The sequence below is a fragment of the Scyliorhinus torazame genome, chromosome 16 (genome assembly GCF_047496885.1).
Source record: "Scyliorhinus torazame isolate Kashiwa2021f chromosome 16, sScyTor2.1, whole genome shotgun sequence".
Lineage (NCBI taxonomy): Eukaryota > Metazoa > Chordata > Chondrichthyes > Carcharhiniformes > Scyliorhinidae > Scyliorhinus > Scyliorhinus torazame.
Window position 1 is genome coordinate 26,233,894 of NC_092722.1, and position 72,089 is coordinate 26,305,982.

At 47.0% G+C, this 72,089-nt stretch overlaps 1 protein-coding gene and 1 long non-coding RNA gene across 2 annotated transcripts in view; one reads left to right on the forward strand and one right to left on the reverse strand.

Annotated features, from left to right (window-relative positions):
• Positions 1-23,284: 23,284 nt before the first annotated feature.
• Positions 23,285-56,674, reverse strand: park7 (parkinson protein 7). Its single transcript, XM_072478112.1, has 6 exons — positions 56,548-56,674; positions 44,047-44,148; positions 41,001-41,060; positions 37,214-37,283; positions 26,288-26,374; positions 23,285-24,647 (listed from the first exon to the last, which is right to left on the reverse strand). Exons 1-6 carry the CDS (start codon positions 56,635-56,637, stop codon positions 24,493-24,495), a joined length of 564 nt encoding a protein of 187 aa, XP_072334213.1. The 5' UTR covers positions 56,638-56,674; the 3' UTR covers positions 23,285-24,492.
• A 15,210-nt stretch (positions 56,675-71,884) lies between these two features.
• The window catches only part of LOC140392646 (uncharacterized), a 725-nt gene continuing 520 nt past the window's right edge, over positions 71,885-72,089 (forward strand). The window contains exon 1 of the long non-coding RNA XR_011935405.1: positions 71,885-72,029. This is a non-coding gene — a long non-coding RNA (uncharacterized lncRNA). The remainder of the gene's footprint in view (positions 72,030-72,089) is intronic.

The window sequence follows — 72,089 nt, forward strand, 5'->3', positions numbered from 1 at the left end:
GTCGCCGGCATTTTCTGAGAAGCACTGAAGGCAGTGGTCCGGGGAGAAATTATCTCATTTACGGTTCATGCGAATAAGGAAAGGAGGGCGGAACATGACCGTCTAGTGAGCAAAATAGTGGAGGTGGACAGGGAATATTCGACGGTGCCCACCGTGGAAGTATTGGCGAGGAGGAAAAAGTTACAGGGGCAATTTGACAGGCTGACAACGGGGTGGGCGGTAGGGCAACTGTGTAGGGCCAGAGGGGTGCAATGAGTATGGGGAGAAGGCGAGCCGCATGCTGGCGCACCAGCTGCGGAGGCAGGCTGCGTCCAGGGAAATACTGAAGATCCGGACTGGGGCTGGGGATGTGGTGTCAAAGCCAGGGAAGATAAATGAGGCATTTAGAGAGTATTTCCAGGGACTTTGAGGCAGACCCAGGAGGAGAGAAGGTGGACATAGGGCGGTTTCTGGACAAGCTGGAATTTCCCCAGGTGGAGGAAGCAAAGAGGCAGGCATTGGAGGAGCCCCTGGGGCTGAGGGAGATGCTGGATAGTATCAAGGGTATGAAGTCGGGGAAGGCCCCTGGGCCGGATGGGTACCCAGCAGAATTTTGTGAGGAATTTGCAGCGGACCTGGCACCACATCTGTTGGGGGCGTTTAATGAAGCATTGGAGAAGGGGGAGTTGCTGAAGGCGATGAAGCAGGCAGTAATCACACTAATCCCCAAAGAAGGGAAGGATCCGGTGGAACGTGGGTCATATAGACCCATATCACTATTGAACACGGATGTGAAAGTATTGGCTAAGTTGTTGGCGGGGAGGATGGAGGATTGTGTCGCGGGGGTGGTTGCAGAAGATCAAACAGGCTTTGTGAACGGCAGGCAACTCGCGAGTAATATAAGACGGCTGTTGAATGTGGTGATGAATCCATTGAGAGCTCTGGTACCGGAGGTGGTGGTGTCCATGGACGCGGAGAAAGCATTTGATCGGGTGGAGTGGCGGTACTTGTTCGAAGGTTTGGGTTTGGGCCGAGATTTGTGGCATGGGTGTGGTTGCTGTATGTGGCGCCAAGAGCGGGGGTGAGGACGAATGAAATGAGCTCACGAAGCTTTGACTTACACAGGGGTGCCCGCTGTCGCCGCTGCTGTTTGCGCTGGCCATAGAGCCGTTGGCGATGGCTTTCAGGGGGTCGGCAGAATGGCAGGGGATAATGAGGGGACAGAGGGAGTATTGGGTGTCGCTCTATGCTGATGACTTCTTGCTGTATGTTTCGGATCCGTTGGAGAGTATGGGAAGGATTATGGGCCTGTTGGGGAGGTTTGGAGGGTTCTCAGGATACAAGCTGAATGTAGGGAAAAGCGAGGTATTCCCGGTTAATGAGCTGGCACAGCGGGCTAATTTAGGGGGGATGCCATTTACGGTCGTGAAGGATAGATTTGGGTACTTGGGGATTCAGGTAGCGAGGGAATGGACGGGGCTCCATAAATGGAACTTAACGAAGCTGGTGGAGGAGGCCAGGGAGGATCTTAAGAGGTGGAATACACTGCACTTAACGTTGGCGGGGAGGGTCCAAGTGGTGAAAATTAATATTCTGCCGAGGTTCTTGTTTATCTTTCAGGCTCTCCCGATCTTTATACCAAAGGCCTTTTTTCAGAAAGTGGACACAATCATCTCTGACTTTGTATGGGCGGGGAAGGAGCCGAGGGTCGGGAGGACCCTGCTACAGAGGCAGCAAAGGGGGTTGGCGTTGCCAAACTTGCTTCATTATTATTGGGCGGCGAATGTGGACAAGGTGCGGCAGTGGTGGGAAGGAGAAGGGGTAGAGTGGGTTAGGATGGAGGAGGAATCTTGTAAGGGTCTAGTTTGAGGGCTATGGTGGCGGCAGCATTGCCAATGGCTCCGAGTAGATATTCAGGGAGCCCAGTGGTGCAGTTCAGTGAAGATATGGAATCAGCTGAGGAGGCATTTTAGGGTGGAATGGATGTCAGTGCTAACGCCACTGTGCGAGAATCATGGGTTTGAGCTGGGGGGGATGGATAGTGTATACAGGAGGTGGAGGGAAGTGGGGCTGGTCAAGGTGAGGGATTTGTATTTGGAGGAAGGGTTCGCCAGTCTGGAGGAGCTAAGGGAGAGGGTAGAGCTGCCGAGGGCGAGTGAGTTCAAGTATCTACAGGTTAGGGACTTTGCACGAAAGGTCTGGAAGGGGTTCCCTAGATTGCTGGGATACACCCTGCTGGAGCGACTGCTGCTTCCAGGTGTGGATGGGGAGGGAAGAATTGGGGATATATATAAGTGGCTGGGGGAGCAGGGAGGCGAGCGGGTGGTGAAGATCAAGGAGAAATGGGAAGAGGAGTTGGGAATGGAGATCAATTGGGTAGTACGGAGTGACGCACTGCGAAGGGTAAACGGGACCTCCTCTTGAGCAAGAATGAGCCTGATACAGTTCAAGGTGGTTCATAGGGTGCATATGACTTGGGCAAGAATGAGTGGGTTCTTTCAGGGGGTAGCAGATGAGTGCGAGAGGTGTGGGCGGGGGCCAGCGAATCATGCGCACATGTTTTGGGGTTGTGAAAAATTGGGAAGATTTAGGCGGGAATGTTCGCGGTCTTAGCCAGGATAGTGGAGGAGGGAGTGGACCTGGACCCTTTGGTGGCAATGTTTGGGGTTTCTGAGAAGCCGGAGCTCATGGAGAGGAGAAAGGCCGATGTCATGGCCTTCGCCTCTCTGATTGCACGGCGACGAATTTTGCTGGAGTGGCGGTTGGCATCGCCACCGGGGGTAGCGGCTTGGTTGGGTGACCTGTATGACTTCCTGCAGTTAGAGAAGATAAAGTATGAGTTAAGGGGCTCAGCAGGGGAGTTCGAGGAAAGGTGGGGGATGTTTGTGACCGTGTTTGAGGAGCTGTTTGTCACGAGGTTGGGGGGGGGGGGGGGGGATTAAAAAGGAGGAAAATCTGTACAAACTGTATAGTTGATTGTTGTGAAGAATGTTTCACGGGGTGTTTATTTGCTGTAACCTACTTTGATACAAGTTTGAATAAAATGTGTTTTAAAAAAATTAAAATGACGCCCCGATCTCTTCATGCATTGAAGTGCACCTCCATGTCGGTCCTGCCAGGCAATGTCATCACTTTGGCCTAAGTGAGTGCCAGAGAATTTAAATTGAGGGGTAGCATGCGTTTTCTTGCTCGTCACATTCCCTTGTTGCGTCCAACCGATAGGTCTGCAGTGACGGGCTAGAGGGAACAAACGTATGTTACATAGCTGTGGTCATTTTGCCTGTTCTACTCGTCAGTGCAGGAAATTAAGGTCAGTGTGGACTCGGGGTGTGTTCCTTGCCGAGGCCAAAGAAGAGAGTCCCATTCTTGGCACTGCACTAAACGCACCCAAACCAGGTTGATTTTTCCCGTTAAACCGCATCCCAAAAGTCTAACCATATGTAGCCCACTTGCTCCTGCCTTTTCTCCCCCAGGTGCAACATTTTACACCTTGCTCACAGCAAGTGAGTTTCCTCCAGGTGCTCCGCCTCCTCCCACAAGTCCGAAAAGACATACTAATAGGTAATTTGGACATTCTGCATTCTCCCTCCGTGTACCCGAACAGGTGCCAGAATGTGGCGACTAGGGGCGTTTCACAGTAACTTCATTGCAGTGTTGATGTAAGCCTACTTGTGACAATAAAGATTATAATATATTATTATTAAAAGTCTCAACCTAAGCCCCTCTGTCCCCATGGTAATCAAGCCACCCAGGCTTGTTGTTGGGCAGAATTATAAGTAGGTCACATGACCTTTATTCCTCTATTTTACCTTGATTTAATGATAGACCACAAACATAAGCATTTTATGAAACCTAGGATTCATAACACGTTATAAATCTGGTCATGCAACACTAAGGTTGCCAACCTCCAACCCGGTGATCTCCAGGAACTAAAGATTAATTTCTAGGACAGTGGTACCAGCACACCCAGCATTAAAATAATTGGTTTTGTTTTCTTTGAACTTTTGCTCATTAATTATAAAAATATTAGGGATGGATAAAAAGACTGTCTGACCAGGTGGGTCTGATGGAGGCAGGAGGTCATGTGATAAAATCTCCAGGTATATTCATAACCAAGCAGGGGCACTCTCTGTTGTGATGAATGGTGGGAGAGTGATGCGGGTGTGCCAATGTGCGAAAAATAACTGAGTCTCCAATTTCAACTCAGAATAAAGACGCTGGTCTTACTAATGAACGCACGGGAACTGACCAATTGCATAGTTCTGCGTAACCTGGAGTACCACATTATCAAATAGGTCTGCCTCAGTGTATTGAATTCACAAATAGATGAACAGTTTATCTGTAATGGAAAGAGCGAGGGTGCAAAATCCATCTGAGTAGAAAAAGGATGTGGAAAGATTAAAGAATTCAAGCTAGACAGATAGTATCAAAACAGGGACTAGGTAAAGTATACGATCTATTTGATAGCATACAAATTTTAAAAATAACTTTCCCCTCTCCCAAAGTAAATCAAGAAAATAAGACCAATGTGCACAGATTTAAAAATAAATTTAAAACAAATTATCAGGAAAAAGGTTTGTTACTTGAAAAGGGGACAACAATGAGACTTCTGAGAATCTGTCAGACAGGGTGGTAGAGGCTGAAAATCAGGAAATATTAAGATAGATAGAGATGCGTACCGTTCCTTATAAAATTAATTGATAGGCTATGCTCAGTGAAATGTTTTGAACTTCTGATTGGAGGCCATGTACGAGGTTAAAGAATAAAACAAAAAAGTAGAGCACTGGATTTATATTAGGATATTTGGCATGCCAATCACAAGTAACAGCACCTGTCCTAACACTGCTGTCAGTGTACCTACACCACATGGATTGCAGCAGTTCAAGAAGGCTGCTCGCAACCACCTCCTGAATAGCAATTAGGGATGGGCAACAAATGCTGGCCGAGCTTGTGATACAATTAAAGAAAAAAAGTAGGAAATGGTTAGGTTCAGTGACTAACTGTAGGTCTCCAGACGCAATTCTGCAACTCATCCGCTTCATTCTGGATCACAACGTCTTCACCTTCGACAACAAGGTCTTCATCCAGACACACGGAACAGCCATGGGGACCAAATTCGCACCCCAATACGCCAACATCTTCATGCACAAGTTTGAACAAGACCTACTCACCGCACAGGACCTTCAACCGACGTTATACACCAGATACATCAATTACATTTTTTTCCTTTGGACCCACGGCGAAGAATCACTGAAACGACTACACAATGACATCAATAAGTTCCATCCAACCATCAGACTCACCATGGACTACTCTCCAAAATCAGTTGCATTCTTGGACACACTCATCTCCATCAAGGACGGTCACCTCAGCACTTCGCTTTACCGCAAACCCACGGATAACCTCACAATGCTCCACTTCTCCAGCTTCCACCCTAAACACATTAAAGAAGCCATCCCCTATGGACAAGCTCTCCGTATACACAGGATCTGCTCAGACGAGGAGTAGCGTAACAGACATCTACAGACGTTGAAAGATGCCCTCGTACGAACGGGATATGGCGCTCGATTCATCGATCGACAGTTCCAACGCGCCACAGCAAAAAACCGCACCGACCTCCTCAGAAGACAAACATGGGACACAACCGACAGAATACCCTTCATCGTCCAGCACTTTCCCGGAGCGGAGAAACTACGACATCTTCTTCACAGCCTTCAACACGTCATCGATGAAGATGAACATCTTGCCAAGGTCATCCCCACACCCCCACTACTTGCCTTCAAACAACCGCACAACCTCAAACAAACCATTGTTTGCAGCAAACTACCCAGCCTTCAGAACAGTGACCACGACACCACACAACCCTGCCATGGCAATCTCTGCAAGACGTGCCAGATCATCGACATGGATACCACCATTACACGTGAGAACACCACCCACCAGGTACGCGGTACATACTCGTGCGACTCAGCCAACGTTGTTTACCTCATACGCTGCAGGAAAGGATGTCCCGCAGCGTGGTACATTGGCAAGACCATGCAGACGCTGCGACAACGAATGAACGGACATCGTGCGACAATCACCAGGCAGGAATGTTCCCTTCCAGTCGGGGAACACTTCAGCAGTCAAGGACATTCAGCCTCTGATCTCCGGGTAAGCGCTCTCCAAGGCGGCCTTCAGGACGCACGACAACACAGAATCGCCGAGCAGAAGCTTATAGCCAAGTTCCGCACACATGAGTGCAGCCTCAACTGGGATTCATGTCGCATTACATTCATCCCCCACCATCTGGCCTGCGAAATCCTACCAACTGTCCTGGCTTGACACAATTCACACCTCTTTAACCTGGGGTTACCCCATCTCTGGATCTGTAAAGATTTAATGACCTGCTAATGCTCGCATTCCAAGCATTGTCTGGCATCTTTGAATCGGTCTATATATATGTTTCTGGAACATACCTCTTCATTCACCTGAGGAAGGAGCAGCGCTCCGAAAGCTAGTGACATCAAAACAAACCTGTTGGACTTTAACCTGGTGTTGTAAAACTTCTTACTAACTGTAGGTCAACAACACCTTAATCTATCAGATCAGTTCTGTCACATCACCAGCTTCTCACATTCAGTTTGAGGAGGAGGTTAAAACAAGGGTCATTAGTCAAAAGACACTAGTAAGATTCGCCATGATTCTGTCAGCCCCTCTCCTCCAACAGAAGTGGTCAAAAATAATGATTGGCCGTGATTCAGCAACCCATTTAGGATTAATGACATCTCCATTTCAAATGTTGGATTTTAACATACAAGAAGCAAGAGATAGGAGTGGCCGTGTACACCATCTACAAAATGCATTGCAGGAACTTGTCAAGGCTCCTTCAACATAGCCTTCCAAATCTGCAACTTCAATCACCGAGTAGGACAAGGGCAGCAAACATATGGGAATACCACCACTTGTAAATTTCCCTCCTAGCCACATGCTGTTCTGACTTGGAACTATAAATCGATATTCCTTCACTGTCACTGGGTCAAAATCCTGGAATTCCTTACCAGGACAATGGGTGTATCTACACCACATGGACTGCAGCGGTTCAAGAAGGTGGCTTACCATCACTCTCTCGCGGACAATTTGTGGCGGGCAACAAATGCTGGCCTAGCCAGCAACACACATCCGCGAAACAAATTTTTAAAAAACAACCCTGTATGCCTCCTCAGGTGGTCATAAAAAATTCCAAAGAGGAATTGGGGAGTTCTACTATCCTGGACAATATTTATCCATCAAGTACTAAACTACTTTATCTTTTTTCAAAATTTTAGAATACCCAATTATTTTTTTTTCCCAATTAGGGGCAATTTAGTGTGCCCAATCTACCTACCCTGCACATCTTTGCGTTTTGGGGGTGAGACCCACACAAACACGGGGAGAATGTGCAAACTCCACACGAGCAGCGACCCAGGGCCGGGATTCAAACCCAGGTCCTCAGTTCCGTAGGCAGCAATGCTAACCACTGTGCCACGTGCTGCCCGTAAACTGCATTATCTGATTATTTATCTCATTGCTGTTTATGAAATATCATTGTGCATAAACCAACTGCTGCATTTCCCTACCATAAGACCATAAGACATAGGAGCGGAGGTAAGGCCTTTCGGTCCTTCGAGTCCACTCCACCATTCAATCATGGCTGATTTCAACTCCATTTACCCGCTCTCTCTCCATAGCCCTTAATTCCTCGAGAAATCAAGAATTTATCAACTTCGGTCTTGAAGACACTCAACGTCCCGGCCTCCACCGCCCTCTGTGGCAACGAATTCCACAGATCCGCCACTGTCTGGCTGAAGAAATTTCTCCTCATCTCTGTTCTAAAGTGTCTCCCTTTTATTCTAAGGCTGTGCCCCCAGGTCCTAGTCTCCCCTGCTAATGGAAACAACTTCCCTACGTCCACCATTCATTATCTAGTAAGTTTCTATTAGATCTCCCCTCAACCTCCTAAACTCCAATGAATATAATCCCAGGATCCTCAGACGTTCATCGTATGTTAGGCCTACCATTCCTGCGTTCATCCGTGTGAATCTCCGCTGGACCCGCTCCAGTGCCAGTATGTCCTTCCTGAGGTGTGGGGCCCAAAATTGCTCACAGTATTCTAAATGGGGCCTAACTAATGCTTTATAAAGCTTCAGAAGTACATCCCTGCTTTTATATTCCAAGCCTCTTGAGATAAATGACAATATTGCATTTGCTTTCTTAATTACGGACTCAACCTGCAAGTTTACCTTTAGAGAATCCTGGACTAGGACTCCCAAGTCCCTTTGCACTTCAGCATTATGAATTTTGACACCGTTTAGAAAATAGTCCATGTCTCTATTCTTTTTTCCAAAGTGCAAGACCTCGCACTTGCCCACGTTGAATTTCATCAGCCATTTCTTGGACCACTCTCCTAAACTGTCTAAATCTTTCTGCAGCCTCCCCACCTCCTCCATACTGCCTGCCCCTCCACCTATCTTTGTATCATCGGCAAACTTAGCCAGAATGCCCCCAGCCCCATCATCTAGATCGTTAATATATAAAGAGAACAGCTGTGGCCCCAACACTGAACCCTGCGGGACACCACTCGTCACCGGTTGCCATTCCGAAAAAGAACCTTTTATCCCAACTCTCTGCCTTCTGCCTGACAGCCAATCGTCAATCCATGTTAGTACCTTGCCTCGAATGCCATGGGCCCTTATTTTACTCAGCAGTCTCCCGTGAGGCACCTTATCAAAGGCCTTTTGGAAGTCAAGATAGATAACATCCATTGGCTCTCCTTGGTCTAACCTATTTGTTATATCTTCAAAAGAACTCTAACAGGTTTGTCAGGCACGACCTCCCCTTACTAAATCCATTGTGACTTTTCCTAATCCGACCCTGCACTTCCAAGAATTTAGAAATCTCATCCTTAACAATGGATTCTAGAATCTTGCCAACAACCGAGGTTAGGCTAATTGGCCTATAATTTTCCATCTTTTTCCTTGTTCCCTTCTTGAACAGGGGGGGTTACAACAGCGATTTTCCAATCCTCTGGGACTTTCCCTGACTCCAGTGACTTTTGAAAGATCATAACTAACGCCTCCACTATTTCTTCAGCTGTCTCCTTTAGAACTCTAGGATGTAGCCCATCTGGGCCTGGAGATTTATCAATTTTTAGACCTCTTAGTTTCTCTAGCACTTTCTCCTTTGTGATGGCTACCATATTCAACTCTGCCCCCTGACTCTCCTGAATTGTTGGGATATTACTCATGTCTTCTACTGTGAAGACTGACGCAAAGTACTTATTTAGTTCCTCAGCTATTTCCTCGTCTCCCATCACTAGATTACCAGCGTCATTTTGGAGCGGCCCAATGTCTACTTTTGCCTCCCGTTTGTTTTTAATGTATTTAAAGAAACTTTTACTATCATTCCTAATGTTACTGGCTAGCCTACCTTCATATTTGATCCTCTCTTTCCTTATTTCTCTCTTTGTTATCCTCTGTTTGTTTTTGTAGACTTCCCAATCTTCTGACTTCCCACTACTCTTTGCCACATTATAGGCTTTCTCTTTTGCTTTGATGCATTCCCTAACTTCCTTTGTCAGCCATGGCTGCCTAATCCCCCCTCTGATAACCTTTCTTTTCTTTGGGATGAACCTCTGTACTGTGTCCTCAATTACTCCCAGAAACTCCTGCCATTGCTGTTCTACTGTCTTTCCCACTAGGCTCTGCTCCCAGTCGATTTTCGTCAGTTCCTCCCTCATGCCCCTGTAGTTACCTTTATTTAACTGTGACACCTTTACATCTGATTCTACCTTCTTTCTTTCAAATTGGAGATTGAATTCTACCATATTATGATCACTGCCTCCCAAGTGTTCCCTTACTTTAAGATCTTTAATCAAGTCTGGCTCATTACATAACACTAAGTCCAGAATGGCCTGTTCCCTCGTGGGCTCCATCACAAGCTGTTCCAAAAAGCCATCCTGTAAACATTCAATGAATTCCCTTTCCTTGGGTCCACTGGCAGCATTATTTACCCAGTCCACCTGCATATTGAAGTCCCCCATGATCACTGTGACCTTGCCTTTCTGACATGCACTTTCTATTTCGTGGTGCATTTTGTGCCCCCGGTCCTGACCACTGTTAGGAGGCCTGTACATAACTCCCATTATGTTTTTTTTGCCTTTGTGGTTCCTCAACTCTACCCACACAGACTCCACATCATCTGACCCAATGTCGTTTAGTGCTATTGATTTAATTTCATTCCTAATTAACAAGGCAACCCCGCCCCCTCTGCCCACCTCTCTGTCTTTTCGATAGGTTGTGAATCCCTGGATGTTTAAATGCCAGTCCTGAACCCTCTGCAACCACGTCTCTGTGATGCCTACCACATCATACCTGCCAGTCACAATCTGGGCCACAAGCTCATCTACCTTGTTCCGTACACTGCGCGCATTTAAATTCTCTAAAATGAATCTTTTCATTTATTTTCATCCGGGGATTTTCATCTGCCCACCTCTCTGTGCTTGAAAAGCACCTTTAATTCTCTATTGACCGTCCCTTTTTGCTTTCTTAGTGTGGTGGACCTTGGTTTACTGAGCCTTTCCATACACTGTGTCATATTTTGTGGGATTGGGACTATCGTAACCTCTCCTGAGTTTTGTCTTTTCGTGCTTTTTTGTATTCCTAAACAGCTACGCTTCCCACTGATTACTTCACCTCTTGGTTCCCTGACTTTCCCTTCCCCCCCCAATCTCTAGTTTACATTACAATAGAATCTATACTTCAGAAAAAAATAATGATTGGCCGTGAAGCACTTTGTCCTGAGGACATGGTAAGGTCCAAATAAATTTAAGTTAATTATTTCTTTAGTGGAAGCAGACCAATTTGTATTTCATACCCAAGGACATAGAATTGATTTTTAAAATCTCTCCTTAATAACGTTTCAAATGCATCATAAGTGCCACTGTACATATAATGCAACAGCTTGGAATAATTTACAGAAGATCTGAAAGGGTTAATGATTCTGCTGTTTAATAAATTTCCATTACAATAATCTTAACAGCAAAATACTAATTTGTTGACAACACAAATGACCCATTTTTCCTCAGGCAATGTAATCAGATCTACAAGTACTTAACAAGTGGTTTATAATAAAGGATCTGGGAGATATTTATTTTTTAAAAAGCAAGCAATAGAAAATCATTCCCTTTTCATGGACTAATGTATGGGATTGCCTTGTGTGGTACATTTTTTTTAAATAAATTTAAAGTATCCAATTTTATTTTCCAATTAAGGGGCAATTTATTGTGACCAATCCACCTAACCTGCACATCTTCTGGGCTGTGGGGGTGAGACCCACGCAGACACAGGGAGAATGTACAAACTCCACATGGACAGTGACCCAGGGCCAGGATCGAACCTGGGACTTCGGCGCCGTGATGCAGTAGTGCTAACCACTGCGCCGCCGTGCCGCCCATGTGGTACATTTGCTTAGATTGATTTGCATCTTATTATCTGGCAAAGTGAAAAGGATGGAATGTTCAGTGTATTTAAATCTAGGTTGAAAGAATCAAGGAGATTGAAATCTAAACAGGAGAGGATCAGACACTGCTAAAAAGGCAAAGGAGATATCATCAGAGCAAAAGTAAGGTAAATAATTTGCATCTGAATTTGGTAAGAAATACTATTCAGCAGAAATTGTTGTATTGTCCATACAAAGAGAATGCAAGGGTGTTAACAGTGGATTACGGCCCAAACTATAATTTAACAGACAGTGGGCAGAGAGTGTGATAGACACTAGCTTCAGGGAGGTGGTCACACCACAGGTTCAGACAGGTAGATGGGTGACCGCCAGGAGAAGCAGGCAGGTATGGCAGGAGCCTCCGGTCCCCTCTCAAACAAGTATACCGTTTTGGATACTGTTGGGGAGGCATAGCGTCTCAGGGGAAGATACCAGCAGCAGCCAGGCCTGTGGCACCACAACTGGTTCTGCTGTAGAGTCAGGATTGGGCTAAGTCCAAGCGAGTTATAGTAATAGGAGACTCGATAGTCAGGGGCACAGACGGGTGTTTCTGTGGCAGCAAATGGGACTCTAGGATGGTGTGTTGCCTCCCTGATGCCAGGGTCCTGGATGTCTCTAAGCGGCTGTAGGGCATCCTGAAATGGGAGGGTAAACAGACGGATGTCAATGTCCACATTGGTACTAATGACATAGGCAGGAAGAGTTCCTGCAAAGACAATTCAGGGAGTTAGGTCGGGAGCTAAAAAACCAGGACCTTTGGGGTAACACTCACAATGTTGGGAGTGTACTATGGACCTCCCAACAGCCCGCAGGAGACAGAGGAGCAGTTGTGTAGTCAGATATTGAAAAGGTCTCCACCAGCCCCGTGGTGGTGGCGGCCCTGAGAGTCTGGGGGCAATGGAGGAGACATGTGGGAGCAGAGGGAGCATCGGTCTGGTCCCCAATCTGTAATAATCACCGGTTTGCCCCGGGAAGTATGGATGGGGGGGTTCCGGATATGGCGGAGAGCAGGGATTGAGAGGATGGGGGACATGTTTATAGAGGGGAGTTTTCAGAGTATGGAGGAGAAGTTTGGGTTAGCGAGGGGAAACAAATTCAGGTATCTGCAGGTGCGGGACTTCCTAAGTAAACAGGTGTCAATCTTCCCGCTCCTACCACTAAGGGGGATTCAGGAACGGTAATTTCCAGAGGGTGGGTGGGAGAAGGGGGCGTCTCGGACATTTACAAGGATCTTATGGGGTCAGAGTAGTCGCAGACCGAGGAGTTGAAGCGCAAGTGGGAGGATGGTCTATGGGCGATCGAGTTGAGTAGAGTCAACGCGTCTGCAACATGTGCCAGGCTCAGCCGGATACAATTCAAGGTCGTTCATCGGGCTCACATGACAGTGGACCGGATGAGCAGATTCTTTGAGGCAGAAGACAAGTGTGCAAAATGTGCGGGAGAACCAGCAAACTATGTCCACATGTTCTGGACATGTCCGAAGCTTAGGGGATTTTGGCAGGGTTTGCAGATGTCACGTCCACGGTGTTAAAAACAAGGGTGGCACTGAATTCAGAAGTGGTGATTTTTGGGGTGTCGGAAGACCCGGAAATCCAGGAGGAGAAAGAGGCAGACGTTCTAGCTTTTGCCTCCCTGGTAGCCTGGAGATGGATACTATTTGCTTGGAGGGACTCAAAGCCCCCGAAGTCGGAGACCTGGCTATTGGACATGGCTAGTTTTCTCTGATTGGAGAAAATCAAGTTCGCCTTGAGGGTCACTGTTAGGGTTCACCCAGAGGTGGCAACCGTTCGTCGACTTCTTTGCGGAAAATTAATTGTCAGCAGAAGGGGCGGGGGGGTTGGTTAGTTTAGCTTAGAGTAGGGGGTTAATAAAGGTGGGACCTGTAAGGAAGGGAGACGGCTTTTGCACTATGTTTATAGTTTCATGTACATTGTTTATTTTGTCATTGTTACAATACCAAAAATTGTGTTACAATACCAAAAATACCTCAATAAAATGTTTATTAAAAAAAAAGATACTGAAAAGGTGTGAAAACAACAGGGTAGTTGTGATGGGTGACTTTAATGTCCCCCATATTGACTGGGGACTCCTACAGCCAGGGGTTCGGATGGAGAGCAATTTGTTAGATGATTCCAGGAGGGCTTTCTGATACAGCATGTTGACAATCCAACCAGGGAGGGGGACATACTAGACTTGGTATTGGGCAATGAGCCAGGCCAGGTGATTGATGTTTCAGTGGAGGAGCATTTTAGGTTTAGCAACCATAATTCCATAAGTTTTCAAGTAGTCATGGATGGGCAGCACGGTGGCGCAGTGGGTTAGCCCTGCTGCCTCACGATGCCGAGGTCCTAGGTTCGATCCCAGCTCTGGGTCACTGTCCGTGTGGAGTTTGCACATTCTCCCTGTGTTTGCGTGGGTTTCGTCCCCACAACCCAAAGATGTGCAGGGTAGGTGGATTGGCCACGCTAAATTGCCCCTTAATTGGAAAAAAATGAATTGGGTATTCTAAATTTTAGAAAATAAAAGTAGTCATGGATAAGGACAAGAGTGGCTCGCGGGTGAGGGTGCTTAATTGGGCGAGGGCCAATTACATCTAAATTAGTCAGGAACTGGGAATGTGGATTGGGAGTGGTTATTTGAGGGCAAATCCACGTCTGACATGCGGGAGGCTTTTAAAGGCCAGTTGATTGAAGTGCAGGACATATATTCCTGCATATATTAGGAGCAAAAGGGTAACGAGAAAGAGTAGGCTCACTCAAGGACAATGGAGGGAAGTTATGCGTGGAATCACAGGAAGTGAGTGAAATCCTTAATGAGTACTTTGTATCGGTATTCACCAAGTAGAAGGACATGATGGATGTTGAGTTCAGGGATAGGCGTGTGAATACTCTTGAGAACGTCAATTTTTCAAAGGAGGAAGCGTTGAGCATCTTAAATTGCATTAAGGTAGACAAGCTCCTGGGGCCGGATGGGATCTATCCCAGTATATTGCGGGAAGCAAGGGGAGAGAGAAATAGCTGGGCGTTAACAGATATATTCACATCCTCTTTGATCACAGGTGACGTTCCAGAGGACTGGAGATTAGCCAATGTTATTCCCTTGTTTAAGAAAGGAAGCAGGGACAATCCATCAAATTATAGGCCAGTGAACCTGGCATCAGTGGTGGGAAGTTTTTTGGAAAAGATGCTGAGGGACAGGATATATGCACATTTGGAGGAAAATGGACTAGTTAGTGACAGGCAGCATGGTTTTGTATGGGGAAGGTCATGTCTCACCAACTTGATTTGAGTTTTTTGAAGAAAATTGATAAGGGAAGGGCTGTGGATGTAGTTTATATGGACTTTAGTATGGCATTTGACAAGGTTCCACATGGCAGACTGGTACAAAAACTAAAATCACATGGGATTTGGGGTGAGCTGGCTAGATGGATATGGAACTGACTTGGTTATAGAAGACAGAGAGTAGCGGTGGAAGGGTGTTTTTCAGAATGGGGATCTGTCGCTAGTGGTGTTCCGCAGGGATCAGTGCTGGGACCGCTGTTGTTTGTAGTATATATAAATGATCTGGAGGAAAATGTGGGTGGTCTGATTAGTAAGTTTGTTGATGACACAAAGATTGGTGGAATTGCTGATAGTGCCGAGGAGTGTCAGAAGATTCAACAGGTTATAGATAGATTGGAGACTTGGGCACAGAAACGGCAGATGGAGTTTAATACGGACAAATGCAAGGTGATGCATTTTGGAGGATCAAATCTAGGTATGAATTATACTGTAAGTGGCAGAACCCTTAGGAGCATTAATACGCAGAGGGATCTAGGCGTGCAGCTCCACAGTTCCCTAAAAGTGGCAGCACAGGTGGCCAAGGCGATTAAGAAGGCATATGGCATTCTTGCCTTCATCAGCCGGGGCATTGAGTACAGGAGTTGGGAAATCATGTTGCAGCTATAAAATCTTGGTTCGGCTGCATTTGGAGTATTACATGCAGTTCTGGTCACCACATTATCAGAAGGACGTGGAAGCTTTAGAGAGAGTGCAAAGAAGGTTCACTAGTTTCCGTTCACCCCTCCTGATATGTCCTCTGGCTGGGAAGATTATTTGTCTGATTATACTTCGGTGAAGCGCATTGGGATGTTTTTCTCTATTGTTATAAATAGAACTTGTTGTTCTTCATAGTCTTCTTTCCAATACCCAATGGGAAAATACCAACAGTCACTGGCTTGCATGGGGAATGACCACTTGTGGTCAGATGACTTCCAGAATCCATGAAGTCAAAGTCCAGAAAGGAGTCATTGAGTTTAGAAAACAAAATAGTGGGTGAAAAAAAAGAAAAACAATTTCCTTCTTCCAGAGTCTGCAACCCAAATTAGCTGTATGATAAACTGTTCACTCATAATAGTTCAATAATACTGGTGATATATTTATAGGCGTCTCTTGCCCCAAATGAAGGATGATTCATTTGCCAAGAGTATAACAAATAGATTAGATAATATTCCCAATGGGTTCAAGACTTGACAGATTTTCCCCTCACAAAATAGAATTGCCATTGGGACAATTATTCACAAGCACCATCAACAATAACAAGGTATTTTCCATCATAAGCATCTTGCTCGAAATATATATCTCAATGTTTAATCATATACTGAGTCCAAAGGTGCACAACACTGTCCATATGTTGGTTAGAATGTGTCCACCTGGATACTGATACTGAATGAAAATATTTCCAAATGTTCATTCTCATATTCAAAAACGGGTCCTTCAAACATTCATCGAGAACAGTGTTTTTCAAACTTTTTTTTCACGGGACCCACTTTTACCTACTGGCCGACCTTCGCGATCCACGCAATCTGACCTTAGCAACACATCATTTTTACTTACCTTTAATACGACAGATGAGCCTGCTTGGTCCTCACAATCTCACTCCAATCAGGTTCACAGGAGGAGAGGGCAAGGTGCATATCAGGTGCAAATTTCAGCCGGTTCCTTTGTGCTGTCTTCATCCTTGTGAGGGTGGAAAATCCAACCTCGCTCATGTAGGTCATTGTGACGGGCAATAGCAACAAAATGCTAGTTTTATTCAGCACTGGATACTCCTCGGAGACACTACTCCATAATACTGACAGCCTTGGACTTGTGATGCTTTTTAAAAAAAAAAAAAAAAATTTTTTATTCTCCTCCTTTTTCACATTTTCTCCCACATTTACATCCATCAACAATAAACAATAATCAGCAAGATATGTCAGTCCCCATAATAACAACGATCCCATCTACCCACCAACCCCCAAACCTCAACCCGCATGTTTACATAAACAAATGACAGAAAGGAATCCGGGATTACCCGTAGTCACCCTTAATCTTACACAGCTGCCCCCCCCCCCCCGCCCCCCCCCCCCCCCCCACCCCCAGGTCTCCAGCTCCTCCCATCCACTGCCTCTTGTAAAACTCCTCCTCCCAACCTCGGTTCCTTCCCCCCAACTTTCCACCCCGGCTAGACCACTCGGCCCTGTTCTGCCAGGCTCCGATGGCCGCAGCCCCTCCCCCACCTCACTCCCGTTCACTGGCCGGCTTAAACCGGCCAGTGTGGAGGCCCCCTCCCGGGTCCCTTTCCCACTTGCCCGGCCCTAGGAAAGCCCAAAGATCCCCTTTTAGCACACAAACCCCGCATATCCACCTACACCCCAAAGAACCCTCATTTCGAGTGAAAGTCCCGTCCCTTCCCTTGTCCAAATATATACCACAATTGGCTCCTTTAGTCTCTACACCCGCGCGCAGTGATACAAAAAAGAAGAAAATACAGTCATGAGGTTACATCGGCACATGGCCATACCTCAATTTGTCAGTTCTGCCACAGTCCTGCTTTCGCAAACTCCTCCGCTGCTTCCGCCGTTCCAAAATAAAAGTCCCTGAGCTTGTAAGTCACCCTCAGCTTCGCTGGATATACAATGCCGCACCGCACCTTGCTAATGTACAGTGCCCTCTTCACCCGGTTGAAGGCAGCCCGCCTCCTTGCCAGCCCCACCGTAAAGTCCTGGTATACAAGTATACCAGCTCCAGCCCACTGCACCACCCGCTTCTGCTTGGCCCAGCTCAGGACCTTCTCCTTCACACTGTACCTACGGAAGCACGAGTCACTGCCCTTGGCGGCTCACTCGCCTTTGGTACAGGCCTCCACGACCGATGAGCCCGATCCAGTTCATTTCAGGAGGGATCCTCCCCCTCCCTCAATAGTTTTGCCAACATCGCGGCAAAATACTCAGTCGACTTCGGTCCTTCAACTCCTTCGGGCAGCCCACAATCCTCAAATTCTGTCGCCTGGATCTGTTTTCCAGGTCTTCCATTTTTCCTCGCAGATCCTTGTTAGTATCCATCACCTTCCGCATCTCTTTCTCCATCGAGGCAAGTTGATCACCGTGCTGCAATAACGTCTCCTCCACTTCCTTCAGCGCCACCCCTTGCTCTCGCACCTCCGGCACTGCGCTCGCCACCTCCGTCCTCACCGGGGAAACCGCCTCCTCCACCAGCACACTCAAAACCTCCCTCATCTCCTTCCTCACCGTCTCCATGCATTTTGCAATCTGCGCCAACTGCTTTTCAAATTCCGCAGCCATCACCTTAGTTATTTCTTCAGCCGTAAGCAGTGCAGCCTTCCCTGGTGCTCCAGCCTCCATTTTCCTTGGTGACCCCGCGGTGACCTTTCCACTCCCCGACGGACCTTCAGCTGTTTTTTTTCCGGCCGTTTTCTTGCTCACCCACGACATTTTTCTTTGTTCTTTTTTTCCTCCCGTGTCTTCACTGTGCCTCCTCCGTGCCTTCTCCCTGCTTCTGCCGCCTCCGCGGACCCTGGGACCGGGCTTAAAGCCCCGAAAATGCCGTTGCTGAACGGGAGCTCTCCATTGTGCGGCCGCCTCCCGCCCGCCGTCACCGGAAGTCCTTGTGATGCTTTTTAATGTGCTGTCACACAGGTGAGGCACAGATTTGGAGTCAGTGCAAGTTAATAATTGATTCTGGGGTCTCAAACTCAAAAGGATCTTTCACCCACCTCTTCACTTTCAAAATCTGAAACTTCTCCTCTGCAAAGTAGAGACAAAAACTGGTGAATAAGGCCTGCCAGTCTATTGACAATTCCTTTACTAACACTGTTTTCTTTGATATGTCAGAGCAGCGTGGGGAACATGTAGTAGTTTGGCTTTGTACTTGCATTGCCAAACTTTCAATGACTTTGGAAAGCCTCTATTTCTTCACAGTGCTGAAAGCTATCAACATCCAGGTGATGTCAGTGTACGTGCCAAGCTTGTGACCTGCTCTCTGCCGCCATTTCTGGTGGGAAGGCTGCATCGGTCGCATTTAAAAGCCGGTTGCGGGCGGCATTCTTAAAAGACAGTCACGGGCGGCATTCTTAAAAGCTGGTCACAGCCAATGCACGCTTTTTCCACACGGTCCACACGAACCTCGTGACCGAGATCTCACGACACCCGCCAGCGACCCACCCACAAGTTGCAACCCACATGTTTGGAAAAACCCTGGTCTAGAATGAATTTAAAGGGAAACCTAGCTTCATGGAAGTATAAATATGAAACACATAAATGTAAATATTTATTACTTCAAAGTAATTCATGAAAGTAAGCCCGGGCAGCAGGGTGGCGCAGTGGGATAGCCCTGCTGCCTCACGGCGCCGAGGTCCCAGGTTCGATCCCGACTCTGGGTCACTGTCCGTGTGGAGTTTGCACATTCTCCCAGTGTTTGCATGGGTTTCGTCCCCACAACCCAATGATGTGCAGGTTAGGTGGATTGGCCATGCTAAATTGCCCCTTAAATTGGAAAAAAAATGAATTGGGTGCACTAAATGTATTTTAAAAAAATGAAAGTAAGCCCAAAGGATATAAATTGACACTTGGCCAAAGTACATTTGGGATAGATAGCAGGAAATAATAATTACTCAGTGAAAAATGCTTCAAATAATCTACTAAACTGAGTTTATCAAAAATACAATTAAATGAAAAGATAGGAAAGATAACAAACTAGAAAGAATGCATTAATAGAGTATCAGAGAGATAGACTTCAATGGAACAGCTAATGTATTTGAGGGATTTTTTGACGGGCAGCACGGTAGCACAAGTGATTAGCACTGTGGCTTCACAGCGCCAGGGTCCCAGGTTCGCTTCCCTGCTGGCTCACTGTCTATGCAGAGTTTGCACTTTCTCTCCGTGTCTGCGTGGGTTTCCTCCGGATGCTCCGGTTTCCTCCCACAGTCCAAAGACCTGCAGGTTAAGTGGATTGGCCATGATAAATTGCCCTTGGTGACCAAAAAAGGCTAGGAAGGGTTATTGGGTTATGGGGATAGGGTGGAAGTGAGGGTTTAAGTGGGTCGGTGCAGACTCGATGGGCTGAATGGCCTCCTTCTGTACTGTATGTTCTAAAAGTTGATGTGCTAAATATACAGTTTAGGGAGAGTCCAAATATGGACATTATTTTTGACCAGGTGGGGTAACTTTCAACTGCAGAGGTCTCCAGTATCTTCATGAATAATTTTTCTTCAAATAACAGCTTTTTGGACAAGCTGCATATGGGTTTACCAACTAACAGTCCCCCCCCCCTCCCCCTCCCCCCAAACACCCCATCTCTGCCTCCAACTGAGGATACTGGATCATATTAATATCTCTTCACAAGTATCTCTCATAAAGCTTTAACACAAGAAAGCCAAGCCAAAAGAATAAAAAGAATTAACTTCAATTTACATCGCAATAAGTCATTAGGATACCCAAAGCACTTCAAAACCAATGAATTACTTTTGAAGTGGTCATTAGTCATGTAGACAAACATGACCATCAATGTGCACACAAGAACCCAAAAGTGGCAGAGATAAACAACTATTATTTTGAAATTTAGAGTACCCAATTCATTTTTTCCAATTAATGGGCAATTTAGTGTGGCCAATCCACCTAGCCTGCACATCTTTGGGCTGTAAGGGTGAGACCCAAGCAGACATGGATGGAATGTGCAAATTCCACACAGATAGTGACCCAGGGCCAGGATCGAACCCGGGTCCTCAGCGCTGTAGGCAGCAGTGCTAACCACTGCACCGATGTGCAGCCCCAGAGATAAACAACTAGTTAATCGAAAAGACAAAAAACTGCAGATGCTGGAAATTGGAAATAAAAACCGTAAAAATGCTGAAAAAACTCAGCAGGTCTGGCAACATCTGTGGAGCAAGAAAAGACTGAGCAAAGGCCGGTCTGCATTTACTCCCTCCAGTGTGGAGGAGACATTGTGATCAGTGAATACAGTAGACCAGATCGAAAGAAATGCAAGTGAATCGCTGTTTCACCTGAAAGGAGTGTTTGGGGCCTTGGACAGTGAGGAGGGAGGAGGCAATGGGGCACGTGTTACACCTCCAGTGATTGCAAAGATGCCATTAGTTTGTCTGTGTTGGGGAGTTTTTTTTTTTTAAGGACAACTATTGAAAACTGTTCTTTCATTTCTATTCAAGCTGATAAGGCCCCAGAATCATCCGAACTCCAGATTCATCAGAATGACAATACAATGAAGCATTCCATCAGTACTTCACTGCATGTCAGCCTAGATTATGTATTCAGGTTCTGCTAGGGGGAATAAATCGATGACCGTCTGACTTAGGCCAGATTTATTACTAAACCAAGCACACAAAGAAATATTGTCATTGCACACAAAGAAATATTGTCATTGCATACAAGTGTTTTTTCCTTCGACCCATTTTTACCAACCGGTCGACCTTCAACAGCCACATTGGCCGTCCTCCTTGCCAGCCGATATTCGCAACACACCATTTCCGCTTACCTTTAATACGACAGGTGAGCCTGCTTGGTCCTCACGATTTCACTCCAATCACATTCACAGGAAGAGAGGGCAATGCGCATATCAGGTACAGAGTTCAGCCAATTCCTTTGTGTCGACTTCACCTTTGTGAGGACGGAAAATCCAGCCCCACACATGTAGGTCGTCGTGAAGGGCAATAGCAACAGAATGCTTGTTTTACTCAGCACTGGATACTCCTCGGCGATGCTACTCCAGAGTGATGACAGCCTCATGGACTTGTGGCGTGTTTTCTTTTTTAAAGAGCTTTCTTTCTGAACTTCTCTGTGAAGCAGGTATTCCTTTTTTTTTTTATTTTTTATAAATTTAGAGTACCCAATACATTTTTCCAATTAAGGGACAATTTAGCATGGTCAATCCACCTACCCTGCACATCTTTGGGTTATGGGGGCGAAACTCACGCAAACATGGGGAGAATGTGCAAACTCCACACGGACAGTGACCCAGAGCCGGGATCAAACCTGGGACCTCGGCGCCGTGAGGCTGCAGGGCTAACCCACTGCTCCACCGTGCTGCCCTTGTGGCATGTTTTTAATGTGCTGTCACAGGTGAGACGTAATTCAATCTCTTAATTAGGAGCCAGCTGTAAGTTTAAAAATTTTTTTTAGAGCACCCAATTCTATTTTCCAATTAAGGGATAATTTAGAATAGCCAATTCACCTACACTGCAAATCTTCGGGTTGTGGGGGTGAGACATATGCAGACACAGGCAGAATGCAAATTCCACATGGACAGTGACCCAGGGCCGGGATCGAACCCGGGTCCTCAGCACCATGAAGCAGCAGTGCTAGCCACTGAGCCATCGTGCCGTGCAGCTACAAGTTAATAATTGACTCTGGGATCTCAAACGCAAAAGGATTTTTCACCAACCTCTTTTTCAAAATCTGAAACTTCTCCTTTGGGAAGTAGCGACAAAAACTGTTGATGAGCAGTCAGATGTGACTGAATAAGGCTTGCCAGTCTATTGACAGTTCCCTTACTAATACTGTTTTCTTTGATATGTTGTAGCTGTGTGAGGAACTTGTCGTAGTTTTGGTTTTATACCCGCACATGTCAAACGTCACTGACTTTTGGAAAGCATAGTACCAAAAGCATCCATCATCCTTCCCTTGGAGGTACAGTTCGTTAACAATTGAAAAGATGTCTGCAAGGTAAGTCATAGTTAGCATCCAAATCTCATTTGCCAATACTTCACTGCATATTGCAAGCAAGGGCTTTGCATTGGCACAATTAACAAAGCCATACCTCAAGAGATCATCTTATACAGCTTTGTTCCCGATTTTAGTTTGTTAATAGGCTGTTCACCAGAGGCCTGGAGCACTGTATACACCTCACGCTTGCACTGCTTTATCCTGCCATGGACTCTCCCGAGCAGCTCTCGCCAGAATATTCAGGTTTGGCCTGTTTGTATATCTGGCCTTCCTTAGAACAAAATGATTCATCTTCAGTTCTTCTCAGTCCTGTTACATTGCTTGCTCGCAGCTAGAAAATGGAGGAATCTCTCTTCTGTGATTTTGCACCAAAAGAAGACAAAGAGAGCATGTGATGTCAGGGTACATGCCAGGTGCATGACCTGCTCACTGCCGCCACTTCTGCAGGGAAGGCGGCATAGTTTGCATTTAAAAGCCGTTCATGGCCGGCATTCTTAAAAGCCAGTCGCATCCATTAGACGTTTCTCCTGCGATTGGGAACGCCACGAGTGATCGCTCTACAACCATCCAACAACCCATAGGTTGCATCCTGCAGTTTGAAAAACGCTGGTGTACAATATAGCCAATAGAGAAACGAGGTTCAATTCTCTTAATAATACTGCTGACCTTATCGAGCAGGAAAATTAACATGGTTATTCAGGCCCCACATTACTAGATGATCAGGAGTGACCTATAGGTGACAATATCTAACAATGTGACATAGCAGGCAGAGGAAAAATGCACACATTAACATCTAGTTGCTACTGATTTTATTTGTTGCAACAACAAAAAAAGCCACTACTAGTATCGGACAAGAGATTTGTGGTATTTTCGAACATCCAATATACTTTAAGCAGCACATGTTCAGTTATTGCTGCATATGTCCAAAAGCTGAAGGAGGAGCTATTCAGATGTGGTTCAAAAGCAATGGCTTGTGGAATTTTAACCATAATCTTGCATCTTCAATTGAACAGCCATCAAGCAATTACAGAAAAATCTAACTTTTAGTAAAAGGGAAATATTCATCATGCTTTGCTTTAACAAGCCTGCAGCCAAAAAGCATTCCCCCCCACCCCCCCGAACGCCCATTAATTACAATGTCACTGCAGTAAAGCGAACTGCCCAGATGCAGATCAATCCCAAGGTGTTATTTAACAAACACGCATCCAAGTCAGCGATATTTTGCAGAGGCCTTTAATACCGCAGGTATTTTTTTTATATATGAAGAAAGTTTGATGAGAAATGGTTCCTGAATCAATTTACCTACATGAAGTTGTCGGTTGAAAGAGTAGAAAACTGCTAAAGGTTTTTATTTTAAAGACTGCTAGTGTGAAGCAACAAATTAGCCTAAAGAACATTTTGCACAAAATTAGCTTCAGACACAGAAATTTCCCTGACCAGAATCAAAGTTGATATACAGCAAAGTATTTCTCAAAAGGAACTCAAGTAGCAAGTGAGCCCATTGGAACTGGAAATGTATTCAGGAACACATTCTTCACAAAAGGTCGAACGAGAATAACACTGCTCCAAAAGAATACAAGTGTGGAAAACAATGATGGTCAAAAAGAAAAGAAAAAGATAGCTGGGGAGATATGGAAATAAAGATGATGCAGAGAATTGGTATTAAAACGGTATTAAATACAAGAGGGCCTTTTCCTGTTGCAATCTTAACTACAGCAATGTAGGTTACATTCACACCTCAGTTATTAAATTCAGAGTAGTATTAGGGGCTGATTAAACTTTATTTAACACATTCCTGATTGAGCAGAAATTCTGGAAGCTGATTCCAATGCCATCAAGATTTAAGTCTGGCAAGTTTAAATTCTGTAGTCCTGCACCTGCACAGTAACATTTACTTTTACGGTGCTTAAAACCAATAGACTGGGGACTTGCTACCTAGAAAACAATCAATTCCACCCTTCCCCCACCAGTAACAGCATAGTTCTCTGAAGTTGGCAATTTCACAGGACCAAAGGAGCCTTGACCTTCTCGGCCACCTCTTTTCCGAGAAGCTGTTCAATAATGGCAAGACCGAACTCAAAGCTGGTGCCGGGCCCCCTGCTGGTGAGAATATTCCCGTCTATTTGCACACGAGCTTCAGAGTAGGTATAGTGATCTGGAAGGGAAAAAGCAAGGCATCAGAGCAAGAATTCAAAAACATTGCCACAGTATTGATAAAGCCACTGGGTTATGGTGATGAAATAAGATAGATTGTATATTTATTACAAGGAATTGCAGTATTTTCACAATCTTTTGGGATCACATTCTGTGACTCCATCCACTTCTCTAACCCCTGCTCCAAGACTGTTCAACAATGGAATATTCAGTTTAATTATACCCTGAGATTGATCAGTGTGAGTTTTGATGTTTTTTTAAAATAAATTTAGAATACCCAATTATTTTTATCTCCAATTAAGGGGCAATTTAGCGTGGCCAATCCATCCAACTTGCACATCTTTGGGTTGTGGGGGTGAAACCCACGCAGACACGGGGAGAATGTGCAAACTCCACACGGACAGTGACCCAGAGCTGGGATTCGAACCCGGGTCCTGAGCGCCATAGGTTGCAGTGCGAGTTTTGATGTTTGATTACAAACACCAATGTTTTCAAAAATTACATTCAAGTATAAAAAACAGTGTAGACTCTAACCGAATTCTCACAAGCTCTTGGTATCTTATTATTATTTGTTTATCTTTATTGACACAAATACACTTACATTAACACTGCAATGAATGAAGTTATTGTGAAAAGCCCCTAGTTGCCACATTGCGGCACCTGTTCGGGTGCGCAGAGGGAGAAATCAGAATGTCCAAATTACCTATCAGCATGTCTTTTGGGACTTGTGGGAGGAAACCTGAGAACCCGGAGGAAACCCATGCAGATACGGGGAGAATCTGCAGACTCCGCACAGACAGTGACCCAAGCCGGGTATTGAACCTGCTATCCACTGTTGCTGTGAAGCAACAGTGCTACCCACTGTGCTACCATGCTGCCCATATCTATCATTTAAACAGCATTTATTGTGCCACGGTCAAATTAATTCCCCAAAACCAGGAGGCTGTAGCGAAAAGGGCTCCCCAGAGTCAGCAGTTTAGTGAAATATGTACATCAATACCTTAAACTCCCCGGGCAAGATAAAGTAATTCCCATCACCTCCCCTCCATTTCTTCTTGACTGAAGAGAGCTCCTTCAAAGTCCTTAAACTGCTCACCTGCTCTTCACTGGCAAAGAGTTGATGAGCTACTGAACCACTGAGTGGAATGAGGGAGGGGCAGTACTGAAGAATCCTCAGCAGTGTTTGATCTTGTGCACACCAGAGAAAGATCTTTCAGTAGGAAGTTACCAGATAGTGATCAGGAGCAAGAAAAAGCAGGTTGGTTTTCTAGAGCACTCCTCCAGAAGAGCACCAAATGTAATACTGTACTATAACCTTGCTGAGTTTAACTAATCTTGCACTTGCCAGACATTGAGTCTGGTAGCTTCATAGTATGTATAGTCCAGCGATTGCTTGAAGCAGCTAAGCACACAGAAGCCATAAGCAGTGCGCGCTGACAGGTTGCACGGTGACAAGAAACTAAACTCCCTCGGGATTTTAATAGATTTCATTAATAATTTTAATTTAAATTAAATACAATGCATTCAGATAATAAGTACAAATCACATGAACATTCCATCATGTAAGATTGCAACAAACTTATCTGCCAGGTTGGAAAGGTGGCTGCACACTAAGAATGAAGCATGTATCCTAACCATTACCTCCTTTCATCATTTTGTCCTTAGCCAGGGGATGGGTCGTGACTTTCTTCCCAAAGCCTATTTCATGAGCTAGCAGAGCTGTGGGACCTGCAAATATACAAACAAAGATTAACGGTGACCTTTTGCACAATTCTTCACTAGACAGATCAGGTTTTGGATGCTGAAAGGATGTTTCCCTTTGTGAGAGAGACTAGAACTAGGGGACACAGTTTACAAACAAGTGGCCTCCCATTTAAGAGATGAGAATTGTTTTCCTCGGAGGGTTATAAATCTTTGCAGTGGAGGAAGAGTCATTGAATATTTTGAAGACAGAGGTAGATAGATTCCTGACGAACAAGTCAAACGGTATCAGGGCCTTAATCAGATCAGCCATGATCCACAATGGCAGTGCAGGCTCGAGGGGCTGATTGGCCTACTCTTGCTCATAATTCATATTTCTGTATGTTAAATATATATATTTTTTTACAAATTCATTTTTTCCAATAAAGGGCAACTTAGTGTGGCCAATCCACCTACCCTGCACATCTTTGGGTTGTGGGGGCGAAATCCACGCAAACACGGGGAGAATTTGCAAACTCCACACGGTCAGTGACCCGGAGCAGGGATCGAACCTCTGACCTTGGCACCGTGAGGCTGCAGGGCTAACCACTGCGCCGCCGTGTTGCCCTCTGTATGTTAAATATAACTATTTACATTAATCTGGCTTGCAGTTCTGAAGATGTTCATAGCTCAGGCTCACAACCTACAAAGTTTACATTAATGGTGCCACTGAGAGCCGACACCATTAGTGGCTGAAGTACAAAAAGCAGGTCCCTGGCTCCTAATGGCTCAGAGGATTTGAGAGAAAAGGAAAGAGGGATGAAAAGTGGATGCCCTCCTGTGAGACTGGCAACTCAATGGGACATGCATGGTGTCCTCAGGGCACTGGCCTATGGTAGGGTGGGATGCTGCTCCCCAACGCAGCCCTCAGGATGTAGAGTCAATTCCATTTTGGTATGCTACGGCTCACTGGAATGTTTGAACCAAGGCCACTCCCCGTCTTGTGTTCATGGTAATTTAGCCTGTCAGCTATCACCGTCAGGCTATAGATTATTTTGGGGGGGGGGGAAGAGATCCTCAGTAAAAAAAACTAGAAATAAGCTTGCCTTGTATCATAGCAACACCAACCTCCCCAGCTTAGCTCAGAAAAAATAGCAGAAAGAGTACGTTGTGTTTTCAAAACTAGGAGTTAAAAAAATAAGGATTGGATTTTATTCAACAGGAATGAAATGTACCATGTCCTGCAAGTCGAGTGAGCTTGGTTGTCATGCACATACCAACACTTGGGTAAATGGCCTGAAGTAAACAATAGAATGCCAACACTTCCATTTTGCCTATTCATACTGCTGTGACTGTGACCATGTGAAAGAGCTCTTAAATCTACCAAGGTCAGTGCAACGGTGCTCTCGGCAATTGACACTATCATCTGACAAAAAAAACACTCCAAACATTAACTCATCTTTTCTTGATCAGATGCTGACAGGCTAATTATGCCTGATGTATCTGATACATGGTTTATTACAACACACAAACGGAGTTATAATCAGATAATGGAACAAATGGGAGGTCAATACAAGGAGCAACTTTGCAGATGTCACTGCAGCTGTTGTCAGGTTCATTCACTGCCAGTGTTGGGCATTCAAGGAGACAAACATCACTGGAGCATGAAGATACTGCGCACAATGTAGCAGAACATGTTGAGAATACATTTAAGTCACACTTACTAACATCACAGCAACTACAGTTCAAGAAGCATATCAGTGGATGTGAAGCAATGTGAAAGGTACTATATAAATACAAGTTCATTGGCTTTGGTTAGGACTGCAATAAATCAAAAATAAAACAGGCACCAGATTAGCACTCAGGACAAAGTGTACAACATAGCTCATTTAAAAAAGAAATTCAACGGAGGTGATAAGTTGACATTTTACAGACTATTGGACATAGATGACAGACAAGGGGCAGCTGGATTCAAAATTAGAAGTGTCTCAATGTCCCAATGTGCCTGTAGCTGCTGAGGTCCTACGCCTCTCTTTTATCCTTTAAGGCGCTCAAGACTTGCCTCTGATTGGAGACATTTTTTAAACTCATTTAACGGGTGTGGGTAAACCAGCATTTTTGCCCATCCCTAGTTGCCCTTCAGAAGGTGGTGGTGAGTTGCCTTCTTGAACCACTGCAGTCCTTGAGGTGTAGGTACACCCAATGTGCTGCTAGAGAGGGAGTTCCAGGATGTTGCCCCAGTGAAGGAACGGTGATATATTTCCAAGTCAGAGTGATGAATGACTTGGAGGGGAACGTCCAGGTGGTGGGGTTCCCAGGTATCTGCTGCCCTTGTCCTTCTAGATGGTAATGTTCGTGGGTCTGGAAGGTTCTGTTTAAGGAACCTTGGTGAGTTCCTGCAGTGCATCTTGTCGATGATACACATGGCTGCCACTGTTAGTCAGTGGTGGAGGGTTTTGAATGCTTGTGGAAGGGGGAGCAATCAAGTGGACTGCTTTGTCCTGGATGGTAATAATAATAACCGTTTATTGTCACAAGTATGAAGTTACTGTGAAAAGCCCCTAGTCGCCACATTCCGGCGCCTGTTCGGGTAAGCCGGTACGGGAATTGAACCCGCGCTGCTGGCCTTGTTCTGCATCACAAACCAGCTGTATAGCCCACTGAGCTAAACCAGCACCATCAGAGGATGGTGTTGAGCTTCTTGAGTGTTGTTGAAGCTGCACTCATCCAGGCAAGTGGGGACTAGTCCATCACACTCCTGGCCTTGTAGAAGGGGACAGGCTTTTTTGGGGGGGTTGGGGGGCAGGGGTCAGAAGGATTCCTAGTCTTTGAGCTGCCCTGGTAGCCACAGTATTAATGTGGCTCGTTCATTCAGTTTCTGATCAATGGTAACCCCAGAATGTTGATTGTGGCGGAGTCAGCAATGGTAATACCATTGAATGCCATGGGGCGGTGGTTAGATCCTCTCTTGTAGGAGATGGTCATTGCCTGGTATTTATGGCGCAAATGTAACTTGCCACTTGTCAGCCCAAGCCTGGATATTGTCTAGGTCTTGCTGCATTTGGACATGGACTGCTTCATTATCTGAGGAGTCGCGAATGGTGCTGAACATTGTGCAGTCATCTGCAAACATCCCCACTTCTGACCTTATGATGGAGCAACTGAAGATGGTTGGGCTGAGGACACTACCCTGAGGAACTCCTGCAGTGATGTCCTGGAGTGGAGATGATTGACCTCCAACCACCACAACCATCTTCCTTTGTGCCAGGTATGACTCCAACCAGTGGAGTTTTCCCCGATTCCCATTGACTCCCGTTTAGCTAGGGCTCCTTGATGCCATACTCGGTCAAATACTGCCTTATTGTCAAGGGCAATCACTCTCGCCTCACCTCTGGCATTCAGCTCTTTTGTCCAAGTTTGAACCAAGGCTGTAATGAGGTCAGAGTGACCCTGGCGAAACCCAAACTGAGCGTCCATGAGCAAGTACCACTTGATAGCACTGTTGATGACTCCTTCCATCACTTTGCTGGTGATGGAGAGTAGGCAGATAAGGCGGTAATTGGCTGGGTTGGGTTTGTCCTGTTTCTTGTGTACAGGACACACCTAGGCAACTTTCCACATTGCCAGGTAGATGCCAGTGTTGTCGCTGTACTGGAACAGCTTGGCTCGGGGTGTGGCAAGTTCTGGAGCACAAGTCTTCAGTACAAGTCTTCAGTACTGTTGCTGGGATATTGTTAGATATATCATAGAATCATAGAATTTACAGTGCAGAGGGCAATTCAGCCCATCGAGTCTGCACAGCCCTTGGAAAGAGCACCCTGCCTAAGTCTACACTTCCACCCTATCCCTACACCTCCACCCTATTCCCGTCACCCCACTAAGGACAGTTTAGCATAGCTAATGCACCTAACCTGAACACCCTTGGACTGTGGGAGGAAACCGGAGCACCCGGAGGAAATCCACGCAGACACGGGGAGAACGTGCAGACTCCACACAGACAGTGGCCCAAGCCAGGAATCGAACCTAGGACCCTGGAGCTGTGAAGCAACAGTGCTAACCACTGTGTGCTACGGTAGATATCTTGTGCTGCTCCATCAGCATCTCACAGCAGAGGGCGGAGCAGCAGCCCCATGGAGAATTAGAATAATTAGTATTATTTCAAATAGTTTTCTACTCTTTCTCCATCGCAAGGCACACACAAGGAAGTGCGTGTGTGAGGGAGAGAGGATCAGCTTTTCAACAAACTCAGTCAGACCACTTGAAAGAGAGGAAATGTCCGGCACCCAGCTCATTTTCACTCCATTGCCTCCCTTACTGGGCTCAGGAATGGAGCAGCACTTTAAAAACTCTCAACATCCTTCCATTCGCAAATGGATGCAGAGCTAGCCCAACCCAGGAAATACTGTGGTTAATAAACAAAACAAGTTCATGTTGCAATGATACCAGAGACCCTTAAAAGCTGAAAGAACCAAGAACCAACCAGGCAGGCACTCAAGCACTTCACACAAGTGTTGTCGGTTTGCTGGTGGAAAAAGAACAAAGACAGGAAGTGGCATTGCATGATCACACATTAGTGTGAGGTTACTTAAAGTCAGCATCTCAGATGAAGGTGCTGCGTGTCCAGCTCCAGTCTGAAGGTGCAAAGGCCTAGAATGAAGCAATTACACTTTAGTGAAGCCCAAAAAAGACCCCACGGTATTCAGTATTAATCTTGAGGCTTGGATAAACAAAAATCGTCCAAAAACATTGGAGGAAACTACACCTCAACACCCCACTCCCTCCCTCTTTCCATTGGTTTTAAGTATCAGTTTCTACATTCCCCACAAACTCCCCCAACTTCTTCCTGGAACATATGGGTGTGATTTGCTGGGCTCCCTGAGCATCTAACACACCTGTCCTCAACCCCAAAGAACAGGCTCATCCTTGTCCCGGTTATGTGTGCCCTGTGCAGCATCTTAAACTGTATGAGGCTGAGCCTCGCGCACGAAGAGGAAGAGTTCACCCTCCCTAGGGCATCTGCCCACGCCCCCTCTTCGATCTCCTCTCCCAACTCCTCCTCCTATTTACCTTTCAACTCCACCACCGAGGCCTCCTCCTCCTCCTGCATCACCTGGTAAGTTTCCGAGATCGTCCCCCCCCCCCTTGAGAGCACCCTGTCCTGTACTGTGTGTGGCAGTAGCCGTGGGAATTCCACCACCTGCCGTCTGGCAAACGCACTTACCTGTAAGTACCTGAAGGTGTTCCCAGGGGGGAGCCCGTACTTCTCCTCCAGCTCACCCAAGCTCGCGAACTTCCCGTCCACAAACAGGTCCCCCACTTTCATATTCCTGCCTTGTGCCACCCCGAAAACCCTCCACCTGTTCTTCCTGGGGCGAACCGGTGGTTCCCCCGTAATGGGGTCACGCCGAGGCCCTAACTTCCCCCCTATGCCGCCTCCACTGCCCCCAAATTTTGAGGGCAGCCACCACCACCGGGCTCGTGGTATACCTCCTTGGAGGGAGCGGCAGTGGCGCAGTTGCCAGCGCCCCCAGACTCGTACCCACACAGGACACCATCTCCAGCCTCTTCCATGCAGCCCCCTCCCCCTCCATCACCCACTTGCGCACCATCGTCGCATTGGTGGCCCAGTAGTACCCACAGAGGTTGGGCAGCACCAGCTCCCCCCCCATCTCTACTCTGCTCCAGGAACACCCTTCTCACCCTCGGGGTCCCTCGCGCCCACACAAACCCTATTATACTCCTGTTAACCTGCCTGAAAAAAGCCTTTGGGATAAACACGGGGAGGCACTGAAACAGGAACAAAAACCTTGGGAGCACCGTCATTTTGATTGACTGCACCCTACCCGCCAAGGACAGCGGCAACGTGTCCCACCCTTGAACTCCTCCTCCATTTGCTCCACCAGCCTTGTAAAATTTAGCCTATGCAGGGCCCCCCAGCTCCTGGCCACCTGGACCCCCAAATACCTGAAGCTCTTCATGGATGATCTGCGGCACACAATCCTCATTCCTCGTGGCTAAGACCTTCGCCAGCACCTTGGCATCTACATTTAGCAAGGAAATCGGTCTGTAAGACCCACATTGCAGGGGATCCTTGTCCCGCTTCAGGATCAAGGAGATCAGTGCCCGGGACATCGTCGAGGGTAAAGCCCCCCCCCCCCCCTCCCGTGCCTCATTAAAGGTCCTAACTAACAGCGGGCCCAACAGGTCCATATATTTTTTATATAACTCGACCGGGAAACCGTCCGGCCCCGGTGCCTTCCCCGCCTGCATGCTTCCTATCCCTTTGATCAGCTCCTCCAGCCCAATCGGGGCCCCCAGTCCCGCCACCAGTCCCTCTTCCACCTTTGGAAACCTCAATTTGTCCAGGAAACGGCCCATCCCTCCCTCCTCACGTGGGGGCTCAGATCGCTACAATTCCTCGTAGAAATCCCTGAAGACCCCATTGATGCCAACCCCACTCCGCACCACGCTCCCTCCCCTGTCCTTAACTCCCCCGATCTCCCTAGCTACATCCCGCTTCCGAAGCTGCTGCACCAGCATCCGGCTTGCCTTTTCCCCATACTCGTAGACCGCCCCCTGGGCCTTCCTCCACGGCACCTCCGCCTTCCTGGTGGTCACCAGGTCGAATTCGGCCTGGAGGCTGCGCCTCTTCCTCAACAATCCTTCCTCAGGCTCTTCCGTAGACCTCCTGTCTACCCTCATCATCTCTCCACCAGCTCCCTCCGCTCCTTGTGGGCCCTAATGGAGATCAGCTCTCCCCTCACCACCGCCTTCAGTGCCTCCCTTACCATCCCCACTCGGACCTCCCCATTGTCGTGGCCTCCAGATACCTCTCTATACTTCCTCGGACCCCTCAGTCCCTCCTCGTCCGCCAACAGCCCCACCTCCAAGCGCCACAGCGGGCGCTGGTCCCTCTCCTCCCCATCTCCAAGTCCATCCAATGCGGGACGTGGTCCGAAATGGCTATTGCCGAGTACTCAGTATCCTCTACTCTCGCTATCAGCGCCCTACTCAAAATGAAAAAGTCGATTCGAGAATAAGCTTTATGGACATGTGAGAAGAATGAAAATTCCCTAGCCCCCGGCCTTGCAAATCTCCAAGGGTCCACCCCTCCCATTTGGTCCATAAATCCCCTCAGCACTCTAGCCGCCGCCGGCTTCCTACCCGTCCTAGACCTGGAGCGATCCAGTGCCGGATCCAACACCGTGTTTTTAAAAAATATATATATTTATTAAAGTTTTTTAACACAATTTTTCTCCCTTACAAACAATAACCCCCTCCCCGGAACAAAATAACGAGAAATCGCACAGAGCAAGATATATACATGGCAAAATTATATATTTACATGGCTTTGTACACTGGCCCTCACCCGTACATGCCAGTTTCCCCAACCCTTCATGTTATCTCTTGCTCATCCCCCCCCCCCAAGGACATCCCGTCCCCCCTCCCCCAGGTTGCTGCTGCTGCTGACCGATCTTCCTCTAACGCTCCGCGAGATAGTCCAGGAGCGGTTGCCACCGCCTGTAGAACCCCTGCGCAGATCCTCTCAAGGCGAACTTAATCCTCTCCAACTTTATGAACCCAGCCATATCGTTTATCCAGGCCTCCACGCTGGGGGGCTTCGCCTCCTTCCACATTAGCAAGATCCTTGATCCAACACCGTGTCTCCCCCCATTATCAGGCCCCCCACTTCCAAGTCTGGGATCCGGCCCTACATACGCCGCATAAAACCCGCATCGTCCCAGTTCGGAGCATACACATTGACCAGTACCACCCTCTCTCCCTGCAACTTACCACTAACCATTACGTACCTGCCGCCATTATCTGCCACAGTGCTCGATGCCTCGAATGACACCTTCTTTCCCACCAAGATCGCCACCCCTCGATTTTTGGCATCTAGCCCCGAGTGAAACACCTGACCTAACCACCCTTTCCTCAGTCTTACCTGGTCTGCCACCTTCAGGTGTGTCTCCTGGAGCATAACCACATCCGCCTTGAGCCCCTTCAGGTACGCGGGCCCGCTTAACCGGCCCATTCAGTCCCCTTACATTCCAGGTTATCAGCCGGATCAGGGGGCTACCCGCCCCCCCTCCCCCGCCGACTAGCCACGACCCCTCCTCGGCCAGCCACGCACCCGCACCCCACACCCGGCCCGTTCTCCACAGCGGCATACCCCAGTCTCGACCCCCCCCACTCGCTCCAGCTCCTCCTTGACCTTAGCAGCAGCAACTCGATCCCGCCGCCCCCCCATCCTAGCTGGTTTACTCGCCCCATTGCAAGTCAGCTGACTCCTGCTGACCCCGGCCAGTCCCGCCTCCCATTCGACTCCTCCCATTGTGGGGCACACCCTCCTCTCCCGCTCCCCATCCACAAGCTCTCCCCCTCCCCCCTCCGTTCTAAGCACGGGAAACAATCCTCGCTTCCCAGCCCCACCCCACCCCCAGTCTTCGGCGCGTGAAAAAAGCCCGCGCTCTCCACCTACCAGGCCCCGCCACCAACCAAACAGTGCCCAACCCTCCCCATCCACCCTCCCCAACCCGAAAGAGAAAAACACAAGAGAAAAAGAAACCCAAAACAATGCAAAGGCCACCCCCCAAACAAAAAATAGGCATAACATATCCACCACAGTCTCCAATCGCCCATCCCGACCCTCAGTCTGTGTCCAGCTTCTCGGCCTGAACAAAGGCCCACGCCTCCTCCGGAGACTCAAAATAATGGTGCCGGTCCTTGTAGGTAACCCACAGTCGCGCCGGCTGCAACATGCCAAACTTCACCCCCTTCCTGTGCAGCACCGCCTTCGCTCGATTGTACCCGGCCCTCCTCTTCGCCACCTCCGCACTCCAGTCCTGGTATATTCGAACCTCTGCGTTCTCCCACCTGCTGCTCCTCTCCTTCTTGGCCCACCTGAGCACACACTCCCGATCGACGAACCGATGGAACCGCACCAGCACCACCCGCGGAGGTTCGTTAGCCTTGGGTCTCCTCGCCAACACTCTATGGGCCCCTTCCTGCTCCAGGGGTCCCTGGAAGGACCCCGCTCCCATCAGCGAGTTCAACATGGTGACCACATAGGCCCCCACGTCCGGCCCCTCCAGCCCCTCCGGGAGGCCCAGAATCCGCAGATTTCTCCGCCTCGACCGATTCTCCATCTCCTCGAACCGCTCCTGCCATTTCTTGTGGAGCGCCTCGTGCGCCTCCACCTTTACCGCCAGGCCTAAGATCTCGTCTTCATTGTCAGAGATCTTTTGTCGAGCCTCTCAGATCGCCACCCCCTGGGCCGTCTGTGTCTCCAGCAGCTTATCAATAGAAGCCTTCATCGGCTCTAGCAGGTCCGTTTTAATCTCTCTGAGGCAGCGCTGGATACCCTCCTGTTGCTCCTCCGCCCACTGCCTCCATGCTGCCTGGTCTCCGCCCGCCGCCATTTTGTCCTTCTTCCCTCCCTTCTTCGGGTCCACCACCACCTTTTTTGTCGCCCTGCTCCTAGTTAAAGCCATATACTGACGTGGAGCTATTATTAACGAGAGCTGCCGAATGCGCGACCTACTCCTTCATGGCCGCCACCGGAAGCCTTGTCCCCGCTTCTTCAATGGCCTTGGTGAGATCTTTTCACAGTTGTTCCCTCTGCTGCTAGAATTCACCTTTAATAAAGGCCCTCAAGTCAGCTTGAAGCCTTTTAGCTTGCCCTTCCCCCGCCTGCATGCTGGAAGAGGCTTTTGTCTTTCCTGCAGCCAAAGCCAAATCTTTTACTGTTTCTGCCGGGTCTGGTAACCAAGAGACATACCATTCCTGGGGGACACTGCCGGGGGAATGTTGCAGTCTTCTTCCCACACCGGGAAATGTCGAAAAAATGCCGTTGGGGGCCCTGTAAAGAGACCAAAAGTCCGTTCCAAGCGGGAGCTGCCGAACATGCGACTTAGCTCTGCATAGCCGCAACCGAAAGTCCTGCACCAACCCACTTAAGCCCTCACTTCCACCCTTTCCCCATAACCCAATAACCCCACCCAACACTAAGGGCAATTTTGGACACCAAGGGCAATTTATCATGGCCAATCCACCTAACCTGCCATCTTTGGACTGTGGGAGGAAACCAGAGCACCCGGAGGAAACCCACGCAGACATGGGGGTAACGTGCAGACTCCGCACAGACAGTGACCCAGCGGGTAATCGAACCTGGGACCCTGGCGCTGTGAAGCCACAGTGCTAGCCACTTGTACTACCGTGCTGCCCACAACCCTCTGGAACTTTACCCAAGCAGCCATTCTCCATGTGTAAGCCAAGTGTGTTATTTTACTAGCTGATTACAGGTTAACATTTCAGCTAGGACCATTCCTCATCACATTCGACAGAAGTGAGAAACTGCAGGCATTGAGCAAATAATCCTTCAATAATCCAGAGCTACCAAGGACACTCCTAGAATCTTCACTGCCCATGTCTGAGGTCACGATATTTAATACAGGACAGAGTTAAATCATGCAATTTTTTTTTTCGTTCATGGGACATGGGCATCGCAAGCTGTGCCAGCATTTACTGCCCATCCCCAATTGCCCTTGAGGGGGCAGCCAAGAGTCAACCACATTTCTGCGGAACCGAAGTCACATGTAGGCCAGATCAGGTAAGGACGACAGATTTCCTTCCCTAAAGGACATATAGTGATCCAGATGTTTTTTTTACGACAATCGACAATGGACCATCGACTTTTAATTCCAAATTCAAATTTCACCATCCCAGTGGCGGGATTTGAACCTGGGTCCAGTGACAATGCCACTATGCCACCGCCTCCCCTTGGTCTGTATGGTTCTGCTGGTCACTTGCTTTTAACGAATCCAGGAAAACTAGCACAGGGAGCTCCAAACAAGATTTCATTCTGAGCCAAGGAAGCATTCATACCTGCACAAATTGCAGCAATCAAACCATTCCTGCAATTCTGGGCCTTCAGCACTTCTCTTACGGCTGGAGACTAACAACATTAAAAAAAAAAAGAGGAAAATTTCAAATAAGCCATTGCGAATTTGCACAAGTTATTACTTTCTATAGCAGTTAGCATTCTCACTTGTCTGGAAATAGTAACATTTATTGTGGATTGTGTGATATATTCTCAGGCTCTGTAATATACTCCATGAATCAATTATTCTGAAAAGCTGTCGTGTAATATGAACAGAGAGATCTTGGTATCTATACACGCAAATTCTTAAAAGGTGGCAGGACAAATTGCTCATGTGGTTAAAGAAACAGAAGTTATTTTGGATTTATAAAAGCAGATATAGAATATAAAAGCAAAAGAGATCATGGTAGAACCCTATAATTTACAGGTTAGGTTTCAGCTGGGGTAAAATGGACAATTCTGGGCACCACACCCAAAGACTTTAGAAAGGGTACAGAAGAGGTGTACTGTGATATCAGAGATGAGGGACTTCAATTCGGAGGAGAGGTTGGAAAAGTTAAGACAGTTGCCTTGAAACTGGGGAAGTTAAGAGGTGACCAACGAGGAGTTTTCAAGTTGATAGGAGGTTTTCAAAGAGTGGACAGAGAAACATTATTCCCTCTGGTGATTGGGTCATTGATTGAGGAGACTTTTCTTTCACTTAGTTGTCAGGATTTGAAACACTCTGCCTGGTAAGGTGGCAAAAGACATTCCATAAATAATTTTGAAAAGGCAGTTGAAAGAATACTCAAGGATAAGTAACTCTCAGAGTTCGGGACAAAAAGCAGGAATGGAATACTAAGAATTACTGTTCTTTTAAACAGCCAGCACAGGCAAAACTGGCCAAATGGCCTCATTCTGTGCTGCACATTTCTAATGATTTTGATGAATGTTTCATGTGCAAAACAGATAGCTGAAATAAAAAACAATAGAGAGAAACGTTTAGTCAAAAAGGTAAGTTTTAAAAGTGCCTTAAAGGAGAAAAGAGGGAGAAAGGCAGAGAGGTGTGGGGAAGGAACACCAGAGCTCAAGGTTGAGGCAGTTGAAAGCACAGCTGCCAATAGTGCAGCAATTAAAATCAAGGGTCCAGAATTAGACGAGCGTAGATACCTTGGGAGGGTTGTGGGGCTGGAGGAGGTTACAAATATCGAGCGGGGTTGTGAGGGTTGTGGGGCTGGAGGAGGTTACAAATATCGAGCGGGGTTGGGAGGGTTGTGGGGCTGGAGGAGGTTACAAATATCGAGCGGGGTTGGGAGGGTTGTGGGGCTGGAGGAGGTTACAAATATCGAGCGGGGTTGGGAGGGTTGTGGGGCTGGAGGAGGTTACAAATATCGAGCGGGGTTGGGAGGGTTGTGGGGCTGGAGGAGGTTACAAATATCGAGCGGGGTTGGGAGGGTTGTGGGGCTGGAGGAGGTTACAAATATCGAGCGGGGTTGGGAGGGTTGTGGGGCTGGGGGAGATTACAAATATCGAGTGGGGTTGGGAGGGTTGTGGGGCTGGAGGAGGTTACAAATATCGAGCGGGGTTGGGAGGGTTGTGGGGCTGGAGGAGGTTACAAATATCAAGCGGGGTTGGGAGGGTTGTGGGGCTGGAGGAGGTTACAAATATCGAGCGGGGTTGGGAGGGTTGTGGGGCTGGAGGAGATTACAAATATCGAGCGGGGTTGGGAGGGTTGTGGGGCTGGAGGAGGTTACAAATATCGAGCGGGGTTGGGAGGAGGTTACAAATATCGAGCGGGGTTGGGAGGGTTGTGGGGCTGGAGGAGGTTACAAATATCGAGCGGGGTTGGGAGGGTTGTGGGGCTGGAGGAGGTTACAAATATCGAGCGGGGTTGGGAGGGTTGTGGGGCTGGAGGAGGTTACAAATATCGAGCGGGGTTGGGAGGGTTGTGGGGCTGGAGGAGGTTACAAATATCGAGCGGGGTTGGGAGGGTTGTGGGGCTGGAGGAGATTACAAATATCGAGCGGGGTTGGGAGGGTTGTGGGGCTGGAGGAGGTTACAAATATCGAGCGGGGTTGGGAGGAGGTTACAAATATCGAGCGGGGTTGGGAGGGTTGTGGGGCTGGAGGAGGTTACAAATATCGAGCGGGGTTGGGAGGGTTGTGGGGCTGGAGGAGGTTACAAATATCGAGCGGGGTTGGGAGGGTTGTGGGGCTGGAGGAGGTTACAAATATCGAGCGGGGTTGGGAGGGTTGTGGGGCTGGAGGAGGTTACAAATATCGAGCGGGGTTGGGAGGAGGTTACAAATATCGAGCGGGGTTGGGAGGGTTGTGGGGCTGGAGGAGGTTACAAATATCGAGCGGGGTTGGGAGGAGGTTACAAATATCGAGCGGGGTTGGGAGGGTTGTGGGGCTGGAGGAGGTTACAAATATCGAGCGGGGTTGGGAGGGTTGTGGGGCTGGAGGAGATTACAAATATCGAGCGGGGTTGGGAGGAGGTTACAAATATCGAGCGGGGTTGGGAGGAGGTTACAAATATCGAGCGGGGTTGGGAGGAGGTTACAAATATCGAGCGGGGTTGGGAGGAGGTTACAAATATCGAGCGGGGTTGGGAGGAGGTTACAAATATCGAGCGGGGCAAGGCCATGGAGGGATTTGAAAACAAAGTTGAGAAATTTAAAAATCAATCAAGAGGTTGCATGAACAGAAGCCAATGTAGTTCAGCAAGCAGAGGGGTGATAGGTGAATGGGACTTGCTGCAGGACACCCACTGCAGAGTTTCGTATGATCTCAAATTTACAGAGGATAGAAGGTGGGAGACCAGCCAGGAAATGTGTTGGAATAGTCAACAGATGAGCAGAGGTAGGGGCAAATGTCACAGAGACAGGAAGAGACACTCTTAGTGATGCCGTGAATGTGCCAGAAGTTCATCTAGAAGTCAGATATGACACCCAAGGTTGCTCACAGTCTGGTTTAGTCTCAGACAGTTTCCAGAGAGAGGGATAGAGTCAGTAGCTAGGGAAGAGAATTTGTAGCAAGAATCAAAAACAATGACTTCAGTCTTCCCAATATTTAGTTGGGAGAAAATTTCTGCTCATCCAGTATGGGATGTTGGACAAGCATTCTGATAATTTAGCAACAGTGGAGAAGCGAGAGGTGGTGATGGTGATTAGGTAGAGCTGGATGTCGTCGCTGGATGTTCAGAGTATATCACAACAGAGCCTGCTCATTCAGAACATTGCTGTTTTACACATCTTTAGAATCATAGAATTTACAGTGCAGAAGGAGGCCATTCGGCCCATCGAGTCTGCACCGGCTCTTGGAAAGAGCACCCTACCCAAGGTCAACACCTCCACCCTATCCCCATAACCCAGCAACTCCACCCAACACGGAGGGCAATTTTGGACACTAAAGGCAATTTATCATGGCCAATCCACCTAACCTGCACATCTTTGGACTGTGGCAGGAAACCGGAGCACCCGGAGGAAACCCACGCACACACGGGGAGGATGTGCAGACTCCGCATAGACAGTGACCCAAGCCGGAATCGAACCTGGGACCCTGGAGCTGTGAAGCAATTGTGCTAACCACTATGCTACCGTGCTGCCCATTTGCCCAGATAACAGTAATTGCATTTCAAAAGCAATTCATTGGCTACAAAATACTTGGGGCCACATCAATGCAAATTCTTTCTTTCATTCCAGAAAGGAGTGAAACATGACTTTACTCATTAGGTATAATGTTTCCAGCTGTGACAAAGAATTATGAAACCAGATACAGAATTCTTAGAAGCTCAGACTCTACTTGAACTCACCTCAGCTAGGTTTTGGGCTCCAAGGTTTCCTCCAGGTAATACAATCACATCATATGGGCCCTGCAAAAAGATACAGTCAACACATGTTTGACTAATATGCCCCTCACTGCAAACAGAATCACAAGGAGAAGCTATTATGCCATGGAGTGAAAGGGAATCAAACCCACTAAGCATTAGAACAGATAAAAGAACAATGACATTGGGTCCTGGATTTGTCCAGTCCAATTAGGTCACTTGCCTTGCCTCCACACTGAACAGGGCCTTTGAACCCCTGGCATTCAAATCCAACCATTAAAGATTCTTAGCCATAGGAAATGGTACAGGAACCCAGGCTACAAAACAGACACTGCTGGTTTCTGAGCCAATAGAAAAATATACAGGACTCTGTGTTTTCATATGCACAGTAATCAGCATGGTATTGTTATGGGCCAGGGTTTAGAGAACCCCAAAGTGTATCATGGAGTTCACCTGACCCACAACTTTTACTAGATTGTGGTATGGAGAGCACACGGCCCACTCTACAGGTGTGGTACAGCAGAAATGGAAAAGTATTTTTTTTTTAAGCAAAACAATGTTTATTCTATGAACTCAAGTTAACCTTTTTGAAAAAAATAGTGAACATCTTAGCAACCATTAATTCAAATACAACCCCCAAAGAATACAACACTAAGTAATCCTTTAAGCTTTCCTTTTAACATGCATATAACTTAAAAACAAAACCTTTAACAGAAGCACATCAGGGTAAAGTCACTACTGAAAACATTTATAATCTGAATTCACCAAATGATCAAGAGATAGTCTTTTCATGGCAGAGAGAACAGCAGTACAGCTGCTGTATCTGGCTTCAGCTCCAACACTGAAAACGAAACTAACACACCCTACAGCCTGCTCAAAAATGAAAGTAAAAAGCTGACAGACAGCCCAGCTCCACCCACTCTCTGACATCACTGCAGTAATAAACACCCTTTTTTTAAAAAAAAAAAAGGTACTCTCACTACAGATATTTATATACACACCCATTTATAAACACCCATTTCTTAAAGGTACTCTCACATGACAGTATACACAATCAGGGATGGGCAATAAATGCGAGCCTTGCTAGCAGTGTTCATATCCTACGCACAATTTTATTTCTTAAATGCTGTTGCAATAATTCAAGGTTGTTCAAGAATGGAATCAAGGATCAGGACTTCGTACCAAATGGAGACCAAACCTCTGAACAATCGAATACACCTACATGCCATTATCAAGTTACCTTCCCATGCGCAGTGTGTCTTGATATGAAACAATTGGAGATAATAGGGATTGAACAGATCCCATGCTGTGAATGTCATTGGACAATTAAATAACTGAAGGGGGAGGAGGCTCCATGTATGAGCATCCTCATCCTCAATAATGGTGGAACCCAGTGCTCGAGTGAAAGACAAGGCTGAAGCGTTTGCAACCATATTCAGCTTAGAAGTGGATGATCCATCCAAACCTCCTCCAGAGGTGCCCAGCATCACAGTTGCTAGACTTCAGTCAATTCAATTCACTTCACACAATATCAGGGAACAGTTGAGCGCACTAGGTACAGTAAAGGCAATGTTAACACCCCAGCTGTGGTGGCAAAACTTGTACTCCAGAGCTAGCCGTGTTCTGGTACAACTACAATCCAAAATGGACAATTGCTCACATATGTCCTGCCCCTAAAAAGCAGAACATCCAATCTAATCAATTATCTTCCCATTGACTAGGTAAGTGCAGCTCCGACAATGCAAGAAACCTGACACCATCCAGGACAAAACAGTCCCCCTGATCAGCTTTTGATCCTCTACCTTAAATGTTTCCTCCCTCCACCATCAGCACACAGTAGCAACACTCTGTCCCATCTACAAATGCACTGCAGCACTTTGCAAGGATCCTTCAACCGCATCTTCCAAGTAAGCAACCTCTGTCCGTGTAAAGTTTGCACATTTTCCCCGTGACTGCGTGGGTTTCACCCCCCACAACCCAAAGATTGCTGGTTAGGTGTATTGGCCATATTAAATTGCCCCTTAATTGGAAAAAAAAATAATTGGGAACTGTAAATTTATATTTTTAAAAAGTCAGCAACCTCTACAATCTAGACAAACAAGGACAGCATGCACACAGAAAACTAGTTTGCTTTTAAAACACACGGCATCACAATTTGGAAATACAAACCCCATCCGTCCACTATCACTGCATCAAAATCCTGGCACTGTCTCCCTAGCACACAATGGGTGTAACAACACCAGAAGGACTGGAGCAGATCGCCTGCCACCCACCGTCTCGAGGACAATGAGGGATATATGCAGGCCGTGCCAGCAAACCTCACAACCCATGAACATTTTAAAATGTTAAAAAAATTTTTTAATGCTACTGTAATGTTTCCAGCCTGTTTGAGGATGGAAGCATGGCTCAGCATTACAACCAACAGTGCTTCATGCTGAATGGAGGCCAGATCTCAGTTAACCTTCACTCCACTATCCGGTTACCTTGACATGCATGAACCCAGCAAGTGTGCAGCAAACACCAATCCAGAAGCACGCATGCTGGAGGCTTGTTTGAGGTTTAGGGCAGCACGGTAGCACAGTGGTTAGCATGGTAGCTTCACAGTGCCAGGGTCCCAGGTTCAATTCCCGGCTTGGGTCACTGTCTGTGCGGAGTCTGCACGTTCTCCCCGTGTCTGCGTGGGTTTCCTCTGGGTGCTCCGGTTTCCTCCCACAGTCCAAAAATGTGCAGGTTAAGTGGATTGGCTATGCTAAATTGCCCTTAGTGACCAAACAAGGTTAGATTGGGTTACAGGGATAGGGTGGAGGTGTGGGGTGCTCTTTCCAAGGGCTGGTGCAGACTCGATGGGCTGAATGGCCTCCTTCTGCACTGTAAATTCGATGTTTCTAACCCATTGACAAAATGTTGCAGAATTCAAACCTGAACCAAAGTTCAATCAGCGCAGTGTCATTGAGCTCTGCTCATTCTTTGCTAAAACAAACAACTCTCCCATTTACCTGCATCACTTGACACAGAAGCAGAGACAACGTACCTGTTTAGCTGCATCTTCCAGGCTGCAGTCAGGGCAAATAACCACATCACGGCTACATGTTACAGGCCCCTTGCAGGTCAGCCCTGCCACTGTTACCGTTATCTGAAATACGAAGGATACAACAGATAATCACTGTCTGTTGAAAATTAATTTTAAGTGACAGAAACTTGCCATGGAGCAGGGTTGATACACCTCAAATGCATAGCACCTCAGAACTGTCGCTGGGATATCAGTACAGCAAAAGCAGATTTGGGGAAATGTTATTTGGCATTCATTTCAACTGTCTGAAAACACCTAGCAGTATAATTCTTGAACAGGTCCTTCCTCGGGGCTTTTCACAGTAACTTCATTAGAAGTCTACTTGTGACAATAAGCGATTTTCGTTCCATCTTGAGCTAATCAAAGGGATCTTAAGCAGCGACAGGTTCTGATCACTGGTACTGGCAGTAGTAGAACCAATAGGAGTAGTAAATTCAGGGAATCATAAGCATTGAATCACACAAAGTATGCTTAGCATCAATATAATCTTTCCTAGTGTATTAATAACAGTGGGTTAAGTTACTCGTGACACTGTCCCTGCTTTATTAACACTAAGATATATAGCAGACACAAGGCACTTCCCAACCGACATTAACTAGAATCACAGCAAAGGAACTACAGACCATCTGATCGACAGTCAGCTGTCACAGATCTTTCTTGCTGCTCTCCAGCAGCAAGTGACTGAGAATCTGACACCCATTCCCCTTTACCCAACTAGTGGACAGAGCAACAGGAAGAGGAGGGGGATATACAAGACATCAGAATTTAAATTGTGGATTGCAATCCAAATCAGACTTTAAAATGCAGGTCTGCCAATGTGAGGTAACATCACTGTGGTCGAAGGTTCTGCCCAACAAATCATTAAAACACAAATATTCTGGTTAACAGTTAGCTTGTAGATTCATAATAACTAACACAAAATAAATTTCCAAGTATACATTGTTAACAGTTAGAAATAACAGATTTAAAATCCTGGCGTTATTGAAAACTTGCTCCAGCCACACCCCTAGCCAAGCTATTCCAGCAGTTACTTTTTGGGGGGAAATCTTTTTATTGGCATTTCTCATATTTATAAACAGTTGTTGTATATTTACATTACATTTTTCTTGCCTGCGCTAATTTGCTTTATTGTATAGAGAGGTTTATTTTGTCCTTCATTTAACTGACTATGTACATTTTGTTGCCCTCTGGATCGGTCTATAGTTCCCCCCCCCCCCCTTTGGCTTCAGCTGTGTTTTTCTTGTATTTTCCAGGAAATGGGGGGGGGGGTTGCTTCGCTCCTCCTCTTCACTCGAGGTTCCCCACCTTCCTTCCACCTCTTTCCCCCCTGGGTTGCGCAGTCCTTTGGTTCCTCATCTATCTTGTTTTTTGTATTCTTAGCTTACTCCTTGTTGTTAGCCTCGAACAGGTTTTGGAACAGACAACACGCTGCCCCCAATTATCCAGGAAGCCTCCCTCCTACCTTTGAATGGCGTTCATTATCTCCTCCAGGTGGAGAAATTCAGAGAGGTCAGCGAGCCAGTCTGCAGCTGCGGGTGCTGCTGCCGATCGCCAGCCGAGCAGGATTCTCCAGCGTGCAATTAGGGAAGCGGAAGCGAGGACATTAGCCCCCTTCCCCATGTGAGGCTCTCCAGCACAGTTACATAAACAGCATCTACCCAACTTTGTAAAAAAAATTGCCCAACCATTTTCAGCTGTCTCAATGACCATATGATGGATGACCTCCATCATAAGTACAGAGTTGAGCAAGTTTGCTGATGATTTCAGAGTTCAGTATCATTTTCAACTCTTCAGATACTGAAAGCAGTGTTGAAGCAGCAAGACTTGAACAAGATTTAGGCTTAAGTTTATAAGTGGCAAGTACCATTCATGTCACACAAGTGTCAGGTAATAACCATCTCCAACAAGAAAGAAGCTCACCACCTCCCCCTTGACATTTAATGACAGTACTATTGCTGAATCCTCCAATATCAACATCCTGGGGATTACCATTGACCAGGAACTGAAATATAAGTAGTTTGGCTACATGAGGTCAGAGGTTAGGAATTCTGCTGTGAGTAATTCACCTCCTGACTCCCCAAAGCCTGTCCACCGTCTAAAAGGCACAAGCCAGGAGTGCAATGCAATACTCTCCACTTGCCTGGATGAGTTCAGCGCCAACAATACTCATGGAATTCAACACTATCCAGGACAAGGCAGCCCACTTCTTCAACATTCACTCCTTTCACCAGCAACAGTGGCTGCAGTGCATATTATCTACAAAATACACTGCAGCAACTCACCAATGCTCCTTCAACAGTACCTTCCAAACCAACTATCTCTACCACCTTGAAGAAAAAGGGCAGCAGACATATGGGAGCACCAACAGCTGCAAGTTCCTCTCCAACTCTCACACAATCCTGACTTGACTATAAATGTAATCTTTGAGCCAGGTCTCTTAGAGCCATAACACAATATTTCCACACTGTGTAGAGTATTTATAATGGGGAGCTTTAGTTATCCAAATACAGATCGAAATAGTAATAGTGTAAAGGGTGGAGAGGGGGAAGAGTTCCTAGAGTGTGTGCAGAACAAAGATTCAGGTGTATGTTTCCAGTCCAATGAGGAAGGAGGCACTGCTAGATTTAGTTTTTGAAAACGAGTGGGCCAAGTAGATCGAGTTTCAGTAGATTAACTACGGAAAAGAACAAAGAACAGTCCAGAGTGAAAGCAATTTTCTGGGGAAAAGCCAACTTCAATGGGATAAGAACAGGTCTGAGCTGAATAAATTGGAGTCAAAGGTTGGCAGGAAACATGGTAGCTGATCAATGGGCTGCCTTCAAAGAAGAGGTGATTCGGGCACAGTCAAGGTGTATTCCCCCGAAAGGGAAAGTTAGAGCAAACAAATCTAGAGTTCCCTGAATGACAAAGAAAGTAGGAATTAAGATAGAGAAGTAAATGTGTGCATATGACAGGTGTCAGGTAGAAAATACAATTGAAAGCCAAGCTGAATGGAGAAGGTTCGGGGGGGGGGGGGGGGGGGGGGGGTTACAGAAAGAGACTGGGCGGCTAGCATAAAAGGGAATCCCAAGGTTTTCTACAGGCATATAAATAGTAAAAGGAGTAGGACTGAGTAGGGACCAAACAAAAAAGGGGATTTACACCTGGAGGCATAGGGTATAGCCGAGGTACTAAATGAATACTTTGCACATGTCTTTACCAAGGAAGATGCTGCTACTCAGGCCACAATGAAAGATAAGGTAATTCAAATACTAGATTGGTTTAAAATGAAGTAGCCATTGGATATCTCTACTTAAAAATAGTTAAGGCACCAGGAGTGATGAGATGCACCCAAGCATATTGTGATGGGCCAGTGTTTAGAGAATCCCAAAGTGTATCATAGAGTTCACCTGACCCACAACATTTAATAGATTGTGGTATGGGGAGCACACGGCCCACTCTACAGGTATGGTACAGCAGAAAATGGACCAGTGGTTTCTAAAACAAAACAATGTTTATTCTATGAACTCAAGTTAACCTTTTTAAAACAAATAGCGAATATCTTAGCAACCAGTAAATCAAATACACCCCCAAAGAATACAACACTAAATAACCTGTATGCTGTCCTTTTAACATCCAAACGACTTAACAAACCTCTAAACAGGAGCACATCAGGGTTTACATTCAAGACTGAAAACATTTATAATTCTTCTGAATTCACCAAATGATCAAGAGATAGTCCTTCATGGCAGAGATCAACAGCAGTGCAGCTCACTTTTAACTTCAGATTCAGCTCACTGAAAAACATACACACCCAAGCTCTTTCTCAAACTGAAACTAAAAAGCAGAAGTAGAGCTCAGCTCCACCCACACTCTGACATCACTGCAGTAACATGAGCAGCTCTATTTCTTAAAGGTACTCTCACATGACAATATGGAGGAAGTGAGAGTAGAAATTGCAGAGGTACCAGCCATAATTTCAGTCTTCCTGGGCAGCACGGTGGCGCAGTGGGTTAGCCCTGCTGCCTCACAGCGCCGAGGTCCCAGGTTCTATCCCGGTTCTCAGTCACTGTCCGTGTGGAATTTGCACATTCTCCCCGTGTCTGCGTGGGTTTCGCCCCCACAACCGAAAGGATGTGCAGCCTAGGTGAATTGGCCACACTAAATTGCCCCTTAATTGGAAAAATGAATTGGGTACTCTAAATGTATTTAAAAAAAGATAATTTCAGTCTTCCTTAGTTTCAGAGGTGGTCCCAGAGGACTGGAGAATTGCAAATGTTACACTTGTTCAGAAAAAGGTGTAAAGATAAGCCCAGCAAATACAGACTGGTCAGTTTAACTTGAGTGATGGAGAAACCTCTAGAAACAATAATTCAGGACAAATTAATTGTCACATTGGCAAATGTGGGTAAATTAAGGAAAGCCATTGTGGATATCTTACGGGAAAGCCATGTTTAACTAACTTGCTGCAGCTTTTTGACATTGTGAGGGCAAATTATTGACATGATTAGGAAACTGGTTGGGTGGCAGGCAACAGAGAGTGGGGATAATGGGTAATGACTCTAATTGGCAGGATGTGACTAGCGGTGTACCACAGGGACCTGCGTTGGGGCCTCAATTATTCACACTATTCATTAATTACTTGGATGATGGCATACAAAGTCATACATCCAAATTTGCAGATGATACAAAGTTAGGTGGCATTGTAGATGGCCTAGACGATTCCATAAATTACAAGGAGATATCGACAGACTAGGTGAATGGGAAAAGTGTGAAGTTATCCACTTTGGACCAAAAAAGGATAGAGCAGAATACTTTCTCAATGGAAAGAGATTAGGTACAGTAAATGTCCTAAGAGACTTGGGGGTTTAGGTGCATATGTCCTCAAAAGACCAGGAGCAAGTGCAGAAACTAATGGAATGCTAGCCTTTATATCTAGAAGATTGAAACACAGGGGTTATGCTGCAGCTATACAAACTCTGGTTCGACCCCACTTGGAGTGATCCCAGATAAGTGCAGGAAGACATCCAAAAACCACCATGATGAAGGGGGCGAGTGAAGGCTCACTGTCGAATGAAAGGGTCAGCTTGGCAAACGGAAAGATGGCAGAGGCTGGGTCACTGGGTGGGGCCTCTCTGTTCACGGCAGAAAAGATGACTGAGGTGATGGTTGTGGAATTTGAAAAGGAAGGAGATGATGGCGGCAATGAAGGTGCTGGTGGAGTAAGTGATTGCCCCAGTGAAGGCGGCGGTGTTGAAGACATCGGCCGAGGTGCTGGAGCAAGAAGAGAAACTGAAAAGGGTGGAGGAGGCCTTGTCGCAACACAGTGATCAGCTCACCTCGATGGGTGAGGAGCTACAAAGGGTGGTGGAGGCCAACAAAGGACTGCGAGCGAAGGTTGAGGACCTGGAAAACAGATCTAGGCGGCAGAATCTGAGGATTGTGGGCCTGTCCGAAGGGGTGGAGGGCCCGTGGCCGACTGAGTACATTGCCAAGATGTTGACGGAGCTGTTGGGGGAGGGGGTAGATCCCTTCCAGTTCAAACTGGATCGGGCTCATCGGTCATTGAGGCCTAAAGCAAAGGCAAGTGAGCCGCTAAGAGCGGTGATTATTTGTTTCCATTGATACCAGGTGAAGGAGAAGGTCCTGAGTTGGACAAAGCAGAGTCGGGAGGTGCAGTGAACTGGAGCTGGTATAAGTATTTACCAGCACTTAACCGTGGAGTTGGCGAGGAGGCGGGCGGCCTTAGGCCAAATGAAGACGGCACTGTATAACAGCAGTGTGCAGTTCGGCATAGTGTACCCAGCTAAGTTGAGGGTGGCCTACAGCACCAAAGACTTTTACTTCAAGACAGTGGAAGTGGCTTTTATGAAGGCAGAAGGACTGGGGCAGAAGTGAGAAATGGGACTGAGGATTGGTCTTGGACTGAGGGTAGGGGGGGATGGGAAATTGTATATAGATCTATTTTTTATTTCATGTTGTGTGTTAAATGGGGTGAAGTTGTCTTGTTGGGCAAGATAGGAGGTGGGGTTTTCTTTTGCAATAACAGTTTTCTGGGGTTTGTGTGTTTGCACTGGATACTGGGTGAGAAGAAATGGATGGGGGGGGGGGGTAGATTCTGGAGAGGGGGGGGATGGCAACAAAGGGACAGGGCGGGCGAAGCCCAGTGGGCAGGGCCCGTAGCTATGATGATGGTGAATAGGAGGGTCGAGAGACAGAACGGGAGGGGTTTGGGGGCCAGTGAAGAGGTTGAGGGTGTTTGCGCACCTAAAAAGCTTTTCGGCCAATGTTGTCATGCTACAGGAGACTCATCAGAAGGTGAAAGACCAGGTGACGCTCAGGAAGGGCTGGATAGATGGATGGCATGTGGCGCAGTGGTTAGCACTGGGACTGCAGCGCTGTGGACCCGGGTTCGAATCCCGGCCCTGGGTCACTGTCCATGTGGAGTTTGCACATTCTCCCAGTGTCTGCGTGGGTTTCACCCCCCAACCCAAAGATGTGCTGGTTAGGTGGATTGGCCACGCTAAATTGCCACTTAATTGGAAAAGACAAATAATTGGTTACTCTAAATTTATTTAAAAAAAGAAGGGCTGGATAAGCCAAGAATTTCATTTGGGGTTTGACAGTGGGACGCGGAGGCTAACAGTTTTGGTCGATAAGAGAATGAGGTTCCAGATGGAGAAGGTGGCGGCGGAGCAGGGGAGTAGATATGTGATAGTAACAGGGGCTTGGTGGGCAGGTTGGTGGCGTTGGCAAGTGTGTATGGCCCTAACTGGGGTGATGCAGGATTTTGGAGGAAGGTGCTTGGGGCCATTCCGGACGTGGATTCGTATGAGCCAATAGTGGGAGGTGACTGGAATCTGGTGCAAGAGCCAAGGGTGGATAGGTCACAGTCGGGCTCGCTTGCCCAGTCTGGGGCAGGCAAAGGCGCTGACTTGGCTTACAAGGGAAATGGGAGGAGTGGACCCATGGAGGTTCTTGCATCCAAGGGAGCAGGGTGACCCGATTCTTTGAGGGAGTGGAAGACATATGTAAGCGTTGTAGGAGGAGTCTCGTAAACCACGTACATATGTTTTGGTCCTGTCTGAAGCTGGAGAAGTATTGGAGAGACGTTTTCAGTGTCATCTCGAAGTTACTGCACGTAAACCTGGAACCTGGGCCCCTAAAAACCATTTTCGGGGTGTCGGACCGGCCCGGGCTGCAAGCGGGTCCGGGTGCAGATATTTTAGCCTTCACCTCGCTGATTGCCCAAAAGCAGGTCCTGTTGGGGTGGATGTCAGCTTCTCCGCCCTGTGCCGCGGCTTGGCAGGAGGATCTACTGGAATTTCTGACTCTCAAGAAGGTGAAGTTTGAGCTGAGTGGGGTAAAGGGATTGTTCGACAATTCATGGGGATTGTTTATTAGGCACTTTCGAGAACTGTTGCCATCGAAGATTTGGAGGGGGGGGTTGGTGTTAGTTATTTTTGATTACACTGTTTACTGATTGACTGTTAATTTTTACCTGGAATGTCCGGATGGATGTTTTGGTCTGGATATTGAAGGGGTGCTGTTTTTTTTTTGGGGGGGGGGGGGGGGGATGATTGTTATTGTATTTGTTTGGTTTTTCTTTTGTTGTTTATTTGATGAAAATGTTGAAAATGGGAATAAAAAGATTTCTTTTTTTAAAAGATGTTTAGGCCTTGGAGGGAGTGCAATGACCTGGATTACAGGGGTTGAGTTACAAGGAGAGATTACTCAGATTAGACCTGTTTTTGCAAGAATTTAAAAGGTTATGGGGTGATCTGATCGAAGTTTTCAAGATATTAATAGGGAAAGGCAGGGTAGGTAAAGATTAACTACTTCCCCACTGGTTGGAGATTCTAAAACTAGGGGGCATAGTCCAAAAATTAGGGGAAGAGCTTCATCAAAGGGTGGTAGAGGTTTGGAACTCTCTCCCACAAACAGCAGTTGAGGACAGCATGGTAGCATAGTAGTTTGCACTATGGCTTCACAGCGCCAGGGTCCCAGGTTCAATTCCCGGTTTGGGTCACTGTCTGTGCGGAGTCTGCACTTTTTCCCAGTGTCTGCGTGGGTTTCCTCTGGGTGCTCCGGTTTCCTCCTACAAGTCCCGAAAGACGTGCTGGTAGGTCATTTGGACACTCTGAATTTGGCACAACTCTGTGTACCCGAACAGGTGCCGAATGTGGCGACTAGGGGCTTATCACAGTAACTTCATTGCAGTGTTAATGTAAGCCTACTTGTGACAATAAAGATTATTTTTTTTAAATGCTCGATCAGTTGTTTATTTTAAATCGGCGATGTACCGGTTTTTGCTAAGCAAAGATATTAAGGGATATGGGCCAAAGGCAGGCATATGGAGTTAGGTCACAGATCAGCCATGATCTCGTTGAATAGCGGGACAGGCTCAAGGGGCTGAAATGCCTACTGCTGTTCCAGTGTAACAAACAGGGTTGATGAGAGCCATGCTGTTGATTTTTTAAAAATAAATTTAGAGCGCCAATTAAGGGACAATTTAGCATGGCCGATCCACCCTCACTGCACACCTTTGGGTTGTGGGGGTGGAACCCACGCAGACACAGGGAGAATACACAAACTCCACACGGACAGTGACCCGGGGCTGGGATCGAACCCGGGTCAGCGCCATGGGGCTGCAGTGCTACCACTGCGTCACCGTGCCACCCCCAGAGCCATGCTGTTGATGTGGTGCACATTGACTTTGAATGGGCATTAGGTAGAGTGCCTTAGTGAGCAACGTTATAGTTCATGGAATAAAGAGATAATAGCAACGTGGATATGGAATTGGCTGAGTGACAGAAAATAGTGATTAATGGAGGTTTTTCATGCTAGAGGAAGATTTGCATTGAGGTTCCCCAGGGTTCAGTTTTGGGACACATGCTTTTTCCTGATATATATTCATGATCTAGCCTTGGTGTTCAGGGGATAATTTCAAACATTGTGGATGATACAAAACATGGCAGCATTGTGAGGAGCATAATGTAGAACTTCAAAGGACATAGAAACAAGTTGGTGGAACAAGTGGCAAAAGAAGTTCAATGTAGAGAAGTGTGAGGTGAATCATTCTGGTAGGAAGAACATGGATAGACAATACAGCAAAGTGTAAAACTCTAAAGGGGGTTCAAGAGCAGAAGGACCTGGGCATGGCAGGACAGGTTATGGGGAGTTTTTAAAGCATACAGTATCCTGGGCTTTATTAATAGGGGCCTAAAGTACAAGAGCAAAGAAGTTATGTTGAATTTGTATAAGTCACTGGTTCAGCTTCATGCAGAGTATTGCATCCAGTTCCAAGTGCTGCAGTTTAGGATAGACATAGAACATACAGTGCAGAAAGAGGCCATTCGGTCAATTGAGTCTGCACCGATCCACTTAAGCCCTCACTTCCACCCTATCCCCCTAACCCAATAACCCCTCCTAACCTTTTGTGGACACTAAGGACAATTTAGCATGGTCAATCCACCTACCCTGCACGTCTTTGGAAGGAAACCAGAGCACCCGGAGGAAACCCACGCAGACACGGGGAGAACGTGCGGACTCCGCACAGACAGTGGCCCAACGGGGAATCAAACCTGGGACCCTGGCACTGTGAAGCCACAGTGCTAACCACTGTGCTAGCGTGATGCCCTGAAATAATATGAAAACATTCAAGATGATGCAGACAAGATTCACAAGAGTGGTTCCAGGGATGAGTTCTGAACATAGATTGGAGAGATTAGAACTATTTCCCTTAGAGAAAAGAACTTTGTGAGGAGATTTGATGACGGTATTCAAAATCATGAGGGGTCTGAACAAAATGGATCTGGAGAAACTATTCCTACCAATAAATGATTAGAGAACCAGGGACACAGATTTAAAGTAATTTGTAAAGGAAACAAAAGCGATACGAGGAGAAACTTTAAAAAAAATATATAGTGAGTGGTTAGGGTTTTGAATGCAGTGCCCGAGTGTAGGAGTCGGATTCCTTTTTTTCCTATAAATTTAGAGTACTCATTATGTTTTTTCCAATTAAGGGGCAATTTAGTGTGGCCAATCCACCTACCCTGCACATTGTTTTGGGTTGTGGGGGTGAGATCTACAGAGACACAGGGAGATTGTCCACACAGACAGTGACCAGAGACCAGGATCGAACCTGGGTCCTCAACGCCATGAGGCAGCAGTGCTAACTACTGGGCCACAGTGCTGCCCTAGGAGGCAGATTCAATTGAAGCATCCAAAAGGGAATTAGACTGTTATCGGAAAAGGAAGATTGTGCAAGGTTATAGAAGAAGGTAGGGAAGTGGTTCTAGGTGAGTTGCTCATTCAACGCAGACTCCATGAGCCAAATGGCCTCCTACTGCACCATAATGATTCTGTGAAATGATGTTCTCTCATCATCCCTGGATCAAAAACCTGGAACTTTCCCACCTTCCCCAACCGTACTGCAGATGTACCACACCAATGGTTTGCAGCAGTTCAAGAGGGCGACTCTCCATTATCCACTCAAAAGCAATAGAGCCAGGCAGTCAGTGCTGACCTTGCCAGCAACATTAACATTGCAATAATGAATAAAATATAGGCATCACTGGCAAAGGCAGCATTTTTTTGCCCATCCCTAACCAAGACCATCGGGCTTCCTAGGCCATTTCAGAGGGCAGCTAAAAGTCAACCTGTGGGTTTGGAATGACACGAAGGGGGCAGCACAGTGACTAGCATTGCTGCCTCACGGCACCAAGGTCCCAGGTTCGATCCCAGCTCTGGCACTGTCCGTGTGGAGTTTGCACATTCGCCCAGTGTCTGTGTGGGTTTCACCCCCACAACCCAAAGATGTGAAGGGTAGGTGGATTGGCCATGCTCAATTGCCCCTTAATTGGAAAAAATAAATTGGGAACTCTAAAAAAAGGAATCGCACGTAGGTCAGATTTCTGTCCCCAAGGGACACTGGGGAGCCTAACAAGTTTCAATGACAAACCAGTCATTTCATTGTGACCAGTGCTAATGGCCTTTATATCTAGAAGACTAGAGAACAATTCATGCTTCAGCAATACAAATTCCTGGTTAGATCACATGTGGAGGTCTGCGTCACCATACTTTGGTAAGAATATACTGGCCTTGCAGAGACTACAGCATAGATTTACTAGGATTATACCAGTCTCCAAGGGTGAAACTACAAAAAGATAGAATACAACACTAGTTTATGTACTATGTGATTTAGAAGGTTAAGGGTACATTTGATCAAAGTTATCAAGATATCAGAGGGAAAAGATAAGAGTAGGTAGTGATTGGGGAATCTAGGACAGAGGGACTGGTATAAACAAAGATAGTCCTTTCAGGAGTGAAATTAGGCAAAAAGGATGTTAGCAGTTTGGAACTCTACCACAACAATTGATGAGAGATTAAAAGTCAATTTTAGGTCTTGTTAATGGAAGGTATAAGGGCTACGAGGTAAAGGCAGGAATGTGGAATTGGGTCACAAATCACCCATGAAATGAAAATCGCTTGTCACGAGTAGGCTTCAATGAAGTTACTGTGAAAAGTTACTTTCCGCTGCGACCGCCTCAGTCCCGGCTGTGGAGTGGATACTGGTGTCGAGGCCTGTGTGTCCGGGAGCGTGTCGTCTTCTGTGTCTCGTAGTAGATGAGTAGCAATGGGGGAAGACGGTGTAGGGTCGGGGGTAGTGGTGATGGTTGCTGGGGAACCTGCGGGTGCCAAATCCCGAAGACTGTGTCCTCCCGCCCATGGTGTGTCACGTAGGCATATTGGGGGTTAGCATGGAGGAGAAGGACCTTTTCAACCAGAGGACCCGACTTATCGCATGCTTCCGGAGGACCATCAGCCAGGATGGGAGCCACAGGTTGCCACATTCCGGTGCCTGTTCGGGGAGGCTGGTACGGGAATCGAACCGTGCTGCTGGCCTGCTTTAAAAGCCAGCGATTTAGCCCTGTGCGCTAAACCAGCCCCATTGCGATTGGCAGAACAGACTGGAGCAGCAAAGTGACCTTCTCCTGTTGCTACACTCCTACAACTGATACTACCTAACTCTTTATGCCAAGATAAAACTCATTGAGGATCATTAGCCCAGGCCTCTGGATTCCTAGTCCACAGTCATAAAAACTGCTCCGTACAAGGGTCACATGGACTGGAAAGATTGACTGTTTCCCTCTCCACAGCCAGACTTTGCTGAGTTCATCTAGCATTTTCTGTTTGTATTTCATAAATACCAGGCGATTCTACCTGCAGGGCAAATCTGCATCTGGCTATTTAAGGACTGAGTGGAGCAGAGCTCCTGGCACAGGGAGAGGGATCAATGTGCCCACAGGAATGTTCCTGCCTCTGCAACGGAAGGTCACTCCAGGTCAGGCAGCTGACCTCTGCCGTGATTGGGCAGCGCAGCCGCCAATCAGGACCCCCGCCCCCGCCGCCTCGAGCATTTCACCAAGACGGTGGATTTATTATCAAAATGCGTCTGAAAGGTAAACCGCGCCATCTCACCCCGGCTCGGCGCAGCAGGTCAGTGGGAACCACCGTTTCTATCTCCTCCGCCCCCTTGGCCAGAATCACCAGCGCCCGCTTGGCCGCCATCTTGACAGAGAGGTGCCGGCTTCCCCGCGCGGCGCATTATGGGCTGGGCAACGGGTGCCCGAAGCGGACACGAGGGGCCCGCGCCGCAAATTCAAAATAGCTGCACTGCAGCACACACAGCCCTCAAATCAAACCTGTGGAAATGCTCAGCACGTCTGGAAGAGACAAACGGAGAGAAAATAGGGTTAACATTTCAAACTGATGACCTTTCATCATCATTAGTTATGTTTCTCACTCCAGAGGTGTTACCTGACCCGCTTGAGTATTCACAGCATTTACTGTGAACATCATTTCACATTACTGTTTACATTATTTCAGATTTCCAGCATCCGCAGTATTTGGTACCACCACTCTGAAATAAGCTGCACATGGTGACAATAGCATTGTCAACAGTGGATTATGTTCCTAACCTCCACAATCCTAACCCCAATCGTAAACCCAAATCCCCAATCTCAACCTTAACATCTCAATCGTATCCCAAGATCCACACCGTAACCTCTAGAAGCCTAACCTTAATCCCGAGAGCGGGTAAATGGAGTTGAAATCAGCCATGATTGAATGGTGGAGTGGACTCGATGGGCCGAATGGCCTTACTTCCGCTCCTATGTCTTATGGTCTTAATCCCTACCCACTGGCCCTGAACTCCAACACCTTGTCAACACTGTGATGCAGGTCACCCATGCTAGCACATCACTCCGTTTTTAAACGACCTTTTCTCCTGAATAATTCTGTTGTGCAGTTCAATTATGCAGTGCATGCTCTTTTGTCTGACCAGCTACCCATTCTTTCGCTGTGCACACAGACAGTGGTATTTGACAATGGCTTTTTCATCCATTGGGGCATTAAAGCTGAGCGCAGTCCCATCCCTCTGCAATACACAGACAATTTATAGCCTGGGTCATTGCATAGAATCAACATCTACAACATGATAACATGGGTATCCATGAAAGCCAATTCCATGGATGTGCTCCATCCACTCATTTGCCTGCTTACCCACCTTCACGGGGTTACGGGGATAGGGTGGAGGTATGGGGTTAGGGTGGAGGTATGGGTTTAGGTAGGGGTCTCTTTCCAAGCGTCGGTGCAGACCCGATATCTATGACCCTATAAATTCTATCTATGACCTATACCTAACTCAATTCCATTGTTCACACTGCACATATGTTCAGAGGTATCTATCTGACCTCAATGGTCTACAAACATTTTCCATCTGGCCCCGTCAAAAGACAGTCAGCTTCTCATGGTCCTCTAGCTAAGGGTACCAGCAGTGATCATGAGACTGATCTTTCCTGATATCTTTCAGCAGCTGGTGACCACCGGCATCAAGCTTTGTCGTGAATCATATTTTGCCACTTTTTCTTTGAAGGAACCTGGTCACATATGTTACTTGAGAGGGAGGATTAATTTGCTGGATCATGTAATGGTGAATGAACCAGAGCAGATGAGAAAAGCAACGATGCAGGAACATCTAGGCAATTGTGACCTATTCTAATAGGCTTCAAGGTAATAACTGAGACGCACATAAGAATGACACAGATCAAGGTAACAGATTGGAGAAATTCCAATTTTGAGAGGTGAGAATAAACTTGGGAAAGCAAATGGTACAATAAAACTGGCAAATAATGATATAGAATAGCCATGAGAAACATTTAGAGCAGTATTCAACTGTGCCTAGGAAAATATATTCCTCTAAAAACATTCCTCACAAACTAAAGTGATGAGACACTATGAATGAATAAAGACTTAAGGGGAAAGTTGAGGGAAAGACAAGAGATATGAATGGCGGGGAGAGTATGATCAGGGAGAATACAAAGAAACTAGAAAATAAGTCAAAAATTAGGAAGCCAAAGAGCAAGCATTTAGTTAAATTATCATGGGGTATAAAACAGAAAATGAAATATTCTATATGCACATAAATAAAAGGAAATTTGGGATGGAAATATGGCTACTGAGGGACAGTCAGGATAGTATCACAGGCAGAAATATTAAACAAATATTTTCCTTCCGTATTACCAGGGAGACGGATCAGCTAGACATAGCACCACATGAAGAGATTAGAAATGATGTAACCACATTTAAAATAAAAAAACAAGAAATATTAAATAAACTAATAAAATTCAAAGAGGATAAAATCCTTGGAGCAGAATAATTTGTTACAATCCTGTCAGGGACTAGAAACCTTTTGTCTAAAGTAGACAAAGTTTGAAATCCCACCTTTCCACAAGGAAAATAAAGCCACAAGATTCCAGAGTTTTAAACAAACAAAATAAACTTTACTATACAAAGTCAGAAAAGTAAAACAATCTACAATATCTATTTTATGCTCTAACATTCAGAATTAACATAAGGTAAATATGAATTGCCAGGCAAACAGTGGTCAAACACACCACGCTGCACATTAATTGGCAAATGCAAACAAAACAACCTAGATTCCTCACCAACCCACCCAAATGTCAGTGACCACCACGAGTCACAACATTTAGTTAAAACTTTGACTTCCTCAGGTGGGATGTCAACTCTTCACTTTCCAAGGTCTAGCCTCTGAATTCCCTCAAAAGCAGTTCCAACTCAGACTACCACAACAACCCCTCACCTCCCGATAGTTCAATGTCTTTTCCAGAGACTGCGTCCCACGCGATTCACAAAGCGACACCTCCACCTCTGAGTACCAACTCACTGCCAACTCTGTCACAAACCACTAGCTTCACTAAGGTGGCACCTCCCCTGGATTCCAGCCTCCTGGCAGCACTGAGCTGTAAATGTCTCCTCTGGCTTCGTTGAGCCCTAATCCTCTCCAGCTCAGAACCAGCAACCTTCCACCATGTACCCATCTCCCTAGGATGTTTCTGAGCCCTAACTCAGTCATACCTAGCACAAAGGAAGATGGTTGTGATTGTTGCAAGTCAATCATCTCAGTCCTGAGTCATCGCTGCAGGAGTTCCTCACAGTAGTGTCCTAGGCCCAACCATCTGAAGCTGCTTCATCAACGATCTTCCATCCAAAATAAGGATGTTCACTGATGATTCCTGATGAATGTTCAGCAGCATTCACGACTGCTCAGATACTGAAGCAGTCCATATGCAGCAAGACCTGGACAATGTTCAGATTTGGGCTGATAAGTGGCAAATAACTTTCGGGCTACACAAGTGCCAGGCAATGACTATCGCTTAAAAAGAATTTAACTATCTCCCCTTGACATTCAATGGCATTACCATTGCTGAATCCCCCACTATCAACATCCTAGGAGTTACCATTAACCAAAAACTAAACTGGACTAGAAATATTAATACTGTGGCTACAAGAGCAGATTAGGGGCTGGGAATTCTTTGGCAATTAACTCACCTCCTGTCCACCATCTACAAGGCTCAGGTCATGAGTGTGATAGAATATTCTTCACTTCGCTTGATGGGTACAGCTCCAACAACGCTCAAGAAGCTTTAACACCATCCAGGACAACTCAGCCCACTTGATTGGCACCCCTTCCACAAACATTCAATCCCCCCACCGCCATCACACAGTGGCAGCAATGTGTACCATCTACACGATGCACTGCAGCAACTCACCAAAGTTCCTCCAGCAGCAGCTTCCAAACCCATGACCTCTGCCACCTCAAGGGACAAGGGCAGAAGATACCTTAGAAACCTCTACCTGGAAGATCCCCTCCAAGTCACTCACCATCCTGACTTGGAAATACAGCGCTGTTCCTACACTGTCGCTGGGTCAAAATCCTGGAACTCCCTCTTTAACAACCATGTGGGTGCACCTACACCACATGGACTACAGCGGTTCAAGAAGGCAGCTCACCACCACCTTTTCAAGGGCATTTAGAGATGGGCAATAAATGGTGGCCTAGCCAGTGATACCCATTAAAGAATAAATTTGATATAACTGCACTGCACAGCTCACAGCTTTTCTAAATGCTAACCAACTGGAGCCTGTTAACAGCATTATCCTATTGGTATCCAGCTCATTCCCCGCTGTAGAATACTCATTCTCCCAGCAAACACACAGCTAAATTGAAACCAAATAATTTATTCTGTTCCACCCACTTCCATGATGATTGAGCCTGCCCTGCTCTATCCTTCACACAATTAGGCCTCCTTTACAAATTTTCCAGCAAGGTAAGCCTGTTTTATGGCTCCACCTCTTCTGTTCTGACTCTATGAGATCATGTTGAACTTTTTAAACAGTAGTTAGGCCTCATCCGGAGTACTGCATCCAGTTCTGGGATCCAAGGGGCTGTTTAGCACAGGGCTAAATCGCTGGCTTTGAAAGCAGACCAAGGCAGGCCAGCAGCACGGTTCAATTCCCATACCAGCCTCCCCGAACAGGCGCCGGATTGTGGTGACTAGGGGCTTTTCACAGTAACTTCATTTGAAGCCTACTTGTGACAATAAGTGATTTTCATTTCATTTCATTTCAGTCTTGAGGAAGGATGTGAAGGCATTGGCGAGAATACAGAGGAGATTCACAAGAATGATTCCAGGGATGAAGAACAGTTGCTATGAGGATAGATTGGAGAGGTTGGGACTGTTTCCTTGGAGAAAAGGCTGAGAGGAGACTTGATGGAGGTATTCAAGATACTGAGGGACATGGACAGGGAAAATAGTGAGACTCAGCTCCCACTCAAGAGGACGAGAGTACACAGATTTAAAATAATTGGCAAAAAGAGTAAAAGTGATGACAGGAAAAGAAAATTCATCCAGAGGGTGGATGGATTCGAGAACAAACTTCCTCTGAGGGTGGTGGAGCCAGGTTCGATCGAGATACTCAAAAGGGAATTGGATTGCTAGCTGAAAAGAAAGAATGTGCAAGGTTAGGAGGATAAGGCAGGGGAGGGGGACTGGGTAGAATGCTCTTTCAGAGATTGCAGACTCGATGGGCCGAATGACCTCTTTCTGCAATGTGAAGATTCTGTGATTCTGTGTAAAATATTACCATGAACCATGAAATATATATTCATCACAGATTTCATCCAGACATTTTAAAATAATCTAAGAAAGAGATAGTAGAGGCACTATTACAAATATTATTTCTTGGTAAAAAAGGACTGGTTGATAGCTAATGTTGTCCCTGTGTTTAAGAACACGTCCAGGGAACTGCAGACTATTCAGCTTAACATCGGTAACAGGAACAAGACTGGAATCGCTGCTAAAGGAGAAAACTGAAAAACATCTCAATACTAAAAATATAATCGCCACATGAGTTTCCATAGGGTGAGTCTTATTTGACCAACCCTCATTGAATTATTCAAAGAGGTAAGAGAGAGTAGACAAAAGTAATGCAGGAGATGTAATTTATCCAGATTTCCAGAAGACATTTGATAAAGTGTCACATAATAGGCTAACAATAAAGTAAGAGTAAGAGGAGTTCAATACAGGAGTCTTGATAAGAAAAGTAAGGAGATTGCATACTAGTTGGAGGAGGAGGTTGAATGGAGAAGTGGGTGTTACCCCTACTCCTGGTTTGAATCCCACCCTAGGACTTGATGGCCAAGGTGTGTTCATAATACAGCCAACTGGTTGAGTGTCAAACTGCAAATTCTTCCGAACATGGTAAGAGTGGGAGAGACTCGGGCCTGGTCAGCCATGCTTGATGTGGAGTGGTGCCCCTCAAGCTATCAGACTCTGGTGGCAGACTAGTGACCCATTCAGGGAGTTACTAGCTATGGAAATAGACAAAAGTCTGCCTTAGTGCACCACTAGGTGCGGGAAGAGAATTGGAATTGGGAATGTTAGTTGGAAAATAAGAATCTAGATGGGGTACAGAAACAAAGGGATTTGGAAGTACAAATGCTGTAAGTGTGTAATAGCTGGATGACTTACAAAATCTACATCAGAAACTCGACACTTCCACCGAGGTTATCTCGGAAAGATCACAATAATTCAATCATAGGGCAAGATCTTTAAAAAAAAACATCTGTGCTGTGCACGGAGGCACCGATGAATAAACACACAGCTAATCATTACAAACCATTAAAAGTCGTGACACAGGTTAATAAGGTTACAATTACAAACCAAACACTATCCAGAAGGATAGAATTGAAAAGGAGTGAATATAAGTAAAACTTGTGTCTAATTTTGCTTAGAGCATGTGAGAGTACTGTGAATAATTCTGGCTGCATTCAGATTCACTAGAAAGCATGCAAAACAAAATGAGAAGGATGATACCAGAGAGGGGAGGTTATACCTAAGGGGCAAGGGTGAATGAGCTGAGTTTCTCGTTCCCTAGAAACAGAAGGCTCAGCGGTGACCTAATCAAGATCTTTAAAGTTATGGCAGGTTTGGATAGAGTAGGCACAGAGGGCTAAACTTTAACTCACTCAAGTCCATTCACTTACTCAGAGTTGAAAGTCAGCCTTAAGAGTTTCCACTCGTGGGAAAGAAGTCATCAATATAAAATAGCCAACGAGAATCCAAATAGGGAATCAAGAATTTCCCATCTTACCCAGAGTATGGTGAGAATGTAGGATGTTACCACAGCGAGTGATTATGATGGATAGTTGTTATAACCCTCGCCGAGGTCACAGCATAAGAACTATCAGATTCCCCGTGACCTCCACAAAGTATGAACGTCCCTGGTAACAGGGGCAGGGCTTCCGTTAACAAGGGAAAAGCTCGCTTAAAAACCCTGACCAGGGTGCACGTCAAGGAGGGAAAACATTCGGGGGAGTGGAGATTTTTATATAGTGTAAATAAACCTAACCTTTGTTTTCTACCTGCTTGGTTCATTTTTTTTATTTTTAAAAATATATTTTATTCAAGATTTTTTGGCCAAACATAACAGTACGTAGTGTTTCTTTTAAACAACAATAAAGCAATATAAATAACAGTGGCCAGTTTTAAACAAATAAATAAATAATATATGAACAGAAACAAAAACCAAACTAAATGGCAACTGCCTTGTCAAAAATAAATACTCTCCAAAGATACAATCTAACAGTCCAATATACATTACCTAAAACAAGTGCCTATACATATACAATAACATCCCTGAGAATCCGTCCGATTCCTCCTCCCCCCCCCCCCCCCCCCCCCGGGTTGCTGCTGCTGTCTTCTTCTTTTCCATTCCCTCTATCTTTTTGTGAGGTAGTCGACGAACGGTTGCCACCGCCTGGTGAACCCTTGAGCCGAACCCCTTAGTACGAACTTAATCCGTTCTAACTTTATAAACCCTGCCATGTCGTTTAACCAGGTCTCCACACCCGGGGGTTTGGCTTCCTTCCACATTAACAATATCCTGCGCCGGGCTACTAGGGACGCAAAGGCCAAAACATCAGCCTCTCTCGCCTCCTGCACTCCCGGCTCTTCTGCAACCCCAAATATAGCCAACCCCCAGCTTGGTTCGACCTGGACCCCCACCACCTTCGAAAGCACCTTTGCCACCCCCACCCAAAACCCCTCTAGTGCCGGGCATGACCAGAACATGTGGGTGTGATTCGCTGGGCTTCTCGAGCATCTCGCACACCTATCCTCTATCCCAAAAAATTTACTGAGCCGTGCTCCAGTCATATGCGCCCTGTGTAACACCTTAAATTGTATCAGGCTTAGCCTGGCACACGAGGACGATGAGTTTACCCTACGTAGGGCATCAGCCCACAGCCCCTCCTCAATCTCCTCCCCCAGCTCTTCTTCCCATTTCCCTTTCAGCTCATCTACCATGATCTCCCGCTCGTCCCTCATTTCCCTATGTATGTCCGACACCTTACCATCCCCCACCCATGTCTCTGAGATCACTCTATCCTGCACCTCCTGCGTCGGGAGCTGCGGGAATTCCCTCACCTGTTGCCTCGCAAAAGCCCTCAGTTGCATATACCGAAATGCATTCCCTTGGGGCAACCCATATTTTTCGGTCAGCGCTCCCAGACTCGCAAACGTCCCATCTACGAACAGATCTCTCAATTGTGCTACCCCTGCTCTTTGCCATGCTCCAAATCCCCCATCCTTTCTCCCCGGAACAAACCTATGGTTATTTCTCATCGGGAACCGCACCGAGGCTCCCGTCTTTCCCCTATGCCGTCTCCACTGCCCCCAAATTTTCAATGGAGCCACCACCACCGGGCTTGTGGTGTATTTCTTCGGTGATAACGGCAACGGTGCCGTCACCATAGCTTGTAGGCTAGTCCCCCTGCAGGACGCCCTCTCCAATCTCTTCCACGCCGCTCCCTCCTCTTCTCCCATCCACTTACACACCATTGAAATATTGGCGGCCCAGTAGTACTCACTTAGGCTACCTGCTTGGTTCATGCCTGCTGTTTTGGTGGATTCTACGATAGTATAGAATAGAATAGATTCTACAATAGCTTCTAAGGGGAAGCTTGATAAGAATATGAAGGAAAAAGGAATAGGAGATTATGCTGATAGAATGAGGAAGGATGACAGGAGTCTCAAGTGGACCATAAACACCTGCATGAACTGAATGGGCCAGATGTTTTTTTTTTGTGAGTGACCGTTTTTGTCTGTTCTTGGCCTGCTGCAATGTTCCAGTGAAGCGCAACGCAAACTGGAGGAACAACATCTCGGGCGAGATTCTCCGACCCCCCCGCCGGGTCGGAGAATCGCCGGGGGCTGGCGTGAATCCCGCCCCCGCCGGTTGCCGAAGTCTCCGGCACCAGAGATTCGGCGGGGGCGGGAATCGCGCCGCGCCGGTTGGCGGGCCCCCCCGCTCGATTCTCTGGCCCGGATGGGCCGAAGTCCCGCCGCTAAAATGCCTGTCCCGCCGGCGTAAATTAAACCACCTACCTTACCGGCGGGACAAGGCGGCGCGGGCGGGCTCCGGGGTCCTGGGGGGGGCGCGGGCCGATCTGGCCCCGGGGGGTGCCCCCACGGTGGCCTGGCCCGCGATCGGGGCCCACCGATCCGTGGGCGGGCCTGGCCCGCGATCGGGGCACTCCTTTCCCTTCCACCTCCGCCACGGTCTCCACCATGGCGGAGGCAGAAGAGACTCCCTCCACTGCGCATGCGTGGGAAGCTGACAGCGGCCGCCGATGCTCCCGCGCAAGCGCCGCCCGGAGATGTCATTTCCGCGCCAGCTGGCGGGGCACCAAAGGCCTTTCCCGCCAGCTGGCGGGGCGGAAATTCATCTGGCACTCGGCCCCTAAAGATGTGGAGCATTCCGCACCTTTGGGGCAGCGCGATGCCCGTCTGATTTGCGCCGTTTTGGGCGCCAGTCAGCGGACATCGCGCCGTTTCCGGAGAATTTCGCCCCTCATCTTCCGGTTAGGCACGCTACAGTCTTCCGGTCTCAACATCGAATTCACCAACTTCACATGATCAGCCCCACCTCGACCCATTTGTTTTCATTTCATTTTAATTGTCTTTTACCATTTCTTTCTTTCTTAATATACATTTAGTTCCCCCCCCCCCCCAATCTTATCCACCTTTCCTGCACCTTTCTCCTCTTTGCTTCCCCCTTCCCCTCCCCCCACACCTACAATTCATCCTCTGATGTTAGTTTCCCTGCTGTTTGACCTTTCACATCTTTTGTCCTCTCTGGGGACTGCCATTAGCACTCTTTCCACTTCATTTCTGTGGTCATCAGCATCCGGTTTCCCTGGGTTTCTGTGGCTATGACTCATCTTTCATTCTCACTCCACAGTATATATATTTCCCACTTCCTCTGTCTCTTAGCTTTGACAAAGAATCATCGGACTCGAAAGGTTAGCTCTTTTCTCTCCCTACAGATGCTGCCAGACCTGCTGAGATTTTCCAGCATTTTTTCTTATTTTTTTTTTCTGTGGTGTATATTCTCTGTAATATTTGCAACTGTGTAGCTTCGCATTATTTTTCGATTGGTCTTTGGGCAACCCTTGTATCTTTTGAACTGACAAACACAAGATTGTTTCCCAAGCTTCAGCTCACCATAGAATAACTTCTTTGGATAGTTTAGCATCAGGTTTTCAACTGCATGATCAGGGAACGTTAGCTGTGCCTTCACTACCAGTGACTCTGCCAGAACAATTGCTCTTCGAAGGACCTCAGTTCAGAATTTTGTTCCAGGATTAAATTATCATGACCCATCTGAGGTAGAGGTGGAGGTTTTTTTAAATTTAATTTTTTAAAATAAGTTTAGAGTACTCAATTATTTTTTTCCAATTAAGGGGCAACTTAGAGTGGCCAATCTGCCTAGCCTGCACATCTTTGGGTTGTGGGGGTGAGACCCACGCAGACACGGTGAGAATGTGCAAACTCCACACGGACAGTGACCCAGAGCCGGGATCGAACCCAGGTCCTCGGTGCCGTAGGCAGCAGTGCTAATCACTGTGCCACCGTGCCACCCCTAGCCAAGGTGTAAGTGATTGAGCTTTCTGAAGTAGAGTTTGTAAGTAGTCCAGCTATTACAAAAATATAGGAAGGATCTGATAACTATTTCCTTGGGAATCTTAAGCTGTGATGTCTGTTTATTTTGTGTAACACACATGGGTATATCCACTAACTGGTTTACATGACTCCATCATGAATAAGTCGTTGTTAAAATGCTATAATGGGTTCACATGATGTGAGTGTGGGAGCGGCTGTGTTTTTGGGAGCTATGGCTCTGTTCATTCTTTAATTCTTCATTTTACCCCAGTGCACATTTCGTCATTGTCTATTTTTGTGATATGTGTCTTGTACGTATTCTGCCGAAGTTCTTGTTTATCTTTCAGGCTCTCCCGATCTTTATACCAAAAGCCTTTTTTCAGAAAGTGGACACGATCATTTCTGACTTTGTATGGGTGGGGAAGGAGCCGAGGGTCGGGAGGACCCTGCTACAGAGGCAGTTGGCGTTGCCGAACTTGCTTCATTATTATTGGGCGGCGAATGTGGACAAGGTGCGGCAGTGGTGGGAAGGAGAAGGGGTAGAGTGGGTTAGGATGGAGGAGGAATCTTGTAAGGGTCTAGTTTGAGGGATATGGTGACGGCAGCATTGCCAATGGCTCCGAGTAGGTATTCAAGGAGCCCAGTGGTGCAGTCCACAGTGAAGATATGGAATCAGCTGAGGAGGCCTCTTAGGGTGGAAGGGATGTTGGTCTAACGCCGCTGTGCGAGAATCATGGGTTTGAGTCGGGGGATGGATAGTGTATACAGGAGGTGGAGGGAAGTGGGGTTGGTCAAGGTGGGGGATCTGTATTTGGAGGAAGGGTTCGCCAGTCTGGAGGAGCTGAGGGAGAGGGTAGAGCTGCCGAGGGGAGTGAGTTAATGTCTCTGCAGTTAGGGACTTTTCGCGAAAGGTCTGGAGGGGGTTCCCTAGGGTACAGGGGTGCACCCTGCTGGAGCGACTGCTGCTTCTGGATGTGGAAGGGGAGGGAAGAATTGGGGATATATATAAGTGGCTGGGGGAGCAGGGAGGCGAGCGGCTGGTGAAGATCAAGGAGAAATGGGAAGTGGAGCTGGGAGGGGAGATCAATTGGGGAGTATGGAGTGAGGCACTGCGAAGGGTAAACGGGACCTCCTCTTGTGCAAGGATGAGCCTGATACAGTTTAAGGTGGTGCACAGAGTGCATATGACTTGGACAAGAATGAGTGGGTTCCTTCAGGGGGTAGCAGATGAGTGCGAGAGGTGTGGGCGGGGGCCAGCGAATCATGCGCACATGTTTTGGGGTTGTGAAAAATTGGGATGATTTAGGCGGGAATGTTCGCAGTCTTATCCAGGATAGTGGAGGAGGGAGTGGACCCGGACCCTTTGGTGGCGATGTTTGGGGTTTCAGAGAAGCCGGAGCTCATGGAGAGGAGGAAGGCCGATGTCATGGCCTTCGCCTCTCTGATTGCACGGCGACAAATTTTGCTGGAGTGACGGTCGGCATCGCCACCGGGGGAGCAGCATGGTTGGGTGACCTGTACGACTTCCTGCGGTTAGAGAAGATAAAGGATGAGTTAAGGGGCGCAGCAGGGGAGTTCGAGAAAAGGTGGGGGATGTTTGTGACCGTGTTTGAGGAGCTGTTCGTCGCAGGGGGGGTGGGGGGTGTGAAAAAGGGGAAAAGTCTGTACAGATTGCATAGTTGATTGTTGGTAAGTATGTTTCCTTGGGTGTTTATTCGTTGTAACCTGTTTTGATACATGTTTGTAATAAAATACATTTTTTTTTAGAAACTGTGTCTTGTGCAATGTCCCTGCATGATCCTGATTGGTGTTTTGTGAAGAGCAGCTGAGATAAAGTATAGAGAATTCCTGTTTGACCGTGGTGGCTGGAGTTGGCTGGGATGGGGCCCAGCGTGCAGTGGCGTCATTGCTCGAGGGCGGGCCCTCAACTCGGCAGTGCTGTGAGCATCAGGATGATGGCGGCCATTAAGAATGTTGTTCTGGTCTGTGTGGAGTTTGCACATTCTCGCCGTGTGTGAATGGGTCTCTTCCCCACAACCCAAAAGATGTGCAGGGTAGGTGGATTGGCCGCGCTAAATTGCCTCTTAAATGGAAAAAAAAAATAATGTTTTTGAAATCATATTCCGGATGAGGATCTCGCTGTGTTGTGCAGGTCTTTGGAGCTCATTGTGAGGAACAGTGAAGTATCCTTGGGAGAATGGTGGAGGACAGGAGTGAATCCTTGTATTTGATAGAGTACTTCCCCAGTAGGGGCCTGCCTTCAATTCATTGAGCTCCTGCTGCATGGTGTGTGGTCTATCCTGAGAGGTTCAGGAGGTAGGGCCAGGCAAGGAGTGTCCGTGAGCCCGATCCCTGGCGAGAAGTGGGAGGCGAGTTCCCGATTCAGATTGACATGCTTTAGTCATCTTGATTTGGAGGCTGGGCGTGTCAGGTTCGACAGAGCACAGCATATCTGATGTTCGAGGACTGAGATCGGATGCCCCCCCGACCACAGACCCTATATTATCCTGTTCTCGATGCTCAGCGTGAGGAGTTGGAGGTGGGCGATCGTGTTGAGTCATTCCCCTGGCCAGGGCCTAGGATGTGGGTCACTTGGGCATTGGAGCAGCTGAATGGTGGAAGTGATGGAATCTTTGGGAGATCTTGAGGTGTGTTCGCTGATCCTGTCTTGGCGCCAGACATCTCGAACAACATTGATGGTGTTATTATCCTGCAATTCTTCAATAATCCTGGACGTTACTAACCCCTTGTAATTATGTTGCTGATCATTTCTTTTCTGATGCAAGAGCGTGTGAGGTGTGAGAATGAGGGTGAGACTCGTTTGTTATCCTGTTCTAATAAAAGCCATATTTTTTTTTTTTAAAATAAATTTAGAGTACCCAATTCATTTTATCCAATTCAGGGGCAGTTTAGCGCGGCCAATCCACCTACCTTGCACATCTTTGGGTTGTGGGGGCGAAACCCACGCAAACACGGGGAGAATGTGAAAACTCCACACGGACAGTGACCCAGAGCCGGGATCGAACCTGGGACCTCAGCGCCGTGAGGCAGCAGGGCTAACCCACTGAGCCACCGTGCTGCCCTTAATAAAAGCCCTATTGAGTCGATTATGTGAAATAATAATCTTCATTGTCACAAGTAGTCTTACATTAACACTGCAATGAAGTTACTGTGAAAAGCCCCGAGTCGCCCCATTCCAGCACCTGTTCGGGTACACTGAGGGAGAATTCAGAATGTCCAATTCACCTAACAAGAACGTCTTTCGGGACTTGTGGGAGGAAACCGGAGCACCCGGAGGAAACCCACGCAGACACGAGGAGAATGTGCAAACAGTGAAACAAGCTGGGAATCGAACCTGGGACTGTGAAGCAACGGTGCTAACCACTGTGCTACCGTGCCGGGCACAGTCTTACTCCTTTTTTAAATCACAAGCTGTAATCCTTGTGGTTATGGGAAGGGAGTGCTTTTTTACACCCATTATGTTATTTATAGTGAAGATGAGCAGAGAGATGGGTGAATGGTGGTGGTGGGGGGGGGGGTGGGCGGTTTGTTGGTGTAGAGTTGGGTGCTTGGGTTAGTTAAGTCCTCACTGAGAGTGAGGAGAGTCCCTCCCAGTTAGAGCTAACCTTATCGGGTCTTTATTTTGCTTTTTGTCATTTTGTATTTAAGAATCCATGAGTCCGATGGTCCTGGGCAGATTATGTATCCTGGGAAGTCTGGGTTTCTTCTGACTTTTCATCGAGGTTGGGGTGTTCTTTTTTCGTTCGAGCAATTAGAATAGGCGGAGTTGAGTCACAGCGCATGTCAAGGCGGGTTTGGTCAATTCTTTTTTAAAATAAATTTTGAGTACCCAATTATTTTTTTCCCAATTAAAGGGCAATTTAGCATGGCCAATCCACCTACTCTGCACATCTTTGAGTTGTGGGGGTGAATCCCACACAGACCGGGGGAGAATGTGCAAACACCACACGGACAGTGACCCAGGGCCGGGATTCGAACCCGGGTCCTCAGCGCCACAGTCCCAGTGCTAACCACTGAGCCACATGCCGCCTGGGTTTGGTCAATCCTTGACTGATTTTTTTGAAGAGAGGGACTGTTTGCTGTGCCTTTATATTGTTGGAGCCCTTCCCTCGTGTCGGGGTAGGTTTGATGGGGAGTTAGGTGCCCTCCTCCAAGTGGTCTTATACGGTGGTTTCCTGAGTGGTCTCCTTGTTGTAGTTGGGTTTTCATTGTGGAAGCAGTGTTTGTGTCTTTATTTTGGCAGCACTGTTGTTTCCCTTAATATCCTTCTTGTGTTGGCATGCAGTGCGGTGGCTAATATCCTAAATCAGCTGGGGCCTTCTTCCCTCAGGGTTTTATTTCTTCTTCCCTTCATCTGGGTAAGCAGTGTGTGCTGTTCTAAATCCTGGTCCGCACCGCTGTTTTATGGGAGGTTCCCATTTTTGTACCGGGAGGAGAGGGATTCGGCCCCCCTTCCCAGGGTGCCTAATTATTGGGTGTCTTGACAATTCTTCTTCCCTTCGGTGAGGGGGTCTCCTCGGCTTGGACTGGGGTCATTTTTTCTTTAGTGTAAATGGGTGTGGTGCAGATTCCTGGATGTGGCTGGGGAAGTGCAGGACTGGTTGAGGTGTAGGTTTTGGGGTCTACTGGAGGTCCTGGGGGTATCGATTCCTGTGGGTCGGGATGTGCTGGGCTAGGTCAAGACAGGTGCTGTGGCTTTTATCCTGTCGCCCCCTGGAGCTTGGGATGTCCCTTCTTTCTCAAAGGTACTTTTTAGAGCCACCCTGAGTGTCCGGTTTGCTTCTTCTTCACGGGGGGGGGGGGGCTCCTGGGGATGAGCCGAGTCCTGTACTTTGGTCGATATCCTGTTGCCTCCCTAATTGTCAGAATGCTTTTTGTTTGAATGAGCAGCTTATTCTCTTCTTCATTGATGGGTGTGCGCTGGGGAAAGTCCTGATCCTTTGTTAACCTGTGATCCACTCCTGGTAGTTCCAGTTCTCTTTCCTTTTGTTTTTTCTTGGGAGGTGATGACGCCACTGATCCTAATCTGTACATGTTGCTGCCGGTCCTCTCTGTATAAATGTGTGAAATGAGGTTGGTTCAATACTGGGCCTGAGACTGGGGTTATGTTGCGTTGTGCGGTATATATGTAAC

Bases quoted from the DNA above. Each gene is read 5' to 3' on its own strand.
- park7 (XM_072478112.1), bottom strand. From the start codon at position 56,637: ATGGCGGCCAAGCGGGCGCTGGTGATTCTGGCCAAGGGGGCGGAGGAG. The intron at 37,284-41,000 runs GTGAGTTCAAGT...TAATGTTGTTAG, and splicing joins GAGCCCAAAACCTAGCTGAG to TCTCCAGCCGTAAGAGAAGT. The intron at 24,648-26,287 runs GTAATGGTTAGG...TTTCCCTTCCAG, and splicing joins GGACAAAATGATGAAAGGAG to ATCACTATACCTACTCTGAA.